Raw genomic sequence first — 72089 nt, 5'->3', positions numbered from 1 at the left:
GAGGCTTCATAGACTGGAGTGTGGGGAGGTTGAATGGTTAATTCGAGGAGTCTTATTATACTTGTTGTTGAGTTGATGAATGCTTGGCCTTCGGCCCTCATATTGCGAATAGTATCTCATTAATTGAGTTTCCGCTAAGAGAAAGTGATTGAATGAATGTGTGACTGGACCAGGTGGTTCGCTCGGAGGTCAGAAATGGCCTTCGAGTGCCGGTTACGTCTAGGGTACCCTCCCGGGGCGTGACATTTGGCACATGGCATGATTGTAATGGCTCATTTAATTTGACTTGGATTGCCATATAGCTTTGACACATGGTGTGATTTTAGTGGTTCATTTAATTTGACTTGGATTGCCATATAACTTTGACACATGGTGTGCTTTTAGTGGATCATTTATTTGACTTGAATTGCCACATCATTTGAACTATTTTTTTAAATTTATTATAGTCTGAATTAATTTATGGATTTAAATCCAATATAATTCTAATGTTTACAAATGCCCCCTACTTCAAGTCTTGTCGGAGTATTTTATACAAAGACTAGGCTTGAAGTATTAACTAAACGATAATAGTATGTCGTGCAATTTAATATGCACCATGAACATATTAAATTAATACGTTCCTCCAATTAGAGTGACATAATTGGAGTGAATAATGAGACTCCAATTGGAACTTGATCACGTGGTATTTTTTTATTATTATTATTATTATTTATTATTATTATTTATCATTATTATTATTATTATTATTATTATTATTATTATTCATCTAATTAGAAATCAGAAAGGACACACTCCTTTTAGAATACGGATAACCCAAATTTTCACAATTTCACAACCAATTAGGATTTGGAGAGAATAAATTTGTACTATTCCACTAGAGTCCTAACCCAAAAAGTAATTATATTTACTTTGGGAGAATGACTCCCTCACTATCACTATTTGTCTATAAATAGACTCTCTCCTTTTATTTATTATCATTGGCATTGATAATTTTGATGCTCCGTTTTGCATACACTCTTGAGTTCATCAAAATACAAGGTACATTTTTTTTTTTGAAAAAATAATCCAGCATGCATATTTATTTTGTCTTATATGAATTGTCAACTAAAATAAATAGTTTTTAATTCATATGAACTTATTTTCTTTACAACCAAGTTCCTCTTCTTTTTTTTTTGTTTAGGCCCTTTTTTTTGCAAGTGAAAATATTACTTTATTTACAATGAACTTTTATTCTATTGGAGTCAAAGGTAATGCATTGTTTGAGCCAATAATTTTATATTATTTTTGACGAAGACTTTACACCGATTGAATCAAATGCATCACATAGTCTAAGCCAAAGGCTTTACATAATTTATGGCGAAAACTTCACACCGTCTGAGTCAAAGACATCACATAATCCAAGTCAAAGACTTTACACCGTCTGAGGCAAAGATTTTATATGATTTGTGGCAAAGACTTTACACCGTCTGAGTCAAAGGCATCACATAGTTCAAGGCAAAGACTTTACACCGTCTAAGGCAAATACTTTAGATGATTTGTGGCAAAGACTTTACATCATCTGAGTCAAATACATCACATAGTCCAAGTCAAAGACTTTACACCGTCTGAGGTAAAGACTTTACATGATTTGTGGCAAAGACTTTACACCGTCTGAATCAAAGGCATCACATAGTCCAAACCAAAAACTTTACACCGTCTGAGGCAAAGACTTTATATGATTTGTGGGAAAGACTTTATATGATTTGTGGCAAAGACTTTACACCATCTGAGTCAAAGGCATCACATAGTCCAAGCCAAAGACTTTACATCATCTGAGGTAAAGACTTTATATGATTTGTGGCAAAGATTTTACACCGTCTAAATTAGGCATAGTTCTTGCTCAAAGAATATAATCGTTCATTATTGAGATTAATGACCATGATTATTGATTTATTAATTTAAGAACTAATAAAACATTTATTTTTTTTTTTGCAGATTTCATCACGGTTTACTTTAGAGATTTGACTTCCTCTTCTTCAGAGTTGCGATACCTTGTGTGTTTCGATAATATGAGAGATACATCATTGTATGAGAGCACTAAATTCAGGAGAGACTTAATTTATCAGAAACCAAACTTCTTAATTTAAAACATATCCAAAATTTATATCTCAAGTCCCTCAGGATCGTTCTAAACAAACTTCAAAAATGAATTTCACATGCAGAAAAGCTGACAGATTCATATTCGCATGATCTTATTAAAAAAAATACTCATATCTCAGCGTAGAAAATTTGAAAAGAAGATTCATAGAACTACAACATGTACAACAATCACAACTAATAGCTTTACGGATTTATACGAATATTTCTGTGAAGTCAATTCAAATTCTGTCTTGATTGACCTTTTCTAATTCACACGTTATATATGACAATCTACAAGAATATTGTGATGCTTAAATAATAGCGTGCTTCATTTCTTTTGTACTTATGAGACTAAACTTAGGATGTAACTCTAAGCACCACAGACCACGGTGAAGAGGGTCAAGAGAGACAATGAGTTTTTTGGATACTCATGCGACTGAACTCAAAGTTTAATTCCAAGAACCTATGTACCTCAGTGAAGAGGATCAAGTCATAACGTAATTCTGAAAGAGTAAAAAAAAATTTCCTAACTTTTGTCTAGGCTGCCTCTTTCGAGATTTTCAACTTAGCGCACATTGTTTTTTGATACCGTGCACAGTTTATACTCTTGTAGGCTAAGAGTAACATGCAGTTTATGCTCGTATCTTAAGGAGCGTGTTTCTTTTCTTTAAGGATAGTATCTCTTTATGAACTTTTCATTAATGGGGCCAATACGCAATCCTTCTAAGTCAACCAGTTTGTAAGCGCCACTTGAGTATATTTCTTGTACCACATATGATCCTTCCTATTTAGCAGAGAACTTGCTTTTAGACCGACGAGAAGTAATAATGGGCCTTCTTACAACAACAACTTGATTACCCACTTGGAAGCATCTAAGATGAACCTTCTTATAAAAAGATCGAGCTAGACGAGCTTGATAATATTCCGGACTTTGTTGGACCTCTAGTATTTTTTCATCAAGAGACTTTAATTCTACAAGGCGTAACCGAACATTTTCTTCATTAGTGAGTCCTTCTTGAATGGCAAGGCGCAATGATGGGATTTGACGCTCAAGTGGAAGGACTGCTTTAACTCCATAAACAAGAGAATAGGGAGTCGCTTGTGTTGGCATGCGATACGTAGTCCTATATGCCCAAAGAGCCTCTTTCATTCTTTCATGCCAATCTCTCTTAGACTTGGAAACAACTTTCTTCAACAAGTTGCAGAGTGTCTTGTTAAATGCTTTAGTGAGATCATTAGCAACCGCATAATACATAAAGGAATTGTGTTGCTTGAAACCAAAAAGATCACATATCTTCGTCATTAACTTGTGATCAAATGGCTTGCCATTATATGTCAATATGTATTGAGTAATACCAAAATGGTAAATAATATTGACTCGAATGAAGTTAGCGACATTCTCTTTCTTCACTTCTCTAAGAGAAACAACTTCTGCCCATTTTGAGAAGTAGTCAGGTGCAGCCAGGATGTACAAATGTCCAACAGAGAACTTAGGCAATGGTCTAACAACATCCAAACCCCAAGCTTCAAATGTCCATAAGGCAATAGTTGGGTGCAATACTTCTGGGGTTGATGTATAAAATTCGCATGGAATTGGCAAGCTTTACATCTTTAGACGTAATTCAGACAATCTTTCACCATAGTTTGCCGGTAATATCCCATTCTTTTAATGTGAAAATAAAGTTTTGGTTTAGATTGATGTACTCCACATACTCCAAAATGTACTTCTTGCATAGCTTGAGTAGATTCATCTACCCCAAAACATCGTAAGATAACTCCATCGAATGACCGCCTGTAAAATATATTTTTATATTAAAGAAAATGAGGAGCTCGTCATCGGATTTCTATCCTTCTTCAAAGATTTTATGACAATATTCCATAACACAAGTAATCTATTATTGGTTGTCGTCAATCTTCAATTTCAGCCTCTAAAGTGGCGATAACTTATCAAAATTCTTTTTCATGCTCATATGGAGGCGGAGTTATCCATTTTTGGCAAACCACAACTTGCATTTCATCAGGCGATACCTAAAGCTGCCAATGCATCAGCCTTCTTATTTTTCTTTCTAGGGACATGGTGAATAGTCACCTCTCCAAGCCATCCTATCATCTTTTGAGCATAATTGCAGTATGGGAGTAACTCAGGCTTCTTTACTTTATATTTACCCAAGACTTGATTGATCACCAACTAGGAATCCCCAAAAACTTGTAGTTGCAATTATTTCATATCAACAGCCATTTCAAGCCTAAGTAAGAGTGCTTGATATTCAGCAACATTATTGGAGCAGTGTTGTGTTAGAGTGAAGGAGTACGACAAAACTTCTCCATAGGAAGTGATAAATACCACTCCAGCATCAGCTCCTTCATGATGTGTAGCGCCATCAAAATACATTTTCGAAGGTGGCTGAATTTCCACTAGCATTGTGTCTTCATCAGATAACTCTCAATCATTCGGAATTAGATGATTGGCCAAGAAATCTACTAGCACTTGTTCTTTTACTTCCTTCTAAGATATATACACAATTTCAAATTGTTGAAATTAGAGGTACCACCTTGCTAGTCGATCACTTAAGACAGGCTTGGACATGACAAATTTGATAGGATTCGCTTTAGAGACAAGTTGTATAATATGAGCTTGGAAGTAATGCTTCATCTTCTGAATCGAGAATACGAGTGCCAGACATAACTTCTTAATAGGTGAATATTTGATCTCGTTTTGTGTCATCATCCTACTCAAGTAATACAACACATTTTCTTTCCCTTCATTATTTTCTTGTGCGAGAAGTGCTCCTACTGACCTGTCTTATGCTGCAATGCATAAAATTAATGGTTTTCCAGGTATAGGATCTACAAGTACTGGAGACTTCATCAGATAAGACTTTATGTTCTCGAAACCATTGGTACAAGCTTGGTCCCATTCAAAAAGAACATCTTTCTTCATAAGGCTACTGAATGGTTGATATCTCCCAGCCAGATTTGAGATAAACCTCCTAAGGTATGCTAATTTTCCCTGTAAGCTTTATAAATTATGAATATTTTTTGGCTCAGGCATCTTCAAAATAATATCTATCTTATCTTGGTAAATCTCGATTCCTCGATGTCGAACAATAAAACTGAGAAACTTTCCCGAAGTAACTCGAAAGGCACATTTTAAAGGGTTCATTTTGAGTTGGTATATTCGAAGTCATTCGAACACCATTCTCAAATCTTGCAAGTGGCCATCACACTTCCTTGATTTCACCACTAAGTCATCAACATAGTACTCAATATTTTTGTGAAGCATGTCATCAAAAATATTCTCCATGGCTCGTTGATAAGTAGCCCCAACATTTTTTAAACTAAAAGACATTACTTTGTAGTAATATATATCTTTAGGAGTGCGAAATACAGTAGGTTCTTCATTCCTTGGTGCCATGCGAATTTGATTGTATCCAGATGAACCATCCATGAAAGACATTATCTCGTATCCAATTGTGGCATCAATCATAAGCTCAGGGATTGGAAGAGGAAATTCATCCTTAGGGCATGCATTATTAAGATCTTTAAAGTCAATACAAACTCGTATTTGGCCATTCTTCTTTCTTACGGGTACAATGCTTGAAATCCATATAGGATATTTTACTTCACGAATGAAACCTGTTTCAATGAGCTTGTTAACTTCAATTTCTATCAAAGGAATCAGTTCAGGTCTAAAGCGACGTTGAGCTTGTTTAACAAGACGAGTGCTTCGTTTCACAGCAAGATGATGAACTGTAACTTTAGGGTCTAATCCTGGGATCTCTTTGTAACTCCAAGCAGATACATCCCTAAATTTCATAAGCAGCTCAATATATTTCTTCTCTTCATCGTCATCCAGTGAAGCACTTACATATGTAGGTCTTATATCATCATCAACCCCAAGATTTACTTCCTTCAATGTATCAACAGTATTTTTTATCCCTTTCTCAAGTTCAGGTGGCGCATCTTCAACATCCTTATCTTTTTCAGGATCACCATCGTTAAAAAATATGTGATGGCATGCATGAATATCAACAAAACCATCCTCAATTTTTGCATATAGTGAAGTACTTTCCCCTTCACAAATTATGATGTGATTTGATGATCCCACACTTTCTTTATCTTCATATCGCTCCCTAGTGTAAACTATGGTATGTGTTCTTGCTCTTAGGACATCTCCACATGAAACTACAAGTTTTATTTCTCGCCTCATTCTAGAAAGAATCAAACAGGGAAAATTCTTGGGTGAATTATGCTCTCGAGCATGTACCCGTTCTTTTATTATTTTATAATTTCCTTGGTGCTGGTATTTCTTCTTCATTGGTCCCAACCGATCAAACACTGAAGTTTTTAGAGTTGATTCGATTAGCCGATCAAATGTAGAAGGCTTCTTATTGAACATCATAGGTTCTTCCACAGGGGTAATGTAGTTGATGCTCATCCTTTTTATAGAGAATCGAACTGGCGACGGTTGTTTGTAACCCAAGATTTCATGTGATTGCTTGTCAACATACCCTGTCTCTATCATCATCTTTTGAATTGCTTTTAGGACATGATTTTCCTTTTTAATAACTTCATTTGGAAGTTTCCCTACTTTAATAGCTTTATTGGGATTGTATCCTGCTTTCACCAACAACTTATATGCATTTGGGTCAAAACTCTTATTTGTACGCTTTTTAGGAAGTGATTCATATGAATCATGATTTGATGGTCTGATAAATTCTTCTATCATTTTTAAAGGTGATTTGATTGCATCAATTTGATTGATAGAAAATGTCAACTTGCTACTCTGTAACTTAGAGGGTGAGATCTTGACCTTGTTTGTCTTTGGGATATAGTGAGAAATATGAATCATTCTCTTACTTGAAGATGTCTCACTTGTCTTAGGTACTTTACTCATATCTGAAAGCGTTTTATTCTTTTCAATTATGACCCTCGCATTATCAGGTGCTACATCAATCTTTTTTGTGACATCAGCAGGGAAAATATTGACTCCAGATCCATCATCTACCATGATCCTATTTACTTTATGTCCACACCCAAAACCTACCATATATAAAGGATGATTATGCAGTACTTCACCCAATAAAAGATCATCAGTAGTGAATGTAAACTTTGTATCACAAGTGTCCACTTCTTCAAAGTGAGACTTGATAGGGCCTTCATGTGATGGAAGTAATGATGGTGATAAGCCTTCTCCCATTGTCTCTTCTTTATCAATGTTACAACACGAGGTCTTGGTGTCTCAATGAGAAATCTTTTTACGGAACCAACTTGACAAGAATTCCTCTAATGTCACCGAAGAACGTTGCTTTTGATAGTAATTCCCCCAACTCTTGACTTCTTCACATTCTTCTTTACCCTTTGAGTTTTAGGTAGTTTGTTCATATTTGCTCTTGTCACTTGCTTACTAGGCTCTCTTTGCAAGCTCATTTTATAAAATCTTTGTCGTGTCACTAAAATCCATCCTTCATCATCAGGATAAGCATCGCAAGATTGATTTTCCTCTAGAGGTTTATCTTCCCCTATTACTTCATTCTCAAAGGAACGAGCGATGATGCGTTAATATCTATCGGTTTGAAGTCACCAAATTTAATCATTTTTGGTGGTGATAGGGCTAGAACATCACCACCATCATGTATTTCAACAAAGTTGCAAAGAACCATCATGTGACAGAGACTTAATTTGAACTCTCTTTCTCGTCTTCAAGTAATATCTTTCCTTCATTGGCCAAGTTCATGATCTTTTCCTTAAAGATAAAATACTTTTCAATATGATGGCCCATCAAACAGTGATATTTGCAGTAATTTGGATCATTAGTCCTCCCAGCCTCATCCGGATGCTTCATTTCAGGTAGCTCAAAGATTTTTAATGCCAAAAGCTCTTCAAAAATTGCTAAGACATCTGAGTCCAAGAAAGGATACTATTTTGCTTGTATTTCCTTCAAATTCATCTTTCTACCAGCGTTATTCTAAAAAGTCGTGGTCTTCACTCTTTGATTCTTGCTTAGATTTGTAGCCACTTTTAAAGGCATGGCGTTAATATTCATCGACTCCTTATTTCTAAACTTAGGTGTCGATTTTCCTCTTTTCTTTACCTTTATTTTGTCTTTTCCCTTGTAAGGCTCATAAATAAGTGGTCCTTCAATTCTGTTTGCAGATATACTAAACTCCATATCATGAGCACGTTTCGCTAGTTCCTCAAATAATTTAGGTTTAATACCCTGTAGGATACAACGAAGTCTCCAATGCATTCCTTGAATACCTATTTCTATTCCAGAAGTTTTACGAAGCCCATTCTTACAATTGAGGCTTGTATTTCTCCATCGGTTGATAAACTTGATGACATGTTCATCTTTCCATTGACGTGTATTTATGAGTTCAACCATGCTCATAGCACGCTTTGTGCTATAGAAATGATTGATAACTTTATGCTTAAGTTGTTCCCAACTATCAATAGAGAAAACCTCAAGATCTATATACCAGTCAAAGGCATTTCCTTGTAAGGAGCGCATAAATTATTTGACCAGATAATCTCCATATGTTCCAGCATTATTGCTAGTTTTAATAAAATGGACAATGTGTTGCTTTGGATTTCCGTTTCCATCAAATTATTGAAATTTTGGAGGTTGATAACCTGCAGGCATCTTCAAAACATCGATTCTTGAAGTGTATGTCTTTGCATACATAAATGATGACTTTGAAGACATGTCATACTTATCTTTGATAGTTCCCATAATAAAGTCCTTCAGTTGATGAATGAGAATTCCTCCTTCAGTGGATACTTGCAGCTCATCACCCACATTTATTTGCTTTGTAACTGAATCTCCCTTTTCTTGTATCATAGGACATTTTTCAGGTGCATGACTTGAATCCCCCTTCATAACATTTTCAACTATGTCCATCAATTTGACAATTTGATTATCTTGATCTTGCACATATTTTGTTAGAACTTCAATTGCCTTTGTCAAACTCGCCAGTTGTTCTTCAATAGTAAAGGCGTTAGTCATCATCGCTTGGATGGACATTATGGATGATGGAGTAAAGCACGAATTTTTTCTCAAATTGAAATTTGTTTGAAACAAGTTACGTGGAGTGACTAGGGCAGATCTAGTGATCAAGACATCATCTTCATCTTAAATAGTATAATTTCTTATGTTAAAAGGACTAAGTCGAGACAACGTCTTTTTAATAATATCAGATATATTCTCTCCTTCTTCCAATTCATTCGGAAAGAATCTTGCCCCATTTAAAGATGGAAGATCAAAAATAGGAACTGATGTGGACAGCACTTGAAGTGCTTGTTGTCCTAACAAGTGTACTCTGTTCCTAGTGATGGATCCCAAACTTCCCATAGTAGAATTCAATATGTTCTCCACCTCAGAGGAAAACATGGAATCAGTAGCCTTAGCAACAATAGTCTTGGAGTCAAACTTCTTAGATGTCATTTAAGTATTCTTAAAGTTTGATGATCGATGTAAAGAGATGAGAGGTAGAAAGTATCCCACTAGGCGTGCCAAAATTTGTAAACAACAAATTTTTGAGCAGAGAAAAATAAATAATCAAAATCTAAAAATTGGAGTAACAAAAAGTAATATTTGATTTCAAAATATAGTGCGTGTTATAATCTCTATGATAATCCTCTGATTCTTCAAATAATATGTAATATGTTGAACTTGAATTTGATTTAGAGTCAAGGGCTTGAATAACTTGATCTTGAATCTTCGTCTTCAAATTTGGATTTGAATTATTCATCACGAAAACTTGTATGGTTATGACGAATAATAAATATGAACAAGTAACTTGATTTTGAACTTCTTGATATTTTTCATCGTTCTTGATCTTGAACTTGAGTTTGAATTTGATTACTTGAACTTTGTAGCTTTGTAGAAAATTTATGGCTTTTGATTCACGAGCTCGCTTTTTGCTTCTTGTTCTTTTTTTTAAAAGAACTCCTCTCTGAGAATATTGAGGACCCCTATTATAGTTGTAGGGAGTGGTATGATGGTGTGATTTGATTGGTTGGTTTGAACTCACCAATCAGATTTCTTTGGTGAAGAACTTTAATTTAATTGATCAGAACATGTCACATATACATGTGAGATTATTCTAGTGGCTCATTTAATTTGACTTAGATTGCTACATAACTTCGACACATGGCATGATTTTAGTGTCTTATTTAATTTGACTTGGATTGCCACATAATTTTAGCACATGGCATGATTCTAATGGGTCATTTAATTTGACTTGAATTGACATATAACTTTGACACGTTGTGTGATTTTAGTAGCTCATTTAATTTAACTTGGATTACCACATAACTTTGACACATGGTGTGGTTTTAGTGGATCATTTATTTGACTTAAATTGCCACATCATTTGGACTATTTTCTTGAATTTAATATAGTCTGAATTTGTCACGATCCGGGCCTAGGGCCTAGACGTAACACGGCGAATGAGACACCCGGAGGTGCCTCTTCCAAGCCTTTTAGCATTCGTTAAGCATTTCATTGGTAATGACATACGATAACAAGCGGGAAGTAAATAAATAAAAAAGGAACCGGGACTAAGAGAAATATTGTGGAACAATATTCCTTAGCAGCTTTAAAATATTTTTCATTTATGTCCCAACATACCTCTACTAATAGACTTGGCGGGGGGCTAAGACATGTCCCTAGCTCACCCTCAAAATAAGTGTCAAGAAGTGTCTTCATAAAAGTTTTAATGTTTTACAAAACATGAGCTTAGAATATAAAGGAGGTTATTCCTAGAACATGGGAACTCACCACAAGCAATCTTCAAACTAATTTGAGATAGCCATGTGGAGGAGGACGAGGAGCGATGTCGGTTCCTACATGGTGATATCATATAGGCAAAAGTATGCGTTAGTACTTTGAATGTACTAAGTATGTGAGTATGCTACGAAATGAAGAACATAAGAGGAACACGAACAAGCAATGTGCATAATGAGTGCATACATTAAACATCATCATAAGAAACCTTAAAACATTCATTTTGTGGGAAAGTGACCTTAACCAACATTTAAGATCATGAGAGCTATTACATGAAATCCAACATAACCCCCTACGTTGGCACAGAGAGTCTACTTGTCGGGTAGGACTCCGTCAACTTTAACATTCTTTAACTTTAACTTTATTGGCTAATTATGGATCCACTAGACTAAATAGCCTGCAAGAGCTCTTATGTTGGTGCATAGTTAATGCAACATGAAACTTTACTTAAAGACCCGTTAGGTCGAGTCCCCATCTACATGCTACATTCGGTGATAGGTCAATCCCACAGAATAAAATTTAAATATCATAATAACATAAGCGTTGTATAACTTTCGACATCAAATCATCATCGGTGGAATAGCTCATTAAAACATTTCATTTGATGCAAATATGTGAGAATTGTCTTTTCACATTGAATCCTTTCTTTGGCTAAAAGCCCTTTCATCATCATTCAATCATTTTACAAGACTCCCTTAAACATAGACATTTGCTCATAAACTTTCAATTCAACTTCATGAATACATAGGAAGACTAGATGGGTTCAATTCATAAAGACCTTCAAATACATTTAAAGAATACTTGTATGCATGAGAGTGATATAAATGCATCGAATCATCTTAAAATAACCCACCATATACACTTTAAAATTACCTTTCAAGCCTTCATATAGGATCACTAACAAAAATTTCATTTCATAAATGAGAGTCAATATATCAATTTAAACACAAAAAGATTCAAATATACCATAATATATGCATTTTGAATCATCATGGAAAATTCCATAAGAATTCACCATTTGGAATTTGAAACATCAAGTTGAGAAAATATTTGGGCTCCATGGGTAGAAGAACCAATGGATGAAAATCCACATACCTTAGAGTGAAACTTTAAGAAAACTTGGTTCTTGGTCTTCAATGATGAGTCTTGAATCCTTTGAGTTTGATAGAAAAATTGGAGGGGATGATTTGAGAGAGAGGAGGATGAAGATTAGGGTTCTTTGGAGGTGAAAGACTGAAAATAACTGACCAAAAATGCGTCCAAGTTCGTATATATGGATATTAGGTAATTTTCTCAAAATGCCCCTACAAAATCTGGAAAACTGGACAAGTCCACGATAGGTTCGCGACGCGAACATGTCGCGCACCTTTCTGTTCGACAAAAAATGAAATCTGAAAAAATTATCAAAGTTTGCTTCAGCTCCGCGATGCGGACTTGTCGCAGACCTCTCTGGTCAACCAAGCATAACTTTTGACTCTGAACTCAGAAAAATACAATTTTGGTGGCGTTGGAAAGATGTCTCAAAGACCTTTAATGTGATAGTTATGGACCACCCAATTCGTTATATTCTAGGAGATATGGTAGTTTGAAGTTGACCCTTATACGAACTCATTCGGAAACTTAGCCGATAAAAATTATTTGGAATTGGCTTGGTGTTAGAGATCCCTTATGACCCTAAAACACATCTAATACTCTTAAAATACTTAAGAATTGATCCTAACTCATATATACAACTAAAAATTACCGAGTTCAATCCTATACGCCTAAAAAGAATGGTTCGAGTCTTGGCATAGAAATTTTCGAGATGTTACAGAATTAATTTACGGATTTAAATCCAATATAATTCTAATGTTTACAGTCGCACTATTATCACAATGATAAAACTTCTATTGTCTAATTATTGAGAGGTCTTGGATTCGAGCCCTGAGAATGGAAAAAATCATGTTGGGAGCGTCACCCCCAAATGGGCCCTGCATTGCGTGATCCGTATTTAGTCGGGGCTCCAGGGGTTCCGAACACTGGGTGGGAAACCAAAAAAAATAAAAATTGAATGCATTAGATTTAATTCTAACTTTCCACAAGATATGTTCAAAACCACAAGATTAAATGATATTTTTGATACATTTAACATATCATTAATTTAAAGTCACAAGATTCGAAAGTCATCTTTATTTTCTTAATTTTTGTACCAAGTAAAAATAGGTCAAATAAATTGAAAATGAAGTTAGTAGTATTTATGATTAAAAAGGAGAAATATCCCACTATTAAACAATTTATGCACATGAAATTTTTAAACTGTTTTTAATTTTTTTTTAACTATTTGTTATTTGATATTTTTGTTCAATAGATGTATCGAAAATAAAGGTTTTTCTTAATAAAATTTCAACATATCATTTTCGTAATATTATGTTGTAGGCCATTGTTCTAGTAGAAAAATATCTTAATTGCAAAACATATACAATTGTGTACTAATAATAATAAATTAATATGATCAATAATACATTATGTTTTTTTTCCTTAATTACATATTATTTGTTGTTAGATTTTCTTTGGAAGTAAGGCAATTAACAATATTGCTATTCAAATAATTCTTCAACTTTAAAGTACGTATAAAATAATTGTTAAAGTTGAGTTACATTTTCTTATTCAGTTCTTCGTCCCTAAAATATAACACAACTAAAATATAAAATTGGTGGATTGAAAGGTACCACACATTGATATCCTAATTTAAATAATTTTTTTCCATATAGAAAAGCGTATAATATATGTTCAAAGTATAATATTTTTTGTCATATCTATTAGAGAATATGTTGCATATGTGTTGGGCTTAAGGAACAATTGAGTTCTCGATATGTTTAGAGGTTTCATACCATTCTCTTATTCATGAACTTGATACAAAATTATTGCGTAAAACAAGTAAAACATGCTGAATTATTATTCTAAATAGACAATGAATCTTCAAATCAAGGAGTGTCTTGAAAGAAATTATGGTTTTTTTTTTTTTTGGGGGGAACAGACCCTACACGAGGCTCCCACCTCTCGTGCACAGTCAGAGGTTGAGCAACACCCCCAAGCCTTAACATAAATAACAAAAGTAAAAATACAAAGAGGGGGACATAAACCTTACCTCCGATCCTATGGTGGTTCATAAGTCAGCTAACCTATTAAGGTCGGCTAACTCATCCCCGAAACAAAAAAAAGGGCTAACTATAACTAGAAAGCAGTAAACCTATGAGAGGACTTCTCCCGGTACAATTCGACTAATAAAGCATAAATGAGGGAGACTCTCCCCTTCCATGAGAAAACAAGAAAGTAATCTACACTAGTCCTATTCAACTATGCTACGTACCATACATAGCTAAATTGAAAGAAGAACAAGTATATGAACCTTCTATCTCGCATGGGGTGGGAAAATTCTTTTCATCTTTGCCCTTTTTAGTCTTGTCATAACAGGTAAGTCCCAATGGAAGGTTGCATCCACTTCAGGATTGAGCATATATCAGCTAAGGAGGATGAAGGTAGCGTAAGTATATTGAGTTGTAGCAACCAGCATCCTTGGAGTTGTTGAGGAAGGCCTTGAAAAAGCTTATTGCTTGCTGCAAATTGAAGCTGTAGTAGCTTTGCTTGTGGCTATTGTTATGGAGTAGAACTGCTGCTGCCTTGTACCTAGGCCATTGATGCTGTGGTTGTTCAGCCCAGCTAGTAGATGATCTTCTTTTGTACCTATATTCACAATCAAGCACCTGCAAGGGGATCCAAATAATTTGGTATGGTTGCTGCAGGTAGTGGAGGATGTTGGAGGGTGCTGGAGAGCTCCTGGTATGTGGATCTGCACATACAGATAGCCAAGGAAGCAAGCAGTGAAGCTTGCTGCAGTCCTGTAACCAGTTTGTTGTTGCCTCTGTAGCTGAATTGGTAATATGCTTGTTGTAGATCCCTCTTTTGGATTTGGGATACCTGCATAGACAACCAACAACAGAAAAATCCACAAACAAGCAAATGTGCATCTCCTTGTTGCTTCCTTTGTGATTAGGTTGCTTGTTGGTGTCAGTTACACAAGAAGGGAGGTTCTTTGTTGTGGTCAGGTTCAGCTTCTTGAAGTACCTGCACAGCCAAACAAAACCAACAAAACATACAACCAAAGAAGTGTGCAAGCTGCTGTAACCAGTACTATTAGCTTGTATTTATTCCTTGTTTGCTGGAAGTTGGTGGAGCTGTTGCAGATGTTGATGGAATGCATCTGGTATGCATGGAGAGGTGATTGGAGTAGGTGAGGCCCTTGCATGTGTGGCTGTTGTCTCCCTTTTTCTGAGACTTTGTGTACCTGCACAAACAATTAACCAAAGAGCCACACAAGTATGGGAGTTGTGAGGGCTGTTGCAGTCCTGTAGGCAGCTTCTAGTTGCCTCCAAAGGGGAGTTGATCAGCTCCTTTGAAGGTACCTTATGTGCCAACCAGGATGGGCTTTGAGTACAAGGTTGTCTCCCTCTGTTTGACTCTTTGTGGAACTGTACACAGCTTCTTGTTGCCTCCAAAGAGAGAGTGATCAGCTCCTTTGAAGTGTTCAGCTCATTAAAGTACCTGCACATGTCCACAAAAACAAGACAACATGCTAACAAGAATTGTAGATGGTCCTTCTGAGTTGCAGGGTGAAGTTGTTGAAGTTGTTTAATGCTGCTGCTGGGGCTGTTGTTGTGGAAGAAAAAGGACTGAATCACAATGCTGGTGATGCATCCCTGGCTTAAAAGTTTGACTGAAGGTGGCTTGCACTTTGGAAGGATCCAGTGTTGCTGTTTGATGTGCCTGTATACAGCTTCTTCTTTCCTTCTTAGCTGATGTGTTCGATTGCTTGTTGTTGCATGTTTCTGTTCCTGCACATAACAAGTGGACATAGCAAGGAGCTCCAGGAATCTTGAGGTGTAAGAGAGTTGTTGCAGGTGCTGCATCAAGGAATTTGGCATGAGAGTAGTGTTTGTGTGTTGGTGAATTCCTAAGCTGCCAGGTTGTTGTCTCCTCAGTTCAGAATATGAAATGGGGAATAAGTTGGTGGGATTATATGTTGATGAATCAATCCAGCAACCTGCAATAATACAACAAACAACCAAAAGCAAAAAAGAATTTGCACCAGCTAGCAAAAAAGAAAGTTCTTCCAGGAGTGCTTTGGAGTCTGTCAGAATTTTCAACGACGCTCGACTAACGTCTCCAATTATCCGATTGAGTTGAAACTTCTTGAGATATATCCAAACAGCCCTTTCTTTAGTTCTGCAAGGTTTGGAGATTTTTTTTTCAAGTTGGAAAAAAGGCCCTCCCTTTAGGCTTAAGGCAGCTGAAATTTTCGATGTCGCTTGCCTAACGCCTCCAATTGTCCGTTTGGGCTGAAACTTCTTGGGCCTTGTCAATATATTATTTTGTAAAACCCTGCAAAGATTGGAGCCATTTGGATAGGTCCACATGCTGCATCTCACCCTGCACATGCTGCCCTGCTGAAGCTTAGATGTTGTAGGGTGGTTGGAAGTTGTATTTGTGCTTTTCTCTATGTATTTGTTGTTAAAGAATGTTGATACATCACTCCAGGGACCTGAAATAATACAACAACCAAAAACAAACAAAACAAGGCTTGCACAAACTAGCAAAAATGAAGGGACCTCAGTAAGAGCTTTGGAGACTATTATCTTTTTCCAAGTCGCTCGACTAACGTCTCCAATTATCCTTTTGACCTGAAACTTCATGATGTTTGCATATATGGCCTTTTCTTTATCCCTGCAAATTTTGAAGGCTTTTTGCCCAAGTTGGAAGTTCCAAAAGGCAAAATGCATTCTCTTTAGGCTTAAGGCAGCTGAATTTTTCAATGTCGCTCGCCTAACGCTTCCAGGCTTTGGACAGGTCCACATGGTGCAACTCACCCTGCACATGTTGCCCTGCTGAAGCTTAGATATAGATGTTGTAGTTGTAGTGTTATTGCTGTATCTTCTGAACTCCAAGATGCTGTGAGTGATTGCAACTCCTCTTGTGGATGATGTTTGTATCTGCTGAATTCCCTGCTTTACTTCTAGCATTGTGTTTTTATTTCTACTGAAGCAATAAACAAGGGAGACTCTCCCCTTACAATAGGAAATAATTAGGTGGAATAAGAAGAAGTAAAACAAATTACAGGTAAGTAGTCTATTATACATTGGGAATGAGATTAGTCAAGAGGGTAGTTTGATTCTTTTCAGAGTTTTCCTTCTGAAACTTGCCATTCCTAGCTTGTCCATCTTGATGTAACCTTTTGTTTCCTGTGGTAGCTGCTGGATGTTATAAAAGTGTTGTGTATCATTGAACCTGTGGCTGCATTTTGATAAGGTATCTGCAGGATGGTTTGCTTCTCTGAATATATGTTTACACTGAAAGAATTCCAATTGTTGGACTAGGGATTGTAACTTTGTAACATATCTGTGAATGATCCAAGGTGGCTTAAGGTCTTGTTTCAGCCACTTAGTCAATAGTTGAGAATCAACTTCCAATATCACTCTATTATGTCCATGTTGAATACACCAAGTGAGGCCAATAGTTGCTGCCTGCACCTCTGCTTGGTTATTAGTACCCATTCCCAATAGAGTTGCAAAGGCATATATTAAGTTACCATTGTGGTCTCTTAGTATTCCCCCTGCTCCAATTTTCCCAGGGTTGTCTAATGCACTCCCATCAGTATTCAATTTCACAATGGAAGATGGAGGTCTGATCCACATAACTTTGGACACTCTCATGTCTTGTTGACACTGTTCTATGATAGGAACCAGTTCCTTCCAGCTCTGTGGCCACTTAATATAGGGGAAAGCATTGTGTATCAGCATGTAGAGGTCCTTGACTATGGAGAATTTAACTCTAGTAGTACTAGATTTCTTTCCTCCATACTTACTTGCACATCTATTCTTCCATATATGCCAACATACAAAGATAGGAGTGGCCTGCAACATGAGCTTCTGAGCCTCATTACTGGACTTGGCAGTCCACCACTTCATTAGTATGCTTCTCAGTGAGAAGGACCCTTGCATTATCCCCCATGATCTAGAGAAGTGTTGCCAAATATGCTTGGCAAAATTTCCTGAAGCAAATATGTGATCTACATTGTCCAATCCTGGCCTGTAACAACAAGAACATGCTGCTGGTACTATTCCAAATTGGACAAGTTTATCATTAGTAGGGAGTTTCTGTCTCAGAGCTCTCCATAGTAGAAAAGACACTTTGAAGGGAATGTTAGTGTGCCAAGTGCACCCATCAGTCAGGGTCTTGGCTCTTTTCTTTCTAACTAATTCCCGTGCTGAATTAGAAGTAAAGTTGCCATGTGAAGTCAACTTCCAGCATGCTTGATCAGCTGTGTTAGGGTGATAGTCTATCTCAGTGTCTAGTATCTGCTGCACCAGCTGAGGTGGGGCATATTTTCTGATTTTCTGCACATTCCACTCCCCATTCTCAATATATTCAGATACTCTAGTATTATTGAGTCTAGGTAGATGGTTGTTATGATAAGCTAGGGGGCCAATACCCAACCAATCATCCCACCAGAAACTACTTGTACCTGAGTTGATGTGCCAGTGTATATGTGGCTCAATATCAATTTTATTAGCCATCATGTGCTTCCACATAATAGACTGACCTGTGTGCCATTTGTTTATCACAGGATGAGCCCTCTGGCAGTACTTAGCCTTCAGAAATTCTCCCCATAAAGTCTTCTTAGACCTGAAGGTCCACCATTGTTTGTATTGCAAAGCTAAGCACACATCTTGTATTTTCTTCATACCAATACCCCCTTCTTCCACAGGATAGCTGAGGGTCTCCCATGATGCCCAGTGATATTTCTTCTTCTCCTTGTCCCACCCCCAGAAAAAGTCAGCTATGAGGCCCCTGATCTGATTCATAGTGGTAGCAGTAGGTCTGATTGCAGACAGCAAGTGGATTGGTAGTGATTGCAGCACTGATTTCACCAATGTTGCTCTGCCTCCATAGCCCAACACTTTAGTCTGCCATCCTCTGATTTTGCTTAAAACTTTGGACACCATACTTGTATAGTAAATGATTCTCTGCCTTCCAATGTAGAGTGGACAGCCCGGGTAAGTAATGGGACCATGTGTCCACTTGAAGCTTGTGATCCTACTTATCCTATCAATAACATCTGGATTGGTATTAAGAGGAAGCATGAACTGGCTCTTGTCCTTGTTGATTAGCTGGCCTGAAGTTGTTTCATAAACCTTCAAAGTCTTGGTAATAAGAGTCATGGAGAAGTTGTTGGTAGCAGTGAAGATGATTACATCATTTTCAAAGCTCAAGTGGTTCACTTGGGGGCCCTTTCTTTCCATGTGAAATCCAGTATATAGGTAGTATTGGTTAAGATTATTCAGCATCCTGGATAGTACTTCTGCTCCTATAATGAATAAGGCAGGTGACAAGGGGTCTCCTTGCTTGAGACCTCTTGTGGAATGAAAAAATTCATGCCTTACCCTATTGATGATGACTGAATACCAGTTGTTAGACATGATCCTCCACACCATATCAATAATGACTTCTCCAAATCCCATCCTTCTCATGACCATACAAGTGAAGGACCAGGAGACCCTGTCATATGCCTTAGCCATATCCAACTTGATCACTACATTGTCCCCTACATTGGGTTTCTTAATGTTGTGAATAATTTCCTGTGCCAGCATTATATTTTCTGATATGCTCCTACCTTTAACAAATCCTGACTGATTGTCTGAAATGAGCTGAGGTAGAATAGGAGCAAGTCTGAGACAGAGTAGTTTGGATATGATCTTGCTAGTGAAATTGCTGAGGGAGATGGGCCTGTACTCTGACAGTTTGTTGGGGTGCTCAGTTTTAGGAAGTAGAACCAAACATGCATGAGATATATACCTAGGAATACAGTGTCCATTGAAGAAGTGTTGCACTAGCTTCAGCAGATCATCACTAATGATATCCCAACATGATTGAAAGAACTTGCCACTCATGCCATCTGGCCCTGCAGCTGAAGTAGGACTCATAGAAAATACTACCTCTTTTAGCTCCTCCTTTGTAGGTATGGATTGTAGTAGTTCATTCTGCTGATCAGTAACTATCTTTGGGATGCATTTAATCACATCTTCATTGATATGTTTCTCCTCAGCAGTAAAGAGTTTCTCAAAGTGTGCACAAGCTGCACTTGCAATATTGTCATCACCCTGGATAGAGTTTCCTTATTCATCACTGATCTGATGGATGAACAGCCTTCTTCTTCTCCCTCTGATGATGGCATGGAAATAATTGGTATTGGCATCTCCATCTTTGAACTATTGCAATTGAGTTTTCTGCTTCAAAATGGACTGCTCTATCTTCAAATACCTGATGTACTGGGCATTTATCTGATTTAACTTGGCTCTGTTATCCTCAAAATTGTCTTTGATGATATTCTCTTCAGCTTGTATCACCTGTTCCTCAAACTGTTTGACTGAAGCAAATATATCACCATATTGATTTCTAGACCAGTGGCTAAGGGTATTAGAGACTCTTTTCAGTTTTTGTTGGAAAGTCCTCATTGAATTTCCATCCACAGGTTTTTCCCAGCAAGATCTTACAGTATCAATGAAGTTTTCATTCTCAACCCAGCAGTGTAAAAACTTGAAATATTTGATAGTATGACTTTGTCTTTCAGTACATTCCAGCAGGAGAGGGCAGTGATCAGAACCTGTAGAGGCCAAGTGATTAAGAATGCTCATAGGCATGACCTCCAACCAAGCATCATTGACCATGGCCCTGTCAAGTCTCTTCCATATTCTGGCATCTGCATCTCTCTTGTTGCACCATGTGAATTGTTGTCCATGAAAACCAAGATCAATGAGTCCACAAGCTTCTATGACACTAATGAAATCAAGGCTCTTCTTCATGTTGTAAGGTTGGCCCCCCATCTTCTCTTCAACATGAGTAATTACATTGAAGTCTCCAATGGTGCACCAAGGTTCTTCCATATCAGAGAATTGAAGCATCTTGTCCCATAATTCTCTTCTCATGTAATCTTTGCATTTGGCATATACAAAGGTAATGAGATATTGTTTAGGCCAAGCTACATGTCTGATCTTACAGGTAAGCTGTTGTTCATCCTGATCCACCAGATTGCATACACAGTCTTTGTTCCAAAATAGCCATATTTTGTTGTTGGGATTAGATATGGCATTATCCATACCTAACTGAATTCTGTAGAAGTGGAGTTGAGATTTGTTGGAGAAAGGTTCCAGCACTGCAATCATAGAGAGCTTGTGATAGTCTTTCAACCTTTGTAGTCTGTCTAAGGCTCCTTGAGTATCAATACTCCTTGCATTCCAACAGAGTGTATTGATCATCATAACTGGTAGGATTTAGACCTTGTGTTGATGTTGCTTTTGACTGCAACATTATCTGATCTGCTGATTAAGCTTTGTTTACTCCTCTTCCTTTCCTGCTTACTTTTGGAAGGTGGCTCTTTCTTCTCCTTTTCTTGCTGAGTTTCCTTCTGCAATAAGGCTGCCATATTGGATCTGAATGTCTCTAATTGGTTTTCCTGTTGTTCATCCTCCCATTGGTCAGGGTCTTCCTCATCTTCAGAATGAGTGACCCTATATTCATCAGATAAGTTTTCTGTATTGTCTTCTTTACTAAGCTCCTGCCTCTCATTGGATACATCATAAATTTGCAGAGGTGTGTCATGGTCAGTAACTGTGTACTCCTCTTCAAAACCATCTGATATGGTTTTCTGACTAAGTTTACTCTGTTCTGCAGACTGCATCTGGATTACTGCTTGTTCTGGTATCAGGACATAGTTCTCACTTGTTTGCTTTGATTGTCTCTCCTGGATAAGTTTCTTGTTAATAGCATCCCTTTTCTTCTTACTTAGAGATAATGTGGCCTTGTTGTTGAGTGTCTGAGAATGTATACTGTTGTTTGTTATACTGATATTAGGAGTTTGATCCTTTCCCATATTTGGTTCAGCAGCCTGCACCTCAGTTTGTTGCCTCTGACCCTTATTGGCCTGAATATTAGCCACCTTACCCTGTATTGTATCATTAGGCTTATTCCTTCTGATCTCATCTTCTTGTTGGGTATCAATTTGCTGTTCTTGTACCCTGGACCTGCTAGTATTTGGATGAGTGGTTGCATTGGCTTTATAGTCTTTCCTAGGGTCAACCAACAGAGGTTCCCTCCCCCTGGTATCCCCTTCCTGCATGTTAGTAATTTTCTCCTGACTTGCCTCTTCCTCAACCCCACAGACTTCTTCAGCCAGCACAATAAAATTGTTTAACACATTTAAATTATTGGGGGAGCCATGGGGGTGTGGGATTGGTAAGTCAATACCTGTGCTTTTGACATTGTTGCCTTCAACAGTATTCAAGCCAGAACTTGGTTCTTCTCTGGCAGTAATATTTTGATCTTTTTCATTGTCTGCAGGTCTGCTAGTTCCAACCTGCTGAGTGGGATTATGGGAAGTGGAATGTACTATTTTTTGGAGAAGGGGGGGTTGATTCTGGACTCTAGATTCAACATTACAAGTTTGGACATTACAACTATTAACTTTGGAGTTATTAGGCATACCTGACTGTTGCTGGTTTCTTTCATCATTGCTGTTGGTGCCATTGTGTTGATGAGGTACTGAACCTTCCCCTTTTGACCTGTATACTTGTGTTTTTTGCTGCTGTGTTTGATGTTGTTGGTGTTGCCCATCTTTCTTGCCTCTTCTCCTTTGGATTTGCCACCCTGTATGCTCTTGATTTCTTTTTTCAGTTTCAGCCCTGTTAGTGTTTTGTTGTTCCTTAATGTGTTGGTCTTCTTGGTGCTGAGTTTCCTTGTGCTGATCAGTAGCAGGTTGCAGAGCCTTTCTCTTATCAGTGATGATCCTGTCTGTGTTCCTGACCTCCTCTTCTTGATCATTCTTTTTCTTATTCTCCTCATCTCTTTTTTTAATAGTACAAACTTGTAAGGTGTGACCCTGATGCTTGCAGTAAGGACAGTAGTCTAGCATTCCCTCATATTGAATGGATTGCCACCTTCCATCTCCATTTTCATCTTCATCAAAGCCCATCCAGATGTGTTGGGGTCTTTGTTTAGTTAGATCAATTTGGATTTTGACTTTGGCCACACTACCCCTAGTTTTTTTGTATGTGGCCAAGTCCAAGAACAAAACCTTGCCAATAGGGGATAGTAAAGGGGTTACTACTTTAAGCCTATAGCAATGCCATGGTAGCTCAGGTAATATAGCCCAAATAGGGACCAGAGGGGTTTCTTCTTCTGGCTTGAAGGTGAGAGTCCATAATTGAAGTCTCATCAGCTGCCCATTGATATGCATTTTCCCTTTGGACCATACAGTAGAATGGTCATATTCATTGTCCAAGTCTATGTAGATGTGTCTAGAGTTAAAGTGAGTAAGTTTCACTCCTCCTCTAAGTTCAGTTTGAATGATGAATTCCTTTCTGATGATTTCCATCTTAGGCATGGTGTTGGTGAATTTGCCAATTAGTGTATACCTACAGTCAGTGGCTAGATTCACCATGAAGTCTTCTTTTGTAAACACCACAACAGAATATCCCTGTTTTGTTGTGATTTTTGGAGGAGTAATATCAATATCATCAGCTTTCATAGCCTCCTGTGCTCTCAACTTGGTAGCTAAAGTGTGGGGGATGATAGGGTTAGGAGGGGCCAGGTTAGGATTTGTGTGGCTAGGCGGCTTGTTTCTAATGTTAGCCCAGGCTTGAGGTATCACATGATTAATAGGATTAGGGACAGTTAGGTAGGTTCTATTAACTTGGGTTCTAGTGGGATCCATTCTACCAGCCTTGGTTTTCACAAGTTCAAAGTTGTTGGAAACTACCAAAGGTTGGTTATTGGGAATGTAGGGAGTATGTTTGGCTTGGTTATGAGACTGCTGTTGGACAGTATCCTGGTGTTCTTGAACTTGGCCCTTGCCTTTTAACTTAGTTATCTCAGCAGCAGTTGTTTGAGTAATAGGTGGTTGATCATTTATATCAACTTTAGCCATGTTCAGCTCACCACAATCTTGAATATTACCCAATTCTATATGCTGCAGCACAAAGTTGTTATGAGCACAAAGTTGTTATGAATAATATCATGAGTATTATGAGTAGTCAAGTTAAGAGACTTACCTGTTGCTCCTTGTGCAGACAGTCTGAAATTCTGGAAGCTGTGGTCACTTCCTGTAGCCTTGTGACCTATAATCGAATTATTTCTCACATATTCCTGATTATGTTCATCATTTGTAGTTTGAGAGACTAATCCATGCTGTTGAGCCTTGTCCTGAGGCAGGTTCACTTCCTCATCTGCAGCACAGTGTTCTTCCCTCCTTTGGTCGTCTTGACGACTTTTCGAATTTGAGCTTTTTGGGGAAGTTTCACTATAACCTGGATATTTTGTTAGGATTGTAACACCAATATGAACATTTTGGTCTGTTTGTTGCTGCAATTGATTCAGTAGAACTCCGGCAAGCCCACTTTGACAGTCGTCTTGACGACTTTTCGAATTTGAGCTTTTTGGTTGTAATTCGAGGCATTCAGTATGGCTGGGAGTCCTCTCCACATTGTTGCCTACCTGTTGACATTGATTGTGCCTCCATTGGATCTTCGGAGCTCCGGCGACTCCATGATTGTCAGGGTTGGAAGGTAAATTCGAAGCTCCTGGTGTTGATTCGAAATGTCACTCCGGTCCTGGAAGATGTACCTCGCCATACAGAGCATTTTGGCATTCAATTTGATCAATTTGGATTACCGTAGTTCCGGCGACACCATTGTTGTCAGCGGTTGACTGGAAATTCGAAGCTGCTGGTAATGATTCGAACTGAAGCTTGGTGCTTGAGTGGTGCTCCTCATCATGCTGAACAACTTGGCATTGTTTTTGTTCCATTTGGGATGCCGGAGCTCCGGCAAATACCACTCTCTCTTCGCCAGAGATGGTTTCTCCGGTGAACGTTGTTCCTATAGCTGCTTCAGGTGTTTGCGAACAAACCCCAGATGGTACAATGGATCGAATCTCGTCGGAGTTGGTTCGAATTTGAGGGCGCACCGACGAAGGTGCTGCGGCTGTTCTTTCAGATTGCGCCTCTTCACTGTGCACACTGATATCAATTTTTTCTTCTGAAATTTGGACTGTATGTTGTCCTGATGAGGATTCATTTCCTCCAATTTCTTTTAGTTGAATCAATCCATGACTTTGAAGATAATTGATTTTTTGAAAAATTTTTAGTTCCTCGGTAGTGACACAAATCAAACCAGCTTCACTTGAAATTGCCGTATTTTTTTGCAGATTCAGAGTGTCATTAGCTGGCGATGTTTGTTGATCTATATTCGGTGGCCACGGGAGCTTCACCGGCGGCGGTGAAGCCATTTAGAACTGACCGGAGATGAACAGTGTGAGATAGAGAAGTAGGAGATGACCGTTAGAGATCAAAGGTGATTTCATCAAATTATAATTCGTCACGAGGATACATCAGTGCAGCAATCGATGACTTTTCATGTTTGGTTTATTTTTTTTGTAATAACTTTCTTCGTCCCAACCATATAAACTTTTTAATTAACATGATATTACCATTTTAATTACTAAAAAATAATGTAATATAATTTTAAAGTTTATATAAAGATAAAAATTAAAAATTTGAGTGATCTTTTCTAAAATTAAAAATGTTAAAACTCTAAATTCTTTATTTAAATAAAACATGAATATAGAATTGAGTAACTAACTAAATATTACCATGTTTATTTTTGGGAAAAGGGTCAAAATGCCCTTAAACTGTTTGAAATGAACAAAAATGCTCTTCGTTTATATTTTGGTCCAAAAATGTCTTTGCCGTCAATACTTTGATCTAGAAATATCTCTATTGTTATTTAATAGGTCAAAAATGCCCTTTTTCAAATAAATACATTATTCATTTTCTTTTTGAACACATTTTTTCCCAATAAAATTTCTTTTATTAGCAAATGTTTATTCTACTTCAATTAGAAAAAAAATTAAAATTTTAAAATATTTCTTATTGTATTATAATTATTTTTTATCGTTATTTGAATAAAAATTAATAATGAATTTATGATGATCTTATATATATGATATATATTATCCGTTAAAATATAGAGTACATGAAATTATTCTTTTTTAATTGATAAAATGAGATTATGAAGAATAAAATAATTTTCTACATTTTTATTACTTAAAGTGGTTTAAAAGGAAAGAAAACAAGAATAGAGTTTCTTAAAAGTAATATTTTTATAAGGAACAAGATTTGTTTTTTCTTAAAAAAAAATATACTTATTCGGAAAAGGGCATTTTTGACCTATTTTGTAACAATGGGGGCATTTTGACTCATTAAATAACAATAAGGGTATTTCTGAACCAAAGTATTGACGGTAAGGACATTTTTGGATCAAACTAGAAACAAAGGACATTTTTGTTCATTTCAAATAATTTAAGGGCATCTTTGACCCTTTGTCTTTTATTGTTTTTTCTAAAATTAATAAGCAGTTTTGAAACTTTTCATTACGTTCCCACTCATGCACAGACTCTAAAAATTGATTAATAACAAGTTAATAAAATAAATAAAATTATATTACGTAAAAGTAAATTGCAATTTCTTTTTTGTAAATCATGTTTTTTTACCCCTTTTTAATGGCAACTGCAAAGTAGTTTTTGTCTACTATGACGAATAAATTAACTAATTTATCTCCAATTGTTATTGCAATTAATTTTTAAATTATTAAGGTTAATTTTAAAATTTTCAATTAATTTTACTTTAACTTGCTTCTAAATTATAGGCATACAATAATTCATTTATCTCTCCTCTAAATAACAAACACGAAAAATTAATACTCTTTTTTTAATCTTAAATAATTATAAAAATAAAGATGAATATTTCTTTGAAAACTAAAGGTTAAAGAAAATAAAACTTGAAACATATAAGTTTGGTTATTCAATTATGGATATAATACATATTCTTAGGTATATATATGGATTTTCAGAATAATTAATTTAAAATTCAAATCTATTAATTTTCTTTAAAAAATGTATCACTACCCCTCCATAAACTGCGTACTAAAAATAATGGGAAAAAAATAAAAAATTCCTAATATGTGTATTAACTTCCCATGTCCATGTACCCTTGACGTTGTCAAATAAAATTCAAATTTTCGCATTTAGTGAAATTGAATAATAAATAATCTAATACTGATCACAAAAATTTATTTCAAATTTAACTGCGTTCATTTTTAAAGATAAGGTGATTAGAAATATCCTTATAAATTTCAAATGTTTTTCTTTATAAATATCTATATAAACAAAATGAAATTAACAAAAGAATAATTTGGGATGCAACTGATTTTAGCCTAGTGGAAGAAGATATTTTAAATTTAATTTTCAAAAATAGAACATTAAAAAAATAAAAAGAATAAGGCAATTTAAAGTTTAATGTTACAATTGTCTTTTGTTTGGATTTGTATCAAACTAAATAGTATACTTTACCTAAATCCCATAGTGAAAAAGTTCAATTACAACTTATCCCTCATTTTTCTTAAATTACCCGATTTCTCTGATTTTTGCCATATTTCTGATACATTTGTGGTTCTTCTGATACATCACGTTTTGGGGTGTAGAATAATTAATGTTGTTGAGTTATTTATGGATAGTAACATAATTTAAGTTAAGATTCCTTGTTTCAATCAATTACTTTGCTAAATAAGGAAAATAATCCATACAAAGAGTAACAGTTATGAGGGACATGAAAAATTTTAAAAACAAAGCATAACAGCGATGTATCAGATCTTGTATTGATATAGGTTTGGGGGTTAGATTCTTGACTAAATTTGTTGCAACGTCTATAAGAAAACTCTGTGTCAGAAGGAAGAAGGGTGGAGATGAAACTCTGTTTCTTTGAAAACAAAGGGTCTTTATTTGGTTAAGGTACTTTTAGGGAGGACATGTTGTTACTGTTTTTAGGCACAAGGTTTAATTTTGAGTCTTTATGACATGAGTTGATACATAACATCTGATACATTGATATAGGTTGTAAATGTATCAAAAGCGGTAAAGCTTGATACATGAGAATTTGATACATATACTTTCTTCGTATCTGATACATTAGAATAGCTGATACATAACCATTCGACATATTCGATAGATTAAGGGTTGATACATTGAAGATTGTTGTATTAGTTTTCAACTGAATTGTGGTTGATACATAACATCTGATACATTGATATAGGTTGTAAATGTATCAGAAGCAGTAAAGCTTGATACATATACTTTCTTCTTAAATTCGAATCTGATACATGAGAATAGCTTATACATAACCATTCGACATATTCGACAGATTAAGGGTTGATACATTGAAGATTGTTGTATTAGTTTTCAACTGAATTGTGGTTGATACATAACATCTGATACATTGATATAGGTTGAAGATGTATCAGAAGCAGTAAAGCTTGATACATATACTTTCTTCTTAAATTCGAATCTGATACATGAGAATAGCTGATACATAACCATTCGACATATTCGACAGATTAAGGGTTGATACATTGAAGATTGTTGTATTAGTTTTCAACTGAATTGTGGTTGATACGTAACATCTGATACATTGATATAGGTTGTAGATGTATCTGATACATATATACTTTCCTCTTAAATTCGAATCTGATACATGAGAATAACTGATACATAACCATTCGACATATTCGACATCCCCTCATCATGTATAATGATGTGTTCATCATCAATCTCAGATGTATCTGATCCAGAACCACCTAGGAGCTTGTTTATGGCTCCTTTTGCAATTTCTCTGAACCATTCATCCTCCGGTAGGGCACTAATTAGAAAGACATTTTCATTAATGAGGCTCATACAGAAAGAAGATGAAAAGCAGTAAGCTAGGTGAACGAGGTATACTTTTGTAGATCTATGCCCCTGGCAGAAAACGTCCTGACTGCACGAGAGAAATTGTGTGAGTGATTGTAATCTCTAACTTGTGTGAGTGATTTTAGGCGAGAAATTAGGAATATGCTTAGTAAATTTCTTAAATTTTTGGATCTTAAAAATGGAGAGAGAACGAGAGAAAATGATTTAGAGGAGAGAGAATGTTTTTTGAGTGATGTATCTGAAAGATGAAGGGAAAAACTAAAAATAAGGGATTTTGGTAATTTTTTTAAAGGATTGGGACTTTTAGCAAATATAATAATAAAATGTGTGTAGTTTGGTAATTTACCCAACTAAATATATAGAAGACTTCCAAACAACCATTACTCCCGCTAGCCCAATTCCCTCTCCTCTCGAACTAAAATCAATAAATAATATTTTTGAAATTTGTGGCTTTGGATTTTACATATATAAATATTTAAATTTGTTTTCACTCTTATAGTATTAAAAATTTCATGTGAAAAGTTAGAATTTAAGAAAAAAATAGCTTTATTAATAACAAACATAAATATATCGTAAACTAAAATGTAGCTGATCATAGCTATTAGAATAATATTATAACAAATAAAGTTGTGTACTAAAACATTAAGTTAATATAATCAAATAAATAGTATTAATGTATTAACTATAACTATTTTAAAAATATATTAACAAGTGCATAAAAAATTTATAAATTATTTTTAATTTAAAAATTATGACATTTAAAAATATCCGCGCAACGCGTAGATACAAATACTAGTATTTGATATAAATACATCCTTAATAAGTGTACTTTTTAGAAGTTCTTACTTAATAAAAATATTTGCCAATAAGTGAGATTCAACATGAGTAAAATATCAATAATGTCATTACACCTTTACCAAATAAGCAACGTGTCATTCTTTTTTGGATCGAGATCGAAGATGTGTCACACATATTAGGACAAAAGGAGTATTAAAATACAATATCTAACCTCTCTCCCTCAAAGCCACTCTATTTTGATAGTTACTATCTCATAATTTATTTATAGTTTTCGATTTTATAAGCAAGTGTAAGCATTAAAATTTTATTGGATTTAAATCCGTAAATTAAATTGGACTATATTAAATTCAAAAAAATAATTCAAATGATGTGGCAATTCAAGTCAAATTAAATGAGCCATTAAAAGCACGCCATGTGTCAAAGTTATGTGGCAATTCAAGTCAAATTAAATGAGCCACTAAAATTACACCAAGTGTCAAAGTTATATGGCAATCCAAGTCAAATTAAATGAGCCATTAGAATTATGTCATGTGCCAAAATTATGTGGCAATCCAAATCAAATTAAATAAGCCATTAAAATTATGCCACGTGTCAAAGTTATGTGGCAATCTAAGTCAAATTAAATGAGCCACTAGAATAATGCCACGTGTATATATGTGACATATTTTGACCAATCAAATTAAAGTTCTTCACCAAAAGAATTTGATTGGTCAGTTTAAATCGACCAATCAAATCACAACAGCATACTACTCCCTACAATTATAAATAGAGGTCCTTATTATTCTCGGGGAGGGGGGGGTTGAAGAATAAGAAGCAAGAAGAGAGCTCGTGGATCAAAGGCCGTAAATTCTCTACAAAGCTACAAAGTTCAAGTAATCATATTCAAGTTCAAGTTCAAGATCAAGAACGAAGGCAAATATCAAAAAGTTTGAGATTAAGTTACTTGTTTATATTTATTATTCGTCATAACCGTGCAAGTGTTTGTGATGAATAATTTAAATCCAAATTTGAATATGAAGATTCAAGATTAACCTATTCATACCCTAAACTCTAAATCAAATTCAAGTTCAACATATTCCATATTATTTGAAGAATCAGAGTATTATCATAGAGATTGAAATACACACTACATTTTAAAATCAACTATTACACTTTGTTACTCCAATTTTTTGGTCTTGATTATTTATTTTTCTCGGCTCAAAAATTTGTTGTTTACAAATTTTGGCATACCCGGTGGGACAATCTCTACCTCTCATCTCTTTACATCGATCATCAAGCTTCAAGAATACTTAAATGGCATCTAAGAAGTTTGACTCCACGACTACTGTTTCTAAGGCTACTAATTCTAAGTTTTCCTCTGAGGTGGAGAACATACTGAATGCTACTATGGGAAGTTTGAGACCCATCACTAGGAATGGAGAAAGCTTGCTAGGACAACAAGCACTTCTAGTGCCATCCGCATTAGTTTCTATTTTTGATCTTTTATCTTCAAAGGGGGAAAGATTCTTTTCGAATGAATTGGAAGAAGGAGAGAATATAGTTGATATTGTTGAAAAGAAGTTGGCTCGACTTAGTCCTTTTAACACAAGGAATTGCACTATTCAAGATGAAGATGATGTCTTGATTACTAGATCTGCCCTAGTAACTCCACGCAACTTGTTTCAAACAAATTTCAGTTTGAGGGAAAATCCGTGCTTTACTCCATCATCTATAACGGTCATCCAAGCGGTGATGACTAATGCCTTAACTGTTGAAGAACAACTGGCAAGTTTGACAAAGGCAATCGAAGGTCTAACAAAATATGTGCAAGATCAGGATAATCAAATTGTCAAGTTGACTGATAGAGTTGAAAATGTTATGAAGGGGGACTCAATTTATGCACCTAGAAAATGTCCCACGATACAAGAAAAGGGAGATTCAATTATAAAGCAAATAAATATGGGTGATGAGCTGTACGTATCTGCTGAAGGAGGAATTCACATTCATCAACTAAAGGACTTCATTATGGGAACTATCAAAGATAAGTATGACGTGTCTTCAATGTCATCATTTACGTATGTAAAGTCATACATTTCAAGAATTGATGTTTTGAAGATGCTTGCAGGTTATCAACCTCCAAAATTTCAACAATTTGACGAAAAGGGAAATCCAAAGCAACACATTGCCCATTTTGTTGAAACTTGCAATAATGCTGGAATATATGAAGATTATCTGGTCAAATAATTTGTGCGTTCCTTACAAAAAAATGCCTTTGACTGGTATACGGATCTCGAGGCTGGCTCTATTGATAATTGGGAACAACTTAAGCATGAATTTCTCAATCATTTCTATAGCACAAGGCACACTGTGAGGATGGTTGAACTCACAAATACACGTCAATAGAAAGATGAACATGTCATAAAGTTCATCAACCAATGGAGAAATACAAGCCTTAATTTTAAGGATAGGTTTAGTAAAACTTTCGAAATAGAAATATGTATTCAAGGAATGCGTTGGGAACTTTATTATATCCTACAGGGTATTAAACTCAAATCATTTGAGGAGCTAGCCATACATGCTCATGATATGGAGTTGAGCATGTTTGCAAGCGGAATCGAAGGAACACTTATTTATGAGCCTCACAAGGGAAAAGACAAAATTGAGGTAAAGAAAAGAGGAAAATCGGCACCTAAATTTAGAAATAAGGAGTCGATGAATGTTAATGCCATACCTTTGAAAGTGGATACAAATCTAAGCAAGAATCAAAGGTTGAAGAGCACGACTTTTCAAAATAACGCTGGTAGAAAGCTGACTTTGAAGGAAATGCAGGCAAAAGAGTATCTATTCTTGGACTCAGATGTTCCAGCAATTTTTGAAGAGCTTATGGCCTTAAAACTCTTTGAGCTATCTGAAATGAAGCATCCAAATGAGGCTGGGAGGACTAGTGATCCAAATTACTATAAATATCATTGTTTTATGGGCCATCCTATTGAAAAGTTTTTTATCTTTAAGGAAAAGTTCATGGACTTGGCCCGTGAAGGAAAGATATTACTTGAAGACGAGAAGGAGAGTTCAAATCAAGTCTCTATCACTTTTGGTTCACTCGATCCCATAGTTTTTTGCAATTTTTTTGAAATACATGATGGTGGTGATGTCCTAGCCACATCACTACTAAAAATGATTAAATTTGGTGACTTCAAACTGATAAATGTTAACACATCATCGCTCGTTCCTTTGATGAATGAAGTAATAGGGAAAGATAAACCTCTAGAGGAAAATCAATCTTGCGGTACTTATACTGATAATAAAGGATGGATTTTAGTGACATGACGAAGACGTTGTAAAACGAGCTTGCAAAGAGAGCCAAGTAAGCAAGTGACAAAAGCAAAGATAAAGAAACTATCTAAAACTCAAAGGGTAAAGAAGATTGTGAAGAAGTCAAGAGTTAGGTGGAATTACTATCAAAAGCAACGTTCTCCGGTGACATTAGCAGAATTCTTGCCAAGTTGGTTCTGTGAAAATATTTCTCATTGTGACACCAAGGCCTCGTGTTTTAACATTGATAAAGAAGAGACAACGGGAGAAGACTCATATCCATCTTTACTTCCATCACATGAAGGCCCTATCAAGTCTCACTTTGAAGAAGTGGACACTTGTGATGCGAAGTTTATATTCACTAATGATGATCTTTTATTGGGTGAAGTATTGCATAATCATCCTTTATATATGGTAGGTTTTGTGTGTGGATATAAAATAAATAGGATCATGGTGGATAATGGATCTGGGGTCAATATTCTCCCTATTCACACTGTGAAGAAACTTAAAATCCCGATAAATGAACTGTCTAAAAGTCATTTGATGATTCAGGGATTTAACCAAGAAGGCAGAGAGCCATTGGCGCTGTCAAATTAGATATAACGATGAAAGATATGCGTTCGAGTGCATGGATACATGTTATTGACTCAAAGACCTCTTATAATATTTTGTTAGGAAGGCCATGGATACATGAGAACAAAGTGGTATCGTCCACCTACCATCAATATTTCAAATACTTTGAAGATGGGGTTCAAAAGAAGGTAGTTGCTGATGATGAACCTTACACCGAGACAAAAGCACATTTTGCTGATGCAAAATTCTAATTAAAGAATCATGTCTCAAAAGAAGTCAAAGTTAATAACGTGATACCAATCAGAAAGGCTGATATCACAAAAAAGGTTGATGTAACACCTGATAATAAGAGGGTCATGATTGAAAAGAATAAAATGCTTTCAGATATGAGTAAAGTACCTAAGACAAGTGAGGCATCTTCAATTAAGAGAGTGATTCCTATTTCTCACTATGTCCCAAAGATAAACAAGGTTAAGATCCCACCCTCCGAGTTGCAGAATAGCAAGTTGACATTTTCTATCAAGCAAATTGATGCAATCAAATCATCTTAAAAAATGATAGAAGGATTTGTCAGACTATCAAATCATGATTCATATGAATCATTTCCTAAAAAGCATACAAATGAGGGTTTTTACCCAAATGCATATAAGTTATTGGTGAAAGCAGGGTACAATCCCAATGAAGCTTTTAAAGTAGGGAAGCTTCCAAATGAAGTTATTGAAAAGGCAAATCATGGCCTAAATCCAACTCAAAGAATGATGATAAAGAGAGGGTATATTGTCAAGCAATCGCGCAAAAGCTTGGGTTACAAACAACCGTCACCAATTCAAATCTTTATAAAAAGGATAAGCATCAACTACATTACCCCTGTGGAAGAACCTATGATGTTCAACAAGAAGACTTCTGTGTTTGATCGACTTAATGGCATGACTCCTAATGTTTATGCATTTGAACGACTTATCAATCAACTCCAAAAACTTCAGTGTTTAATCGGTTGGGACCAATGAAGAAGAAATACAAGCGCCAAGGAAATTATAGAATAATGAAAGAATGGGTACATGCTCGAGAGCATAATTCACCCAAGAATTTCTCCAGTTTGATTCCTTCTAGAATGAGGCGAGAAACAAAACTTGTAGTTTCATGTGGAAATGTCTTGAGAGCAAGAACTCATACCATAGTTCACACTAAGGAGCGAGATGAAGATGAAGAAAGTGTGGTATCATCAAATTACATCATAATTTGTGACAAGGAAAGTACTTCACTATATGCAAAAATTGAGGATGGGTTTGTTGATATTCATGAATGCCATCATATATATTTTAATGATGGTGATCCTCAAGAAGATGAGGATGCTGAAGATGTGCTACCTGAACTCGAGGAAGGGGGTAATGAATACTGCTGATGTATTGAAGGAAGTAAATCTTGGGGTTGATGATGATATAAGGCCTACATATGTAAGTGATTCACTAGATGACGATGAAGAGAAGAAATATATTGAGCTGCTTATAGAATTTAGGAGTTACAAAGAGATGCCAGGATTAGACCTTAAAGTTGTAGTTCATCGTCTTGCTGTGAAATGAGGCACTCATCCTGTTAAACAAGCTTAACATTGCTTTAGACCTGAACTGATTCCTTTGATTGAAACTAAAGTTAACAAGCTCATTGAAGCAGATTTCATTCGTGAAGTCAATATCCTACATGGATTTTAAGCATTGTACCTGTAAGAAAAGAAGAATGACCAAATCTGAGTTTGTGTTGACTTTAGAGATCTTAATAATGCATGCCCTAAGGATGAATTTCCTCTTCTAATCCCTGAGCTTATGATTGATGCCATGACTGGATATAAGACAATGTCTTTCATGGATGGTTCATTTGGATACAATCAAATTTGCATGGCACTAAGGGATGAAAAACTTACTGCATTTCTCACTCCTAAAGGTATATATTGCTACAAAGTAATTCCTTTTAGTTTAAAAAATGTTGGGGCTACTTATCAATGAGCCATGCAGAATATTATTGATGACATGCTTCATAAAAATGTTGAGTGCTATATTGATGACTTAGTGGTGAAATCAAGGAAGAGTGATGACCACTTGCAAGATTTGAAAATGGTGTTCGAACGACTTTGAAGATACCAACTCAAAATGAACCCTTTAAAATATGCATTTGGAGTTACTTCAGAAAAGTTTTTCGGTTTTATTATTCGACATCAAGGAATCAAGATTGACCAAGATAAGATAGATGTTATTTTGAAGATGCCTGAGCCAAAAAATATTCATGAGTTATAAAGCTTACAATAAAAATTATCATACCTTAGGAGGTTTATCTCAAATCTAGCTGGGAGATGTCAACCATTCAGTCGCCTTATGAAGAAAGATGTTCTTTTTGAATGGAATCAAGCTTGTACCAATGCTTTCGAGAACATAAAATATTATCTGATAAAGCCTCTAGTACTTGTAGCTCCTATATTTGGAAAACCATTGATTTTATACATTGCAGCACAAGAAAGGTCAATAGAAATACTTCTCTTACAAGAAAATAATAAAGGGAAAGAAAACGTCCTGTATTACTTGAGTAGGATGATGACACAAAATGAGATCAAGTATTCACCTATTGAGAAGTTATGTCTGGCACTCGTATTCTTGATTCAGAAGATAAAGCATTACTTCTGAGCTCATATTGTACAACTTGTCTCTAAATCGAATCCTATCAAGTTTGTCGTATCCAAGCCTGTCTTAAGTGATCGACTAGCAAGGTGGTACCTCCAATTTCAATAATTTAAAATTATGTATATATCTCAGAAGGCAGTAAAAGGATAAGTGCTAGCAGATTTCTTGGCCAATCATCCAATTTCGAATGATTGAGAGTTATCTGATGAATTACCTGATGAAGACGCAATGCTAATGGAAATTCAGCCACCTTGGAAGATGTATTTTGATGGTGCTTCACATCGTGAAGGAGCCGATGCTGGAGTGGTATCTTTCACTTCCCACGAAAAAGTTTTGTCGTACTCCTTCACTCTAATACAATACTGCTCCAATAATGTTGCTGAATATCAAGCACTCTTACTTAGGCTTGAAATGGCTATTGATATGAAATAATTGCAACTACAAGTTTTTGGGGATTCCAAGTTGGTGATAAATCAAGTCTTGGGTAATTATGAAGTAAAAAAGCATGAGTTACTCCCTACTATAATTATGCTCAAAAGATGATAGGATGGCTTGGAGAGGTGACTATTCAACATGTCCCTAGAAAGGAAAATAAGAAGGTTGATGCATTGGCAGCTTTAGCTTCTGCATTAGTATCGCCTGATGAAATACAAGTTGTGGTTTGCCAAAGATGGATAACTTTGCCTCCAGAAAAGCATGAAGAAGAATTTCAACAAGTTATCGCCACTTCAAAGGCTGAAATTGAAGATTGGCGACAATCAATAATAGATTACTTGTGTTATGGATTATTGCCAGAAAATCTTTGAAGAAGGACAAAAATTCGATGACGAGCCCCTCATTTTCTTTATTATAAAAATACACTTTACAGGCGGTCGTTCGATGGAGTTATCTTATGATATTTTGGGGCAGATGAATTTACTCAAGCTATGCAAGAAGCACATTCTGGAGTATGTGGAGCGCATTAATCTGGTCCAAAACTTCATTTTCACATAAAAATGATGGAATATTACTAGCAAACCATGGTGAAAGATTGTCTAGATTACGTCCGAAGATGTAAAGCTTGCCAATTCCATGCGAATTTTATACATCAACCCCCAGAAGTATTGCACCTAACTATTGCCTCATGGACATTTGAAGCTTTGGGTTTGGATGTTGTTGGAGCATTGCCTAAGTTCACTAGTGGACATTTGTACATCCTGGCTGCAACTGACTACTTCTCAAAATGGGCAGAAGCTGTTTCTCTTAGAGAAGTGAAGAAAGAGAATGTCGCTAACTTCATTCGAGTTAATATTATCTATCATTTTGGTATTCCTTGATACATATTGACATAATGACAAGCCATTTGATAATAAGTTAATGACGAAGATATATGATCTCTTTGGCTTCAAGCAACACAATTCTTCTATGTATTATGCAGCTGCTAATGGTCTCACTGAAGCATTTAACAAGACACTTTGCAACTTGTTGAAGAAAGTTGTTTCCAAGTCTAAGATAGATTGGCATGAAAGAATGGAAGAGGCTTTTTAGGCATATAGGACTACGTATCGCGTGTCAACACAAGCGACTCCATATTCTCTTGTCTATGGAGTTGAAGCAGTTCTTCCACTTGAGCGTCAAATCCCATCATTGCGCCTTTCCATTCAAGAAAAACTCACTAATGAAGAAAATGCCCAGTTACGTCTTGAAGAATTGGAGGCTCTTGATGAAAAAAGACTAGATAACAAAGTCTAGAATGTTATCAAGCTCGTCTAGCTCGATCTTTTACTAAGAAGGTCCGTCTTAGATGCTTCCAAGTGGGTGATCAAGTTCTTGTTGTAAGAAGTCCCATTATTACTTCTCATCAGTCTAGAAGCAAGTTCTCCGCTAAATGGGATGGATCATATGTGGTACAAGAAGTATACTCAAGTGGCGCTTACAAAGTGGGTTGACTCAAAAGGATTGCGCATTGGCCCCATTAATGAAAAGTTCATAAAAAGATACTATCCTTGAAGAAAAGAAACATGCTCCTTAAGGTACGAGCATAAACTGCATGTTACTCCTAGCCCACAAGAGTATAAACTGTGCACGGCGTAAAAAAATAAAATGTCCACTAGGTTAAAAATCTTGAAAGAGACGGCCTAGGCAAAAGTTAGGACACAAAAAAATAAAAATAAAAAATAAAAAATTACTCTTTCAGAACTACATTATGACTTGATCCTCTTCACTGAGGTACGTAGGAGCTTGGAATTACATTCTGAGTTCAGTCACATGAGTATCCAAAAAATATATAGTCTCACTTGACCCTCTTCGCCGAGGTCCGTGGTGCGTAGAGTTACATCCTAAGTTTAGTCTCATAAGTTCAAAAGAAATGGGGCACGCTATTATTTGAGCATCACAATGTTCTTGTAGATTGTCATACATAATGTGTGAATTAGAGAATGCCAATCAGGAAAAAAATTGAATTGACTTCAAATAAGTATTCGTACAAATCCATAAAGCTATTAGCTGTGATTATTGTACATGTTGTAGTTCTATGAATCTTCTTTTCGACTTCTCTATATTGAGAAATGAGTATTTTAATAAGATCATGTGAATATGAATCTGTGAGCTTTTCTGCATGTGAAATTCATTTTTGAAGTTTGATTAGAATGATCCTGAGGGACTTGAGCTATAAATTTTGGATATGTTTTAGATTAAGAAGTTTGGTTTCTGATAAATTAAGTCTCTTCTGGATTTGGTGCTCTCATACAATGATATATCTCTTGTACTATCGAAACACACAAGGTGATAAATAACGATGTTTAGGGAAAAATCCAAGCTTAATGCGATTACGTTAATGCATCAATATGAGTAAATAACTCTTAAAGCTGAAACGTAAAATAAATACTTAAAGAAATGCGCAATATAATGCAATCAAAATGATTTCTAAAAGAGTGAACTAATCAATTAGAATGCTTAAAAAAAATTTATTAGCTCTTAAATTAGTAATTCAATAATCATGATCATGAATCTCAATAATGAACGATTATATTCTTTGAGCAATAACTATGCCTAATCTAGATGGTGGAAAGTCTTTACAAATTGCGTAAAGTCTTTGCCTTAGACGGTATAAAGTCTTTAGACTTGGACTATGAGATACCTTTGACTCAGACGGTGTAAAGTCTTTGCCACAAATCATGTAAAGTATTTGCCTTAGATGGTGTAAAGTCTTTGGCTTGAACTATGAGATGTCTTTGACTCAGACGGTGTAAAGTCTTTGCCATAAATCATGTAAAGTCTTTGCCTTAAATGGTATAAAGTCTTTGGCTTGGACTATGGGATGTCTTTGACTCAGATGGTGTAAAGTCTTTGCCACAAATCATGTAAAGTCTTTGCCTTAAATGGTGTAAAGTCTTTGGCTCGGACGACTATACCTTCAATTCAAATCATGTAAAGTCTTTGCCTTAGATGGTGTAAAGTCCTTGGCTTGGACTATGTGATGTCGTTGACTCAAACGGTGTAAAGTTTTTGCGATAAATCATGTAAAGTCTTTGCCTTAGACGGTGTAAAGTCTTTGGCTTGGACTATGTGGTATCTTTTGACTCAGACAGTGTAAAGTCTTTGCCACAAATTATATAAAATCTTTACCTTAGATAGTGTAAAGTCTTTGGCTCGAACAATGCGGCACCTTCGAGTCAGATGGTGTAAGGTATTCGCCAAGGATGATGTAAAGTTATTGGCTCCATAAGATACAACTATTGCTTCTATTGATTAAAAAACACACAAAGAACAAAAGAACAAAGCAAAAAAAAGAGGAAAATAAATAAAAAATGTACCTCATATCTTGATTCTGCACGATGAACTCAAGAGTGTATGCAAAAAGGAGCATCAAAATTGCCAATGCCAATGATAAAAATAAATAAAAGGAGAGAGTCTATTTATAGACAAATAGTGACGGCGAGGGAGTCTTTCTCCCAAAGTAACTATAGTTACTTTTTGGGTTAGGATTCTAGTGAAATGGTAAAAATTTATTCTCTCAAAATCCTAATTGGTTGTGGAATTGTGAAAATTTGGGCTATCCGTATTCTAAAAGGAGTGTGTCCTTTCTGAATTCTAATTGGATTATTATTATTATTATTATTATTATTATTATTATTATTATTATTATTATTATTATTATTACTATTTTTGGTTAGCAAATGCCTACCCTTTATTTTGTTGATCTCTATCCTATTCTAATTGTTCAAATATAGTAAAAAATAAAAAAAATTGCATTAGCCACGTGATCAGGTTCCAATTGGAGTCTCATTATTTACTCCAACTATGTCACTCTAATTGGAGGAACATATTAATATAATATGTTCATGGTGCATACTAAATTGCACGACATACGATTATTGTTTAGTTAATACTTCAAGGCTAGTATTTGTATAAAATACTTCGACAAGACTTGAAGTAGGAGACATTTGTAAGCATTAAAATTTTATTGGATTTAAATCCATAAATTAAATTGGACTATATTAAATTCAAGAAAATAATCCAAATGATGTGGCAATTCAAGTTAAATTAAATGAGCCACTAAAAGCACACCACATGTCAAAGTTATGTGGCAATTCAAGTCAAATTAAATGAGACACTAAAATTACACCAAGTATCAAAGTTATATGGCAATCCAAGTCAAATTAAATGAGCCATTAGAATCATGCCATGTGCCAAAATTATGTGGCAATTCAAGTCAAATTAAATAAGCCATTAAAAATATGCCACGTGTCGAAGTTATGTGGCAATCTAAATCAAATTAAATGAGCCACTAGAATAATGCCACGTGTATATGTGACAGACCAATCAAATTAAAGTTCTTCACCAAAAGAATCTGATTAGTCAGTTCAAATCAATCAATCAAATCACACCAGTATACTACTCCCTACAACTATAAATAGAGGTCATCATTATTCTCAGAGGGGGGGTTTGAAGAACAAGAAGCAAGAAGAGAGCTCGTGGATCAAAGGCCGCAAATTCTCTACAAAGCTATAAAGTTCAAGTAATCAAATTAAAATTCAAGTTCAAGATCAAGAACAAAAGCAAATATCAAAAAGTTCGAGATCAAGTTACTTGCTCATATTTATTATTCATCATAATCGTACAAGTGTTCGTGATGAATAATTCAAATCCAAATTTGAAGACAAAGATTCAAGATCAAGCTATTCAAGCCCTTGACTCTAAATCAAATTCAAGTTCAACATATTCCATATTATTTGAAGAATCAGAGTATTATCATAGAGATTGAAATACACACTACATTTTGAAATCAACTATTATACTTTGTTACTCCAATTTTTCGGTCTTGATTATTTATTTTTCTCGGCTCGAAAATTTATTATTTACATCAAGCTAAAGTGATAACTATGCCAATAAAATGTTTAACGAAAAAAGTTCAAAAATGTCCTTAACGTATTAGAAATGGTTTAGAAATGCACCTCTTCCATCTATTGGATCAAATTTGCCCTTCTGAAAAAAATCTAAGCTTACCTTATGAGGAGGGTGGTATTAGAGTGAGACAACTACCAAACATTTGTATATCCCTCCAATACAAGCAGTGGTGGTTCTTTAGGACAAGAAATTTCTTATGGGGGCAATTTCTAAGTGCCAAGTATTGTCAAAGGACTAATCCCATAGCTAAGAAGTGGAATAATGGTCAATCTCTGGTGTAGAAGTATATGATGAGGAACAAGCAGGAAATGGAAGCTCATATCAAGTGGACAATTAACTCAAGAACATGTTCCTTCGGGTGGAAAAGAAAAAAAAAGAAAAAAATTATTAAAACTGAAAAAAACTATATAAATATTTTTGAAATAATATTTATATTATTTCTTTTTTCAAATCTTAACACAACGATGGACCTTTCTTTTTTCAAATCTTAACTCAACCATGTCCAAACATCCACCCTCACTCATATTGTTTACCTAAATTATGTATATAAATTTTGAGAAAATTGCCAAATGCCCCCCCTCTCCTCCCCCCCCCCCCCCCAAATCTATTACCGAATTCTCAACTACACACTTATACTTTACGGGGGTCCTATTACCCCCCTGATTGTTTTTTAAAATAGAATATATACCACCCTAAAACTAGACAACCACATTCTTAACATGTAGTGGTGTACACTCGCTGCCAGCTATCATTTTAAATTTTTTATATTTATTTTTCTCTCTTATTTAATTTTTTATTAATTACAAAGAGATCTTTATTTTTACTTTATTTTTTTCTCTCTCTTTTATTTTTCATTCCCTTCTTCATTTTTATTTTTTCATCACTTTACACCATCCTTCAAGCACCTTAACGAGTTTAATTACCCATCTCTTTTCCTCTTAATTTTTTATTATTATGTTCCTTCTTTGTATTCATCACACCAAATTTACAATACTTTATTTACTATTTATCGATGGTGAAATTCTTGGGTCTTTGCCAAACAATAATACAAATTGAAGATAAGATTTGAAGTTGATGATTGTTACTGATCCAAAATTTATATAGAATAACTAAAAGAAAAGAGAAAAAAATTTGCGTTGAAATTTCTTTTCCGGCGAGGAGGTAGATTAATGGTGTTGATTTTGATCTAATATGAGATTAATAAAATAATAAAAAAATGGATGAAGACTCATATCATATGTCCCATAACTCATTTTTCGCTTACTTTATGAAATTTTTGATCAAAAAAATTGTTTATAATCATGTTGGTTTTAATTGATTGAATTTCTTTGATAATTTTTTTAAAAAAGACTTTAGTAATTAAATGAATTTTATGATGGAAGGTGTCCAATAAATTTATTCTTTTTTTATTTGTTTTCCATTCTTTCTTCTTTTGGTTTTTCTGTCTCTTTTTTGTGCAATTTTTTTGGAATAGTGAAACTAATGATGATTTAATTTTTTCGTTAACATGAGTAATTATTTTAATAATTATTTGATGATTTTAATAGTGATTTGTAGTGTTAGTTATGGATAATGGTAAGACAAATGATGAAGAAATTATTACAAGATGATGAGTCGATGAGGTTGTTGTGGTGGTATGGTTCAAGGTGGAGGAGATGGTAATGGGTGAGTGTTGAGTTGAGGAGAAAGAGAGGACAAAAAGAAAAAAAATATTTAAGGAGAAGAAAATAAAAGAGAAAAGTAAAAAAAAATTATGTTCAACAAAAAGTCAAATCTATTATAAAAATATTTTATAAAAAATTAAAAATAAGATGAAAAATAAGGTCAAAAGGAAAAAATAAAGTTTTAAAATTTCTTTTTGGTCTTCACTCTCTCAAAGAGAGTGAAATACACTCACCTTACCATATAAGCATTTACAGAGGCGATAATTTCAATTTTAAATGGGGAGGTGATAGGACCCCTGTAAAAATTGAGTGTGTAGTTGAAAATTCGGTTATAGCTTGGGGGGGGGGGGGTTGGCTATTTTCTCTAAATATTTTTCAAATACTTATCAAACATTAGATAAATAAAATGTCCAAACTCAAATAATTTTGAATGGATAACAAAATAAGTGAAGAAATTCAAATAAAACATAATAAAAATTAAAACATTAAAATTAAAGAAAACTTTTTAATTTTTTTTAATAAAAAATACACATAATTTTTTACAAATAATTAAAAGTGAAAAAAAATATGAGAAATTAATAAAAGAAAAAAATAAAAAGTATAAAGTGGGGAAGAAATTAAAATAAATATTTTACATAGAATGAAAATAATTAAATATATATAAGTTTTAATATCAATAAATATGTGTACTAACTAATATGGAGTTACCAATTAAAAAAGGACATGTGTCTATTTTTTTACTCATTGCTTGCCTTTTCATGTCAACTTTTAGGATATATGTATTATATTTTAAAATAGTTTAAGGGGTAATAAGACTCTAATTAAATTAAGGTGTATCACTGAAATTTCGATCAATTGAGCTACTTGTGCATTATTATTTAATTTTTTTAAGAAGTTTGTCAAATGAAAGAGGGACAAGTAAACATTAACAAGGGAGTGGGAGTAAACAAAAGAGAAAAAAGGAAAACATTACACCCATCCACAAACTCAAGTCTTGGCCACTTTTATCTCCCTCCACTTCCACCTTATTAGTCGCATATTCTTATCCACCATTTATAAACCAACAGTATTAGACTCATAAATCATAAAAAATAAATAATTATTTATCTTATCCATAACTCGCCGAGTCAATCACCATGACTCGGCGGTGTTCCCATTGCAACAACAATGGCCACAATTCCCGGACTTGTCCTACCAGAGGTGGTGTCATCGGCGGTGGCTCCGGCGGCGGCGGAGGTGTGCGATTATTTGGTGTTAGGCTTACGGATGGGTCGATCATGAAGAAAAGTGCTAGCATGGGAAATCTCTCATCCCTTCACTATCATTCTTCTTCTTCCGCTGCTGCTTCGCCTAATCCTGGTTCCCCTTCTTCTGATGTTCTTCGTGAATCTATTCATTTGACTGATGGTTACCTATCTGATGATCCTGCTCCTGCTTCTTCTTCTGCCAATCGCAGAATTGAAAGGAAAAAAGGTTTGATTTTTTTTTTTACACAAAATTACTGAAATGTTGAAATGAATCCGTCGGAGAAATTGATATTGAGGCGTTTTTACTGCTGTTCATTTGCCAAATATAGTTGGATTATTCCTTGGAAGCAAGATTGAAATTAGTCTAATTATGAGGAATCTTCAAAATTAATCTTCTTTGGGGACAAACAAATCTAATTGCATGCATGAATAGAGCTTATGTAATACTGTTCTAACTAGTTTGTGATTGAGGTTTAATTGATTTGCAATTTTTATGTTTCTGCCCTCTTTGCAACATACCCAGCATAGACCTTAGCCTGCATTAGAGGTAGAGGCGGTTTTTGATAAACTCTCAACTCAAGAAGAAAGATAATAATAATAATTGTATAGGCGGGATGGTTAGAGTTACCTAGTGCTTGATATTCGTTTTTTTAATCTTTACACCCCTTCCCCTTTTCTCCCTCTTATTTTTGTCTGTTTTTTATAGTAGAAATAAGAAAGTCTGTTTTTCTTTTTGTTTCTATTAGTTTTGTTCATTTGCAATTTTACATTTTCCCTCTTTACAGTTGAAGATATTTGATTCATATCTTCTGGATTGAATTGGATAGGTAGGATGATTAGGTCTATGTTGTGCATGATATGTGACTATGATGATTTTCTTGAATACGACATGAGATTCAATGCTCATATAACTGAGCCAACTTGTCTGGGTAAATAGATTGATATATCCCCTCCCCCCCAAACCCCTACCCCCTTCTTTCCTCCAGCCTAATTTGTTTGTTTTTTCAGAAAATGAGACTATCTTTAAGTGTTTTGCTTTCTCTTTTTCTTGGGGCAGGGGAGGGGGGGGGGGGGAGGTAAGCAGTTGATGGTTCAGTTTGCATTTTTGATTGCTGGCACTTAGTTGGTAGTTTCTTCTCTTAAACAATTGGCTTTCGTATGTTTTTTTCTTTTTTTTCTTTTTTGCCCTTTTAGGTTTTTAATGGTTTTGTTTTTGCATCTTCTGTTATGTATTGCTGTTGTTGTGCTTTATATTTAATGTATATCGTACATGTTATGTTGTGCGTGTTTGTGTCGGGGACGTGTTTTATGGTTTCTTTTGTGCCTGATAATTCAATAATTTGATACATTCTTTGTGAAGAAAACTAGAAAAGACCTTGGAAACTCAATCCCAAATGCTAGCTAAATAGGTGAGGGCTGTCCAAGACCATAAAAGGAGAAAACAATCCACCCCACAACTGATCTGAGACTCTCTGACACCCTGCACAATCACAATAGGACTGGATATCTAGAGCGTAGACGACATAATATGAGGGCCCAACATTGCATGAACCAACAACATAAATGTGCGTGGCTCTGATAACATGTGAACAAAAGGTTTTTTTTTGGGTATACCTCAATCTCAAAAGCTAGTTCAATAAGTGATGCCTAAAACCCTATAAGAGAACAATCTATTCTCTCTTCCCAACAGTTTTGAGTTTCTTAAGCACAAGTAGATAATTCTTGTTAGGTCAATATGGGTTTGTTTCTTTTTTGTTGCATGTTTTTGCTGGTTGATTTGTTGCATCATTTTGCTGGTTGAATTGTCTCTAAGTTAATCTGAAAGCAGGTTTGTTATATGGAAACTTGCATCCCATTTCTGGTGTGCTTAGTGTGAAGGTTAAGTTGTGGGCTAGATACTCATACTAGATAATCCAATTACTATCAAATGTCCAGAATAAGTGGAGCTCTTTTTCTTTTTTGATTGTTCTTTTTTTTCTTTTAATAAAAAATGTTTCTTGTGGAATAATTTGGTTACGTCTTGCATAATAAAAAGGGAAGCTCGGTGCACGAAATGTTTCATTCACATAAGGTCCAAAGAAGGGCTGCACCCTAAAGGGGTCTAATGTAAGCAGCCTATCATGAGGCGAGCACGACTTGTTGATTCCACGGTTCAAACCCATGACATTTAAATGATACGGAGACAATTTTTGCACTCTATGAAACTTTGTATTTTTGAGAATTGAGCTGCCTTTCGCCCTTTCCTCTTTTGATTGGAAAAATACTGTTTCTGTCAAGTTGTAAGTAACCAGTATGCCTTTTCTTAGATGTCCTATAGTGCCTTATTTTTTTCAACTTATGACCAAAAAAAATTGAAGTCATATTCATCATCTCAACATCTTGATCAATTTAATCAAATCAAAATTTCTTATAACATCGGCAGGAAGAGTAAAGACCAGCTGCCTTTTTGGACGTCTGATGCAGATCTTCTATAACCTTTATTTTGCCTTCTCCTTCCTTTCATGGCATTTCATTGCCACATCTTTACACCACTTTTCAGTGTCCTCTATTTCATGTTTCTCAATATACTGGATGATTTCAACTTATCAAATATATATTTACTGGAAGACTTCATACCTTTATAACACTCCAAATATCAAGTTATCCTAATTAGCCATTAGAATGGATGCACCCTCTCGGTCAACGTTTCTTCTAGGGAATCTTAAGTAAATCAATCCTTTCAATTTTGGCTGTTGTTTTTCATTCTTAATGACTCAAATTTGTTGATAGTAAATAAATGGAAATGAGAAATATACTGTTTCCTGCTACAGATATTAATGAATGTGATGATCTTTGGATGTAAGATGTTTGGAGTGGTAGGTAGTGGAATTGATAAAAAATAGTGAATTTGGTCAATAGCGCTTCATACTGTTGGAAATACAGTGTCAGTATGTCGCAATAGTCGATGATTAAAAAATAACTGATATTGGAAAGCAGTTATTAATATAGCTTTGTTCTGGTATGCTTTACTGCGTTTGTGTGAAAGGTAAACTTTCTTATTCGTTTGTGTGCTTACTGCATCAATGAACAAAAAGGTGGCCATTCTTCTGGTGTGGTTAATACATTTGTGTGAAAGTGCAGCTTTCTTATTCACTTGATACAAATGCATTCAATGTGATTTATAGTGTTATCTAGTTTGCTAGTTTTTCCTACAGATGCTGACCATAATCAAAATATTAGTCCTTTCACTGTAATGCGTGTTACATCAATGGATCTTCAAGTTGACATTTGTCTGTGATTTGGTAATGCAGCTTAAAATGGTGTATTTGGTTTCTCTTATACTTCCTGGTGTAGTTTCTGTCTTCCTTTACAGGGAGAAGATAAACTGAAATGATCAACATAACAAGCATGGTGGACACAGAAATGTGATCCCAATAGTGCTTGTAGTAATGACATGGTTGTTTCTTTGGAAATAAAGTTGTATAGCAAGTCATTGATCCAATAGTCTTTTTGTATAAACAGTAACAGTTTAACTTTATCTCCGAGACTTCTAAAGAAGAAATGATGTGCTCTTGCAATTATTTTCAAAGTCCATTTATCAAATATTCTTCTTCAACTCATTCCGTTATAATTGTACATAGCATGTTTCCATACAACTAATGATGCCATCTACCATGTTGATATGGCGCGTGATAAAATGTCTATGACTAAAATATAATCCTCCTAAAATCTTATAGTTGATGCATGAGAGTTCATGGAATATCATCTTAAACAAATGTTTTTTGAAGTAAAAAGTTTTTTTCTTTTTCAATTTGTGGTTTTTGTTGTTTTTTTTTAAAAAGGGTGGAACAACAAGAAGATTAAACATGATTGAATTGTCTCTTCGCATAGAGGGTTTTTAAATAGAGAGATAGAGGTAGCGTGGATGAAATGGAGGCTCGCATCCGGAATCTTGTGTGATTAGAAGGTGCTACCTAAATTTAAAGGCAAGTTCTACCAAGTGGTAGTTATACCAGCTATGTTGTATGGAGTGTAATGTTGGCTAGTCAAGAATCGTCACATTCAAAGGATGAAAGTGGCCGAGATGAGGATGTGTGGGTATTCTGGGAGAGATGATTAAACATGAGGATATCCGAGACAAGCTGAGAGTGACTTCGGTGGAAGACAAGATACTGGAAGCGAGGTTGATATGGTTTGTGCATGTGATGAGAAGATGCACAGATGCCCTTGTGTGGAGGTTTGAGAGGTTGGTTATGGATGGATCTAGGAGAGGTAGAGGTAAACCAAAGAAGCAATGGGGAAAGGTGATTATCGAGGACATGACCTTAGATAGAAATGTGTTGAGGATACCAATTAGGGTAGAAGGTTAATTGGTACGAGTACATCCATACTAGTAGGTAAGAGTGCTTTGTCTTGTTTCCCTTACTAGTAGTCATAGGATTACTTTTGTAGTTTCTTGTTCTTCGATTTGGTAGAACATTATTTTGTTTTCAGGTTGCCTTTTCTTCTTCTTCTTTATTTTTCCGGCGAAGCTCCCTTTCTCCGGCAAGAGCGTTCTTTTTATTCTTTACTTTTTCCGACGAGGTTTCCCTCCGGCGTAAGGATACTTCGTCTTCTCTTTTTTTCGGTGAAGTTTTTTGTCGCTTTCTCTCTCTCTCGGCGAAGCAGATCTGCCAAGATTTGAACTGGTTATACCAACCCTCGACGGCGTTACAACAGATTCCGGCGAAGTACAATTTTTCGGCAACAATCAGCATTTTTCGGCGCGGTCTGCAGCTCCAGGTCCTATCGTTCCTCAATTGATTCTTTTTTGTATAATAGTTCAGCTTCTATTTTTCACTTATTGACCAGTAGCATATTGTTCCTTTTGTGTTTGTTGTTATTGATTTCTTCGCCTATTTTTTAGTGGTCTTGATCTCCAGTATTTGCTTACTAGTTAGTGTGACCTGTTTATTTATTTATTTTTTTGGTCATATCTACTTTTAGCTCATTTCTGTATTCTCTTGATTTATTGTATTCTCTCATTTTATTTGATTTCGGTCCATTAATTTGTAGTCCGTACATTTTTAGTGGCTGTGGGGATTGATGGTGGACTAGGGTCATGTCCTCGATTGGGTTTGGAGGCGAATGGTAGTAGTGGTAAGAGTGGGGTGGGTCTTCTTAAGTTGAGAATAGGTTGTGGAACATAAGGTCCTTTACGGGGAAGTCCATAGAGCTAGTGAAGAGTTTTAAGAGGAGAAAGATTAATATAGCCTGTGTTCAGGAGACTAGATGGGTAGGTACCAAAGCCTGAGATGTGGGCGGGTTTTAGTTGTGGTACTCAGGAGGCGTTAGGGATAGGAATTGTGTAGATATTTTAGTCGACGGAGAGCTTAGGGAACGAGTGGTGGAGGTGAAGAGCATTAGTAATAGGTTGATGGTTATTAAGCTAGTTATTGGTAGGAGTATTGTGAACTTTGTTAGTGCTTATGCACCTCATACGGGTCTGGAAGAGGAAGACAAAAGGCTCTTTTGGGAGGATTTGGACGAGGTAGTGAGAGGTGTACCGGGCACCGAAAAAGTTTTCATTGGTGGAGATTTCAATGGGCATATCGATGCATCCTCTAGTGGTTTTGATGATGTTCATGGAGACTTTGGTTTTGGGGAGAGGAACGGCGGTGGGGCGTCGCTCTTGGACTTTGCCAAAGCTTTTGAGTTGGTAATTGCTAATTCATGTTTCTTGAAGAGAGATAATCACTTGATTACTTTTCGTAGCTCAGTAGCTAGGACCCAGATTGATTACTTACTCCTTCAGAAGGGCGATAGAGGCCTTTGTAAGGATTGCAAGGTTATTCCGAGTGAAAATATTAACACTCAGCATAGGCTTCTGGTGATGGATTTGAAGTTAAAGAGGGATAGAAAGAAGAAGATCCTTTATGATCGATCGAGGATTAGATGGGGGGCCTGACTCCCTCCCTTTTTCGAGAGATGGGGGGGAAGTTTCTTGGTTTAGGGACTTGGAGTAGTAGTGGGGATGCAAACACCATGTGGGACAGGATGGCTGGTTGCATTAGAAACATTGCAACCTAGGTTCTAGGGGTTTCGGGAGGAATCTTTGGTGGTTGTCAAGGAGATTGGTGGTGGAATGGCGAAGTTCAAGGCAAAGTGAAAGCTCAGAAGGTTGCCTATTTGAATTGGTTGGAGTGTGTGGATGAGGATGAGAAGGGGAAACTTAAGGTAATCTATAAGACGACGAGGACAAAAGCGAAGTCGGTGGTCATGAGTGTTAAGACAACAACATTTGAACGCTTATATGCAGAGCTAGGGGATAAAGGTGGTGATAAGAGATTGTATAGACTCGCGAAAGCGAGAAAGAGAAAAGTTCGAGACTTGGATCAAGTGATGTGCATCAAGGATGAAGAAGGTGAGGTGCTTGTGGACGAGACCTCTATTAAATAAAGGTGGCAAGCTTACTTCCACAAACTCTTAAATGAAAAAGGGGATGGAGACATTGTCCCGGGTTATTTGGCGTTCTCCCATAGCCTTCAGGATTTTGGATATTGCAGGGGCATTAGGGTCGAAGAGGTTAGACGTGCGATAAGTAGAATGTGCAGGGGGAGAGCGACCGGTCCTGATGAGATTTCAATAGAATTTTGGAAGAGCATTGGCAAGGGAGGTATGAAATGGTTGTCTAGGTTGTTTAATGTTATTTTAAAGACAACTAAGATGCCCGATGAGTGGAGGTGGAGTACAATGGTTCTACTGTACAAGAACATGGGTGATATCCAAAATTGTAATAATTACAGAGGTATCAAATTGTTGAGCCATACTATGAAGCTTTGGGAAAGGGTGGTGGAGGTGAGGGTGAGGAGAGGAGTGTCCATATCAGAGAACCAGTTCGGATTTATGCCGAGGCGGTCGACTATTGAAACGATCCATTTGATGCGGAGATTGGTGGAGAAATATAGGGAGAGTAAGAGGGATCTTCATATGGTGTTCATTGATCTTGAAAAAGCATATGATAAAGTTCCAAGAGATGTCCTTTGGAGGTGCTTGGAGGCAAAAGGGGTCCCGATGGTGCATATTAGGGCGATTAAGGATATGAATGATGGAGACAAGACTCTGGTTTAGGACGGTGGGAGGACATTCAGAGTACTTTCCTATTGAGATGGGACGTCATATGGGATCAGTACTGGGCCCTTTTCTTTTTGCTTTGGTGATGGATGAGCTGACACGGCCAATCCAGGAAGAGGTTCCATGGTGTATGCTTTTTGCGAATGACATAACACTGATTGATGTGACTCGGGACAGGGTTAATGATAGCTTGGAGGTTTGGAGACAACCTCTGGAGTCTAAAGGGTTCAAATTGAGCAGAATCAAAACAAAATACTTGGAGTGCAAATTCAGTGTGGCGATGGATGAAGAGGGCATGAAGGTAAGGCTTGCCAGTCACCCTATTCCCAAGAGGGATAACTTTAAATATCTTGGGTCCGTCATCCAGAGTAGTGGGGACATCGACGATGATGTCACACATCATATTGGGGTGGCATGAATAAAATGGAGGCTTGCCTCTGGAGTGCTGTGTGATAAAAAAATACCACTTAAACTTAAAGGTAAGTTCTACAGAACGGTGGTTAGACCGGCACTGTTATATGGGGTGGAGTGCTGGCCAGTCAAAAATTCACATGTTCAGAAGATGCATGTTGCGGAGATGAGGATGTTGAGATGCATGTGTGGTCTTACTAGAAACGACAAGATTAGAAATGAGGTTATTCGGGAGAATGTGAGAGTGGTCCCTGTGGCAGATAAGATGAGAGAAGTGAGATTGAGATGGTTTGGACATGTGCAGAGGAGATATGTCGATGCCCTAGTTAGGAGGTGCGAGCGGTTGGTTGTAGGGGTTATGCGGAGGGGTAGGGGTAGACCTAAAAATTATTGGGGGAGGTGATTAGATAGTATATGACGCTGCTTCATATCACTGAGAACATGACCTTAGATAGACAGGTGTGGAGGTCGCGTATTAGGGTAGAATGTTAGTAGGGTAAGAAGGTTTTAGGTTGGCCATAGGACTAGTCGGGCCTTTTATGGTTGTGTTGTTACTGTTCGATTACCACATTATTTTGTTACTACTATTGTTTGTGTGGTGTAGTATTTATTTTACTCTTCGTTTTAGATGCCATGCTATATATATTGTTTCGTTTCGCTTGGAGCTGATACAATCGAGCCGAGGGTCTTTCGAAAACAGCCTCTCTACCTCCATGAGATAGTGGTAAAGTCTGCGTACACTTTACCCTTCCCAGATCCCACTAGTGGGATTTCACTGGGTATGTTGTTGTTTGTTGTTCTTTGATTTCTGTTACTATCTATTATTTCGTGCAGTTTGTTTGTATTTTTTCTTGTACTTCCATTATGTCTTTTTCTAAACATTTTTTGTCTTGAGACTGGGGTCGATCGGAAGCAACCTGTCTACCTCACTTCTAAGGTAGAAGTAAGGTCTGCGTAAATTCTATCCTTCCCGGACCTTACCGTGCGGGACTATACTGGGTATGTTGTTGTGTATGATTTTTAAATAGCCAACTTAAAAATAGAAAATCTTCAAAAAAAAATTGCATAATGAAATTCAAGGACCTAAGATATCTCACTAAATTTAAATTTAAACAAAGACTTGTCCTACAAGTAAACTACTTATTATTCGTATAAATTAGTAGTAACAAAAACAAATATTCGACACTCATCTACTTCAATTGCTGCAATCTAAAAAAGTTGTTTCACGTCTCGGGAGGGTACTCTAGACATGACCGGCACTTGAAGACCATTGCTGGTCCTCAAGAGAACCACCTAGTTCAATCACACATTCATTCAATCACAATCTATCAGTGGAAGACTCAACTCATCAACACATTACTCATAAATAAGGCCAAAGGCCAACAATCTTTCCAATCAACAAATCTACAAGTCTAGTAAGAATGAAACTAGCCAATAACAAAACAAATCGACAACATCAACGATCTAGTCTATGAAGCCTCTATCAACTGTCTTCATGGTTAACTCAAATCAAATGAAGAAAACTAAACTCAAGGATAGGAAGATGAATGTGGTATCCTCTTGAATGGAGGGATGACTCACGAAATAGCTGAATGTGAATAGATCCTTAACGATGCGCCTGTTGATGATTTCTAGTACTTGTCTCTGCATCATAAAATGATGCTTGCCCAAATAGATGTCAGTACATGAAATGTACGAGTATGTAACATAACAGAATGAAACATGCATCAAGGTAGAATCGAATCAACTCAGAGATCTCAAATCAGAACGGTGAATAACTCAATCAAGATGTCCTAAGTCTAAACAAGAATAAGATTTAGACAAGGACCAATCATATACAATCTAATCCATTCCATTCCAATTCAATCAGAGTACTATCAAAACCTATATGGGAGTTTCTCTTATCCGACAACCATCACTTATAAGCCAGTGATAGTACAACAAGCCGACATTGTTGCCACATCCGTTCAATACCTTGCCAGGGCAAGAACGAATCAACCAATCATGGATCCAAAACCAATCAAGTCCTATAATGTCAGGACAATATTTAAGGAAACATCCGACTTAACGGTTCAATCCTCTCCTATGTTTGGCGACGTAGTTATTGAGTTCGACTTATTATTTACTCTTACCCAATTCGGTGCTCGATACTCCTCTCATGACTCAAAGTTCATAAGACAATCAATCCAAATCAAACCAAATTAATAAGTCTCTATTGGACTCTTTTCAACTCCTCCGTCCTATCAAATCAATCCTCGCAACCAATCAATTTCCCAATCATTCCCAATCATTTATTTTAAGAGAAGTTTTAGACAATCATTTATGATAACATTCAATTGAGACCATTCGCTTGGGTTCAATTATGAAAGTATAAAGGACTATCAATTCATCAGCACTATTATCATGTTCACATCCCAATCACAATTGTACATTCATAATTTCAAGACTCTAGACTTGATCTTTAGATATATACAATTCACTATCAATCAACATGCTATTAGGGTTTACGAAACAAGTAGTTCCAATCATTCAAGGAATTCATTCGTAGAAAAGCATGAACATAATAATAATCAGTAAAAAGTGTAAGTTTTAGAAAAGAAATTCTCAAGGAGCACATCAATGGGGCCTCAATCCATTCACAATCCACCTATCACAATCATAGTCACATGGAGGAACAAAATCCATGTTTTAGTTCAGCCTTCATACCTGGACTCAAAGAACAATCGAGAACTCGAAGACCTCGCTTGAAGAACTTGAACCCTAACCTTTCTCCTCTTCTCAAATCCTCGCTCTCAATTTGTGTAAGTGTTAATGAGAGTCTAGGTGTTTAGGGTACTGTTAAGGGACTCAAAATAGTCCCAAAATGTCAAGGTTTTAGTTTGGGAAGGGTGGGAAAAGACACGAATACCCTTCATTAAAACCTGAAATTTGACGTCTATGAAACGTTTCTACGACCCGTAGAAATTTCTAAGGGTCGTCATTTTCAATTGTGGAATTGGGCTAGAAAAGATTATGGACTACGACTCAGGTCTACGAGTCGTAAACCACTCGACGAGTTGTATACTTGACTCATCCCGCAAGTCTTTGAAAATCAGAAAAAACTGAGTCTCTGAACTTTTCATACGAGGAACGACTCGTATACTCTTTGACCTTTACGAATCGTATACTCTTTGACGAGTCAACAATTTGACTCGGAGGAGTGACATTCGAGCTCTGAGATTTGGTTAAGTGCCTGGTGCTTCTAGGAGTCGTGTCTATGACTCGTAGAATTAATTATGACTCGTAATGGCAGTCGTAGGTGGCTTCTCAGGATCCCATAATTTTATTAAGTGTTGGCAGGATCTACGAGTCGTAGGAACGACTCGTAGGAACCTCTATGAATCGTAGAGAACATTCGTGGTCCTCAAAGTCAGTTCTTTTGCTCGCTTTTCTCCTAGTCATCGAGCCTAGTTTAGGTTAGGATAACATAAGGTGTTACAAGTTGTTCCTCCATTTCTACTTTGTTAGTTTGTGCTTGTGAATTCTTTTGAGTGTTGTTGAACTTGCACACTTGAACATGACTTGTCCTTCTTCTTTCCTTTTCTTCTTTTGATTTTGTGCATCAAAATCATCCTCAATAATATTGTCTTGTATGCTTGATCTTTTGAATGTGCTTTAATTTGGATAACGGCAGGATTTGCAAAAAATTGTCGTAAGGATTTTTCTTCCATCATAATGTCTCATAGATCATAGGTTTCCAAAGTAAGACTTGAACTTCATTGACCTATTTTGATAGTTTTCATTCGTGAAACTCTGTGGGGGCATTCAAAAAGATATTGATGCCTGTCATGATTAAAATAGGCATGGATTAAAATAAGTATGGGTTGAAAATATCCCTACGTTAAAAGTAAGCAAGAGTTAAAAAGAGGCTCATGCATTAAATAAGCACGAGTTAAAAAATGAATTGATAATAGGTATAGTTAAGTGAATGGAAGTTTTTCTTCTTCAATGAACTCACAGATCCAATAAAATTAGATCAATGTAAGATCTGATACCACTGTTGGGTTTTTAAAAACGGTGGATCAGCATAAAGATTAAAAATGATTGAAATTGTCTCTTAATTTGTATTAAGCATAGAGGCCTTTAAATAGTCAATTGAGAAAAAAAAATCTGCAGAAATTTATAGAGTAAAATTCAAAAACCTTAAATATCTTAACTAAACTTATCTAACTAAATTTAGATTTAAACAAAGACTCTACATACTATTTATTATTCTAGTAAATCAGCACTAACAGAAGCAAATATTCAACAGTTTTCCCTTTCCTTTTTGGATCTCACTTTTGTTTGTTGGGATGATTTGTTAAGAGAGTTTTGTCACTAACTCCAACTTTGGGTGACAATCTATCACCTAGCTGTACGGAGGAAGGTTGGTTGTGAACTTATTTCTCGGATGTGTTTGTAGGCGTTCCGTGGACAGAGGAAGAACACCGGCTTTTCTTGATCGGTCTGCAAAAATTGGGCAAAGGAGATTGGCGGGGTATTTCGCGAAACTTTGTGACATCAAGGACTCCTACCCAAGTAGCTAGCCATGCCCAGAAGTATTTTATTCGGCAGAGTAATGCTACTCGGAGAAAGAGAAGATCCAGTCTTTTTGACATTGTTGCTGATATGGTTCGTCTTGCTTCTTAAACTTAAGCTTTGGATAATGATCGTATTGTGACCTTATAGGGATTGCTCTGCACTATCATTGAGGCCTAAAAACTATGCCCAACCCCAGCCAAATGCATAGGCAGTCGACATGTTGCAGCGTGTCGAGTGTCGACTCTTAGTTACTTGGTCATTGATCACATTTTACAACGTATGAGAAAAGTCTACTTCCTGTTTCCTAGGGTGAAATTTGAGCTTCTGATTTCCATGTTTTGCTTTGTTATCTGGGGCTTTTGGTAAAGTCCTTTCTTCAGACTTTTGTTTTGATCCTTTTAAATGTTCTCCTTTTTATGATGTTAAACAGGCTACTGATGCTTCCCATCCACTTCCTGAAGAACAATTTATGCTCCCACCTAGAGCAATGGAAAGTGATAAGGAACAGTTGACACCTGCAACAAAAACAATCGAAACTGATTTCGCAGATTCACTCCCTTCCTTAGATCTTTCTCTCAAGTCAGATTTTGAATCCATGGAAACCACTCCAAGTGAACCTGTTGAAGAAACGAAACCAAATACCACAACCAGCACGATTCCTTCAGTATTTCCAGCATTCTTCCCAGCTTACATTCCAGTTCCATATCCCTTCTGGCCATCAAATGCCTTTCCGCTCCCTGAAGATAGAGGAGCAGAGCCATCCCATCATCAGATCCTCAAGCCAATTCCAACTGTCCCTAAAGAACCCGTGAATGTAGATGAACTAGTGGGAATGTCCCAGCTCTCTTTAGCAGACGCTGGTTCTGGCCATATTGAGCCGTCACCCCTATCCCTTAAGCTAACAGCAGAACCATCACGGCAATCCGCTTTTCATTCTAGCACACCAGTCAAAAGCTCAGAGATTACCAAGGGTGAAACTGTTCCAATTCAAGCACTTTAAACCTATTGGGATGAGTCTGTATTGTTCTTTTTTCTCTTTCCTAAGGGTGTAAGTACATGTTCTCTTTCCGCTCATCTATGTAACATAGGATAGGTACTTTCAAGGAAGCAGCAAGTAGGAGAATTTAGCTGGAAATTGATTCTTTGTCATTGTATAGATCTAGGGTGTCTAACAAACTTAATACTGTGGTCTTTTATGTAAATTGTTGGCTTCTTTGTAATTGCTTTTATTTTCTCAGATTACGAGAAAATAAAGGGGTCCCTGATTCTGTTCAGTGTGAGGGAGTGATGGTTTTGGCATAGTTTACTTCCAATTTGAAAACTTTTGATTTGATTGTCATATGTTATGCAACTATAGTATGGTAAAATCCTTAAGTGTAAAATGTAAAACAATCCATGATATACTTGTAGAATAATCATGGATTTATCTTCTAGGATTACTTATTCAATGACCAAACTTTCAGGAATCAGTATAGATTAAGAAATGTCAGGGAAAGTGAAAGCATTCAATTAGATCACGCGCAATCAGGAATTCTACCTTGAAAAATCTTGTTATTTGAAAGATCCAAAACTTCTGTAGCTGCTCTGAGGATCTCAATAGATGCAATTCATTTACTTCACTAGCGGGCAAGAATAAGTATATAAGAGATTTGGAATTGACTTAATCCTCATACTTGGAAAGTGAAATTATTAGTATATGAAAGATGTACATATAAAAGCTTTTTGAGGTTTGAAAAGAAGTTGACATTGAGATTGTTAGATGAAAGATAAAGTAATGTTGTTGTGAAGTGACTTGGTAAGAGGAGCTTGCAACTGGTTGTGTCCTAATTTATCTATTTTGAATGGTATATTGTACTTGAAATCCTAATTAAGTGATTATCCTTCAAGCCTAATGTAGGCAGTGAGAATGTTCAGGGAGTTATGTGATCAGACTGATAGCCAGAGTTTGTATAGACTCTGAAGTCCACTTCAAAACTGAGGAACTGGTTCTTCAACATGGATGGTTATTTCTAAGGTCCATATTGAGATTCCAAAGAGATTGCGGAATCGACTCCGAGAGATTGCAAGAATCAAGTTCATAAGGACTGTAATAAAGTTAGATAGCCAAGTAATTCTGGCAGGAAAATTGACTCCCTGACTCTGAGAGACCCTGTTATTCCATTTGGTCTTTGAAAAAATAAATATGAACTGATATTTGAAGCTTAATGTATGAACTTGAAAGTTCCATAGGACCTAGCACTTTAAATTTGTGAGTAGGGATGCTTCGACTATAATGTCACTAAAGCAATGCCTTGGGTCCTTAATATTTTTGGACGGGCAGATGCACTAGGTGGATTTAAGGTGCACATGCACCCAGTAACTTTTAATTTATTTTATGGGAAAAGAATACTTATACCCCAAAAAAGTAAATTATTTACCCTTAAATGTCCATTACTTTCATACCCCTTTTTATTTTAAATTCGCGCACTAACGTCATGCTGATGTCAGTGCCCACCCTTTTTTCCCTCTTTGATACCATCACAATATATTACAATATATGAAGATACTCTAATGGTATCAAAGAGTAACTGAGCGGTATCTTCATTGAAGGTCTGCTTCTTCCTCCATGATACCATTCTAGTATAATATACTCTAGTGGTAGCAAAGACTAACTGAACAGTGTCTTCATTGAAAGTCTTCTTCTTCCTCCTTGATACCATCAAAGTATAGTATACTCTGGTGGTATCAAAGAATAACTGAGTAGTGTTTTCATTGAGGTTTGCTTCAGTCCTTCGATGAGATTACTCAATCATTCATGATATCATTACGGTATATCTACATACTATTATAGTATCACTGATGTATGTTTCAATTTTTTAATATTTTAATTTAAAAATAGTTTTAAAAAGAGTCATAATTTAGATAAAAAATTTTCAAAAATTTGCAAAAAGAGAGAAAAGTTATAAAAATATTTTTTTTATTAATTTAGAGTTTAATAAATAAGATTGTGACTTTCATAATTTTCTCTTAATTGTTTCTTATTTATTTCTTAAAGAAAGATCCCAATTCTATATGATACCGATAGGGTATCAATATACTGACGAAGTATCACTGACGATTAAGCTCAGTCCTATATGATACCGATATGGTACCAATATACCGATGGAGTATCAAAGATGATTGATTCATAGTTGTGATGCTGACGTCATGCATGAAATAAAAAAAGAGAAAGTGGGGTAGGTGCGTAAATAGTTTGGGTCATTGGTCCATTAAGAGTAAATAATTTGGATAAATAGTTTCACTAATGGGTCAAATTTATGTAGTTTTCCTTTTTTTTATTATACATATATATGTATAGATAATCTAAGAAAAGATGATATATTTAATTGTGCACTCTGATGATAAGAACGCATTTGGATGCGTTGGTTGAAGTTGTGACTATGTCTCGCATCATTGCGAGTTTGAACCCTGATGAGGTTTTTTTTGTGTTTTTCTTTTTCCTTAAGTAGTGATGTCCCCTCTATTTTCAAATCTTGGGTTCGCTTGCCCCCCCCCCCCTTTTCCTAAAGATATATTGTTGAGGAAAATCTCATGTATGTTAATTTTGATAAGAAATTTTTGAGTAAGGGCAAGACTTTGATCTTTGGGGCATGATTGAGGTGGCAATGAAGAAAAAGTAAGTAAGTTGACCAAGGAAAAAAAGGAAAGTAGAAGCAAAAGGTGCTCATAACCTAGTTTTTTATAAGAAAGATTAGCATAAAAAGTTGGTAATAGAGAAAGAACAAAGAAAGGTATACTTTGTGTTGGTCCCAAATCAAAATTCATGAGATATATTTTTTTACAGTACAAATGAATGTTATGAGTCAAATCTTGTTATAAATTTTTAGAGAAAATCAATTTAGTAATCATATATTACTAAAAATGGGAAGCTCCAAAGTGTAAAGTTGAATTATCGTTTTACCTCTATATTGAATTAAAAATATTATAAAACATCTAATTAATTATATATATTAAATAGTTAAATTTTCATATTATCTATATCATAATAAATAAAAAATGATGTATATATCTAATAGCATTGATTTCTTTTACATTAAGTTTAACTTATAATGAGTATAGCAGTTACAATTGCAAAATCATTACTTATCTAATGAATTTTCTCAGTTGTCAAGTAAACCAAGAGATGCACAATTAAATTACTAATGAATATTTTATCGGTTGAAGAAAAGTAAAAATTAATTCTGATACCTACTAAAACCCCTCCATTTGCCTTCTTTAATTTTCTTTTGTCTCATCTTCATTAGTTTATAATATTTATTTGTTAGCCCCATTAAATAGTAAAAATTGTCCTCAATTTAAAGGCTATCATAGGATCTTGAAATTGGATTGCTTTAAAGATCAGAAACTCTTTAATATCAAATTAGTTAGGCAACAATGTGAAAACTGAAAAGATAAACGAAGGACGTGGATATTTAAAAAGTTTAACAGAGATTTTCCCCCCCATTAATATCTATCATTAAGAGAGTAGTTAAGAAAAGGAAAAGAAAGATGGTTGTAGTTTTTGATTGCAAGAATGTTTTATCTTTTCATTTACTGTGAGACCTTTGACATATATTTTCACAAATCAAAAATTTTATTAGGAATTGATATATTTTTCATCTTCTCATCTGTTAACTTTTTTGTAATGATCCCGATGATCATTTTTGAAATTTTTGCGAAATGACTATTTTACCCCTCCCCTTAGTTGCCCCGAGTCTTCTCTGGTTTGTATCGAGAGTCGGTTTTGGGAAAATTCTATGAAAACTTTGGGTTTGGAAATTTGGAGTTTTCATAAGCTTTAAGTGTTTAAAAGTGGTATTTTAGGTCAACCGGGGCTACGAGTCTCAGAACGAAATCCTATCGATTCCAGCAGCTCCAGAATGGAAAAATTGGTCTAGGAGAGTTTATAGAATAATAATTGGGACTGTAACAAAGAATTGAGGTCTTGAGTTGAGAATTTGATGAACTTTAGGTCAAGGTTTGACTTTGATCAACTTTCAGAGTTTCGACACTCGGAATAGAATTTCGATGATTTCTTGGATTCAGGAGATGGTTTTTGGACTAGAAGAAGTGTTCGTTGCTTTTTTAGAGGTCTCGAGCCCGTTTTGGTATTTTGGAGGCCTAAGTTAGTTTAATTGCGATTTTTCGATTTTAGGGTCAAGAAAACCTCAAATTCGAATTCTGATGGTTCCAGCAAGTCTGTAACGTCGAAATTAGTGTAGTAGCATATAAGGTTTGTGTGCTCGGGATTCCGAACGAATCCCGAGGGTTGATTTCGAGTATCTAGACTTGGAGATTTTGCTGTTATTTGCTGTCATCTGGTGCCTGAAACATTGTTCTTTACGATCGTAGGCTTAGTCGTGACCACGAAGCCTAAGCTCGATCAGTCATCGCGATCACATGGACACTGTCGCGATCTCGAGGGTCGATGAAATGAGTTGACCTGTTGACCCTCCGCGATCGCGAGGTACTGTTCATCGCGATTGCGAAGGGTAAAATGTGTCTGAACAGTGTTTAATCCCTAAATAGCGAATTAGACCTCATTTCCTCTATTGTAGGACCTTGGGGACCTTGGGAGAGATGATTCTTGAGAGATTTTCGAGGGATATCGACTGGGTAAGTAATTTCTAACCGATTTGGTCATTACCCATCTATTATATGTTGTTTTTAGCCTCTAAATCATGGATTATTGAACTCCAACCTTGAAGGTTTTTCAAGAAACTAAGTTTTAATATTTTGATGATTTTACGTTCAAATTCAATTCCATTTTCACTAATAGTTTCTAAATACCTCAAAGATCATTTCCATGTAAAAATTTTCAGATTTCTGTTCGCTTTTCGAAATTGGGTATTTCGGGTCAGTTTTGTGCCCGATGTTAAAAATATCAAATTGGGTAACGTTAGACTCGTATTCTTATTGAGATTGCTTATTTGAATAGATTATCTTGATTCGGAATGTCGGCGTAGGGTAAAGCTCAGATTTCGGTGTAGTTTGAGGTTGAAATCGAGGCAGATGAATTTCTAAACCTATGTCTAAGCTTGTACATGTATTCATGTTTGTACGTGTTTGTAAGTGATGGAAAGTGCTTTTGGAGATTAGATGAGGATAATTGATGTTTAAGCAGATTTATATTGAATTAAATGGGTAATAAATGTTGAAATGAGAGGATTTATACATGTTGTGTTCAATAAGAGTTGATACTTGAGCTATTGTGAATATTTGAATCTACTGTTTGTTATATTCCGTATTTTCATACATTGAGTTATTCGCAAGAGAATTGACTCAAGTTAAAGACGGGATCATTTTCGGACACGAAATAGAAATCTTTAATTTCCAATTCTAATTAAAATGTATTTTGGAGATTAGAAATTCATTTAATTGGTATTAGATGTCTAAGTAGGAATTAGTGATTGATTAAATTAATTAACCTAAGTGCTTGTGTGGTCCCCACCCAAATTAGTTAATTAATAAGATAGATAGGTGCCATATAGGAGGACACGTGGGAGGCTATAAGGCTGTCTATAAAGCAATGCCTTAATGGATAATGTTGGAAACACAATTCCATTTCCATCTTGAGCAAATTAATTTAGATAGAGAAGTGAAAAGTTTAGAGAAAGAGACTCTCGGCCAAGTTAAGGCTTAAGGGAGAAAATTTAGGGTCAAGTGTGGTGATTTTTCAAGGTGATGGAAGCAAGGATTGGGTCATTAGGGCAACAAAAACGTGGTTGAATCAAGTCCCCAAGTTTTCAAGCAAATTGTGTCATTATAGCTTCAGGTAAGATTCAATCTTTTTACACATCTCGGAGGTAATTTGAACTTGTATAAATTGGTAAATGTGTGATGAATGTATAAAATTATGGGTGTTGATGTTGAAGCATGATGGGAGACGTTGGGGGCTGTTTGGTGTAGATGATAGTGGACTGATTTTGCTTAGTATTTTGATTATTATTGTTATGGATTTTATGATGAGAATGAAGGTATTTAATGGTTAAAGTTGAAGTTAAATTGGTTTGTGGGCTGTTGTAAGAATTATAGTGATAAAAATGTAGTTTACTTGCATATTAATAGGTGATATAGTTGTCTTGTGGCTACTGTTATGTCTCACAAAATTAGATGAGAAGATAGTACGAAATATGGTGTAAAAATCTTATGTGGTTTCCTTGGTGTGTTCACAAGTATTCACAAGGTTTTCGAGTATCTTTATGTTGTTAGTTAGGGGCTGTTTTGATATGTTGTTGTTCTTGTTGAGCTTGGAAGATTAATGATAGTTAAGACCTGGCGCGGACTAACAATCTTCGCTAATAAATTCCATACTTTAGGCATTCGAGTGTTAATTATTCTACTTATTCTATTGAGTCTCAGATGATGATCTAATTGTACATGGTTGCTAATGATACCTTATTCGTGCATATTGTTATTGTATTATCCACCGAGTCCTACGATAGGCCGGGTATGTTATCATGTATGGATTCCACTATATTATTCACTGAGTCCCTTACTAGAGGGTTGGGTACGTGATATGATAATACGATGTTATGATGATATGATTATGACACCGCGTCCTATGACCAGCCGGGTACGGTATACATGTACATGACTTTATTCACCGAGTCACATAATGGCTCGGTATGTCATATGACAATGATAAGTATGACTTTATGTATAAAATACAGGTACAGTGATTTCTTGATTATTATACTTGTTTTCTGAATCTCTATTTCAGATGTGATCTCTTTTATGGTATTTTATGCTTTATATACTCAGTACATATTTCGTACTGACCCACTCTCTTCGGGGAGGGGGGCTGCATTTTATGCCCGCAGGTACAGATACTTATTTCGGGGATCCGCCAGCTTAGAATTTTCACTCAGTTGTTTTTGAGTGCTCTATTGTCCCAAAGCCTAGATTTTTGGTACCGATCCTTTTGATGTATATATTTGTTTATCCAGGGGTACGACGGTGTCTTGTCCCGTCATATGCTACTGTTAATACTCTTAGAGGTCTGTAGACATGTGTGGGTTGTATATAGATGTTATCCAGCTATACTAGTATGACTTATGTTTGGGAACGTTCCCACATGGTATGACAATCTTGTCGGCTTACGTACGATGTTATCTTTTGATGATTGTGACTCCTCAGGAGACAGGTGGTTTTGATGTATATATATATATATATATGTATATATATATGTGTGTGTGACAGTTTTGAGATGACGTTCTGCCCGTATAGGTCCCATATCATGTGTAGTTCCTGATTGATTATAGATAATAGGTGTGTATATGAGTGTCCAGTCCGAGCACTAGTCACAGCCCATGGGGTTGGGTCATGACACTATTGTGATATGAGTTGATATTTGACTTATTGTGAATATTCGAACTTGCTGTTGAGATATGACTTGTGAATTATTGATATTATCATTCCATCATTATATTTTACATGGACATTGCCTATTTGCATTGGTTTTAATACTTTGAGATGAAATTTGATTCGATGATTATGCCAAATGGGAATCGTTCCAGCGAGAGACAAGGTATGCCGAAGGAAAATGGTTCCAATGGATACGTGGTCCATATGTTGCCCCCATAGGTTCCGGCCTGCTAGTCAATGGATGTGTATCTTTTAGGACAGACATGCATCACTATATGTGACATTGCATTGCATATCATTACTCATTCATCTTTGTCATTTTATCAATCACTATATTGATTGTTGAGATCGTATTTGATACTTGGGTTGTACTATTTGTTATGCCCCGATAAGGTACCCTAGGCGTGGCCGACACTCAGAAATCATCTCTGGCCTTCGAGAGAACTACTTGGTCTCATCACTCATTCGTTCATCAGCGGAAGACTTAAGTAAAAATAAGAATACTTATGTGGGATCACCATCATCAACATCAAAGAAAATAAATAATCCTTAGAAGAAGTAGTTTTAAAGGAGAACTACTCTAATTATATCATCAAACTTTATCTACGAAGCCTCTAACACTATTAGACGATGTTGATGACTTGTCCATGACTACCTTAAAAAAATATAATACTCAACAATAATCAAAGGATAAAGAGTTCCTCCGAATACAAGAAGGACTCACCAAATAGCTGGAAAGTAATGATCTTCAACAATGCGCCTGTTGAGGATCTCTAACACCTATTTTTGCATCATAAAATGATCCAGGTCGAATGACGTCAGTGCATGGAATATACGAGTATGTAAAATGGAAAGAAAGTAAGGACAGGTATCCAGAAACTCCTCTCAAGAAGACTCAGCTCAGATCTCAACATTATCTCAACATCAATATGTAATGCAAGTTTAAAAATAATATTAATAAGCAATGGTTACTTATTTGGGAGTTTATCTAATCGATGACCATCACTTATGAGCTAGTGATGATACAATAAAGCGATGTCGTTGCCACATCTATCCAATACCTTGCCAGGGTAAAGGACATCACCATCTTGGATCCAATCATCAAAGTCCTCTTTTTGGGACTTAACAGGCATAGCCTCCATCCTACGCTGGCTACGTAGTTTTAGAATTTGAATCAATTAAATTCTTACCCAACTCGGTGCTCAATACTACTCCCAAAATATGTGCTCATATTAACCTAATTGTCAAACTCATCTCATTACCTTTTTACCAATCATTATAATTCAAAACATCATTTACATCTTATCAAAATATCTCGCTCAAAACATCATTTAATCTAAAGAATCAAATTCATTTTAACTTAAATCTTTTGCACTTTCAAAACTTAATAAAATATATATATAGTATTAATTCAAATTACTTTTTTTTATCAATGAATATTAAAATCCAACATTTTTAGTCAAAACACGCGTAAAAATATTCATGAACATCAAATCAATTAGGGTTCATAGAATAGTAGCCACGAACAATAATTCTAATAATATGAGAGATAAAAATAATAATAATCTCAATGTATAAATATATCTAACTCAATAGAAGAAGCATTAACTCATTTAGATTTCAAGAATTGGGGTAAAACTCAACTATAACTCAATTACGATGAATTTAAATATTGGGCGCATGGACGAACTCAATCCAATGCTCTGAATAGCCTTACATACTTGGAATCCAAAGTTTTACTCCAAATTAAAAAACTCAATGAACACTCTTGAACCTCTAGCCTTTTCTTCTCGCTGGAGCGTTATGTATACTACCCGTAGTATAAGAATCATTGGAATAGTATTTCTATACTACTAAAAACTAAAACTATATTTGAGAATGAGTAAAAAAGTGTATAGAGAAAAGAGTTGCTTGAAAAAAATTGATGAATAAAATGAGGAAATAAGATGAGTATTTATAGGTGTGGAGGAGGGACTTAAGAATAAATAAAAATAATTATAAAAGATGATCTTGAAAATTCAATGGAGGATATTGATCTCATGGATGATGTCAAATGGAGGACTATTGATGTCATGGATGATGTCAAATGGATCTAGATCTTTCCATGGTTGGTGAGATGAACCTTCTTTTAATGAAATACCTTTTTTCGGAGCTTTGTTTGAATAAGACAACTTCCTTACTAGGATTCGGAGGGCCATCATCATCATATCATTGCCGAGAGGGCCATTATCATTATCATATCATTGTCGAGAGGTCCATTATCATATTATTGCCGAGAGGGCTATTTCATTACATTGCATTGCCAAAAAGGTCGAGCATCATTCAAATCATCCAAGAGGATGACATTTGCATATTTATTTGCTGAGAGGGCCGTTTTATTATATTGCATTGCCAAGAGGATCATTTCATTTTTATTGCATTACCAAGAGGGTCATGTATCATTCAAATCATCAAAGAGGATGATATTGCATATTCATTTTCAAGAGGGCCATTCATATTATATTTTCGAAAGTGGTAATATTATTGTCAAGAGGGCATTTATATTATATTACTGGAACTGGTAATATCATTGACAAGAGGGCCATTCATATTATTTTACCAGAAGTGGTAATATCATTGCCAAGAGGGCCATTATCATATCATTGCCGAGAGGGCCATCAACATTATCATATCATTACCTGAGAGGGTCATCATCATATTATTACCGAGAGGGCCATCACCATTATCATAACATTGCCGAAAGGGCCATCATCATATTATTACCGAGAGGGCCATCACCATTATCATATCATTGTAGAGAGGAACATCATCATTATCATATCATTGCCGAGAGGGCCATCATCATCATCATCATATTATTGCTGAGAGGGCCATCATCATTATCATATCATTGCTGAGAGGGCCATCATTATATCATTACCGAGAGGGCTATTTCATTGCGTTGCACTTGTAAAAAGGTCATGCATCTTTCAAATCATCCAAGAGGATGACATTTGCATATTTATTTGCCGAGAGGGTCATTTCATTACATTGTATTGCCAAGAGGGCCATTTCATTTTCATTGCATTACCAAGAGGGTCATGCATCATTCAAATCAACCAAGAGGATGACATTGCTTATTCATTGCCAAGAGGGTCATTCATATTATATTATCGAAAGTGGTAATATTATTGTCAAGAGGGCCATTCATATTATATTACCGAAAGTGGTAATATCATTGGCAATAGGGCCATTCATATTATATTACCGGAAGTGGTAATATAATTGTCAAGAGGGCCATTATCATATCAATGTCGAGAGGCCATCACCATTGTGTCCTCTCAACCATCGGTGAGGACACTTATCATTGTATTATTTTTGAAATATTCCTTAGAGATTATACATTGGTGTGTTCTTCCAATTTCCTGCAAGAATCACTTGTTATTGTATTCTTTTTGGGGATTGTCTCTTATGACTTGAATTCTTCCAACTATTCACAATAATCATAAATTGTTATAACCATCCTCGACTATTGTGGGGGATGGTTTTCCTGCAAAGATATGAGAAACATGTTAAAGCGGGGCCATTATGAAGTTGTTGCTTTATGAGGTTGGTGTTCCATCTCCTCCAACTGCTATTGAAATCTTGAGCTGCTATATTACTCCGGCGAAGTTTACCGGCTATCCAGCGAACAATAGGATCCTTTTTTGGCGAAATTCTCTTTCTTTGTTTATTTCTTCTTCTTCTTCTTCTTTTTTTGTTTCCCGGTAAAATACCTCTAGATCTATTTAGATCGGACCTAGATCTAGTAATTTTCGGTGAGATCTTTTCGAGGAACTTTCCGGCGACTAAATATCTCTGGGCCAGGATCTATCTTTCCTCTCCTCAACTAATTATTTGAAGTTTGATTACTATTCTTCTTTACTAGTTCCTACCTTCAGTGTTTTAGTTATTGTTATTCACTTTCCTTCTTCACTTAGTGTCTAGGGTTGTTGATTTGCATATTATCTAATGTAGGTTGTCTCTTTATTATATATTCTATAGTGTCAATTATTAGCTCGTTGCTTGTATTCTTTTAATTTATTTGTTATCAGTTTTTTTTCCACTTTCTAGTTCATATCATTTTAGTGGCTTTGGTTACTGATGGTGGACTAGGGTCATGCCCTCAATTAGGAGTGAAGGCGAGGGAAATAGTAGTAAGAGGGAGACAGGTTTTCATAAGTTGAGAGTAGGATCATGGAACATAGGGTCACTTACAGAAAAGTCCATAGAGCTGGTGAAGAGTCTTAAGAGGAGAAATATTAATATAGCCTGTGTTCAAGAGACTAGATGGGTAGGTTCCAAATCTTAGGATGTGGAAGAATTTAAATTATGGTACTCAGTAGGCTCAAGGGATAGGAATGGAGTAGGTATTCATTCAATGTGGACCTTAGGGTGTGTGTGGTAGAGATAAAAAAGATCAGTGATAGGATGATATTTATTAATCTAGTTATAGGTAGACATTTTTTGAACGTTGTTAGTGCGTATGCACCCCATATGGGTCTGGATGAAGAAGTCAAAAGGCTTTTTTGGGAGGATTTGGATGAAGTAATGAGGTATACCTAATACCGAAAAGATTTTCATTGATGGAAATTTCAATGGTCATATTGATACAACTTCTAATGGTTTTGATGATGTCCATGGAGGCTTTGGTTTTGGGGAAAAGAATGGCGGCGGTGTTTCTCTATCGAATTTTGCAAAAGCTTTTGAGTTGGTTATTTCTATTTGTGTTTTTTGAAGAGGGATAATCAGTTGGTCACCTTTAGTAGCACAGTAGCTAGGACTCAGATTGACTACTTACTCTTCCGGAAGGGTGATAGAGGCCTTTGCATACTCTCATAGTCTTTGAGACTTTGGGTACTGCAGGTGTTTTAAGGTTGAGGAGGTTAGATGTGTTGTTAGCAGGATGAGAAGGGGGAGAGCAACAGGGCCCGATGAGATTCCAGTGGACTTTGGGAAGAGTACTAACAAGGCAGGTTTGAAGTGGTTTGTCACGACCCAACCCCGTAAGCCACGACTAGGGTACGACCTAGACCCCCTGTATACATATCTATCAGCTGTGGTCACATCGAATTATAAACATGCAATGCATATAAATCAAGTGTAGTCAAACCGGACTACAAACAACACAATGTCATGCATCAGAGCCTTATTGGGCAATAACATTTTTGTATATCTGTAGCCTCTTTCATTTGCATCATAGCATGAAAGGGCACGTAAGCCGACAAGGCTGCCATAACATAATAACATATATTATATATCATATAGAACCAGCTGAACCAAACTAACACATACAACCCACATATACATGTCTGCAGACCTCTAAAAATATTAACGACAACATATGGTGGGACAGGGCCCCCACCGTACCCCTAAATAGACAAAACAATTTTATACATCAATGGTCAGTATTAAAAACTAGGCTCCGATACAATGGAGCCTCCTCTAGCTGAGTCGAGCGGAATCCTAAGATGATGGACTCCCAAAACCTGTACCTGTACTTGCGGGTATGAAAAGCAGCTTCCCGAAGAAAGGGGGGTCAGTACGACATATGTACTAACTATGTAAAATGTAACATAATACAACTGGACGTATATTCGAAATAGAGAAGTAGGGGAACAAATTATCAAATCAGAAACCTGTACCTGTACTCTGTGAATTACAAAAGAATACATGCTCATATCATACAATATAGCCATCCCTTTCAGGGGTCCGGTGAATTATATCTGTAAAACCATCATGGCCCTAGTGCCATCACCACCTTATTACAATACATCATCATATATATACATATGTACCCGGCCCTCTGGTGAGGGGTGGTGGACAATATAGTAAATTGCATGAATTTGATAACTGGACCGAGACTCGGCGAAGAAGTGTTACAGTATATACAAATAGATTAGTGAGTAACTATATGCAATTTAAATTATATCTGAGACTCGACAGAATAAGAAAGTTAAGCTTTTTCCTGAGGACCCGAGTAGTGGTATAGTCATCTCGAGTGTCCTCTAAATGCTATTATGGGCTGTCTCAATTGTAATCTCGGGGACCCTAGACATGTATTAACATAGGGCCAAATCGTTTATAGAATCAAAAATACTTAGTATTGTATAGTCTTTAAGACTTGGGGCCTGTACATTTGGTACCTCTTTAACATATAAAAGTTTCCAGAGAAATAGTTCAACTATTATAGGAGTTTAATATTCAGAAGTAAATAAGAGATGCTAAGAATGGAGTTACCCCGGATCTCATATCATATTTCACTTACAACTACGACATGCTAGAAAAGAAAGAGAATAAGCTTTATATAGTCTATACTTCCCTTCATATGGTCATCGTGTATATTTCATACCCGGACCATCCCGGGTCTCGATGAACAACTATGGCATCACGATCTCATTTTCATACCAAGTACTTATCAAAAGAAGGAAGAGATAATTTTCCACACACTACTTTCTAACTTGTAGAAGCCTTAATAGGCAATACTCAATTCTTGCCGGAGTTCCAATACTAAGTAGTGGACAGGGATTATGAGGCGTACTTGGAGTTATGGGAATGGAATTATCCCCTCATTTCACATACAATTTACTTGAGTCTAAGACATGCCCAAAAGGAATGAAAAATAGCTTTACATACTTACTCCAACACATGCCAAGGGGAAGCTTCACATACCTATTATGGGTTACTTCTTATCCCGTTCGTCTCGTCGTCTTTTAAACCTAAGTAACATAAAAGAAATACGAGTATTAACAACCCTTGGCTTTCCATCACCTTATCCTACACATAAGTATTCATAGAACTCAACCCTTCGCTCGCTTTCTCGACTAGTTCCTTAACTAGTTAAAGAGTTAACGAAAATCGGGCAGCACTTCCTCTATAACTTCAACATTCCCGAGATTCCAACTCGGCCACAGTTTCATCAACCATATCAAAAAAAACCAGTAGTACATATACAATTAATTCACCTCAATATTACAAAATACAACTCCAAACGACTCGCTCGAACTATGGTACCAAAAGGTTTTTGGTTTCCATTTTGTAAAACCTTTAATCGTATGAAGTGGGGGTCGTGTGGATGAAACCATAAGATCCCCCACATATTTTAGGACACAATTAGACCCTGCAACACATACCACACAACCAGCATCATCCTCCACACATACAACGCCTCATTTCGACTACAATTTAACTACGACGA

At 35.9% G+C, this 72089-nt stretch overlaps 1 protein-coding gene across 1 annotated transcript; it reads left to right on the top strand.

The window, feature by feature from the left end:
* Window positions 1-44150: 44150 nt before the first annotated feature.
* Window positions 44151-57762, top strand: LOC129900178 (transcription factor MYBS3). The gene is made up of 3 exons (XM_055975132.1): window positions 44151-44651; window positions 56370-56578; window positions 56919-57762. The coding sequence occupies exons 1-3, from the start codon at window positions 44315-44317 to the stop codon at window positions 57486-57488; spliced, it is 1116 nt and encodes a 371-aa protein (XP_055831107.1). The 5' UTR covers window positions 44151-44314; the 3' UTR covers window positions 57489-57762.
* The last annotated feature ends 14327 nt before the right edge of the window (window positions 57763-72089 follow it).

The sequence above is a fragment of the Solanum dulcamara genome, chromosome 1 (genome assembly GCF_947179165.1).
Source record: "Solanum dulcamara chromosome 1, daSolDulc1.2, whole genome shotgun sequence".
Taxonomy (NCBI): domain Eukaryota; kingdom Viridiplantae; phylum Streptophyta; class Magnoliopsida; order Solanales; family Solanaceae; genus Solanum; species Solanum dulcamara.
Note: the sequence above shows the minus strand (reverse complement) of the source record. Positions and strands in the feature narration are given on the sequence as shown.

Excerpts from the sequence above, each read along its gene's own strand:
- LOC129900178 (XM_055975132.1), top strand. The coding sequence starts at position 44,315 with ATGACTCGGCGGTGTTCCCATTGCAACAACAATGGCCACAATTCCCGG. Across the intron at positions 44,652-56,369 it reads CAGAATTGAAAGGAAAAAAG|GCGTTCCGTGGACAGAGGAA; the intron begins GTTTGATTTTTT and ends ATGTGTTTGTAG. Across the intron at positions 56,579-56,918 it reads TTGACATTGTTGCTGATATG|GCTACTGATGCTTCCCATCC; the intron begins GTTCGTCTTGCT and ends GATGTTAAACAG.